The following is a 72089-nucleotide window of genomic DNA, read 5'->3' on the forward strand; positions in this document are numbered from 1 at the left end:
GGATACTTCCCTTAGTACACTGCCATGTTGTACACTTTGAAGACTTGCTCAGTTTATGAATTTTGACCAGAGTAGCATTGTCTAAAAATAAAGATGGCTGCTGTGCCTTCAATGGATATCTAGCAAGCAACATTTTGGTTTGCAAATCATTGCAGATTACACAATTAACTCAATTAAGACAACAGTTTAGGAGTATGTTTAAAAAGAAAAAAAGCCACATCTCAAACATTTGTATAGTGCCGTGTTTACTGCACATTATAGCTAGGGGGACCAGATTTTCAAGACTTTTGGTGCGTCCCGCAAATTGAAAAATATTTCATTTTGTTTGGCTAAAACGCTTTTCTAAAATCTGATTTATGACATAAATCAAGATGCGGAGAAAGTGTGAAAATAACACGTTTTGGTTTTATGGAGGGTTATGTTATGTTTGCATTCTATATGCTAAGCTAACAGACGGTTGGTTGTTCCGATATATTTAATGTACAAACAGAAGAATGGTTAAGATATTCCTATCTAAATATCCACAACCAGGTAAAGAAGCCTTTTTCCAAAGATTTCAGACGAAACATGACATTTTCAATTAGTTTGAACATCCTTACTAACATATGTCCTCAGTTTAATGTTAGCATTTACTGTAGCCTACTAGTACCCCACACTGTACAAGGTGTCAAAATAATGTCACCTGAGTGGGGCCAAAACATTGTTAATAACAAGGCTAATGACAATTAAAGTGCAGCATGGATATCCACTTGTTTTAAAGAAATCCTCAACGAAAAAAGCTGCTAAAAAATAGAGTTTGTTTATAAGTTATTTAGCATAATAAATGTTCAACAGTATTGTTAACATTTGTAAAGCTTTATGGACTAAATATGGCTATTCAAATACAAGATACCATAATCAGGCAGTTTAGCACCATCTGGTGTGCACACAGAGTAGTACTTATACAGTCCCTGATATGTGGAGATGTGGTTCATTCAAAAATATTCGATCAGAATATATTTTAAGAGGGGAAAAAGGTTTTGACATACGCCATCATATTTAGAAATGTGAAGAGTCTTTGATCGCTTTTTGAGAGGTCATCAGCTTTTAGGGGGTGGTGATACATGAGTTATACAGGAATACTGCCTCCCCCCACTGAGTCTAGACTCTAGTCTAGACACACTGAAGATCTGCATAGATTTGACGTGGAGTTCGGATTCTCCTGGAAAGAACCCGTGGCCCTGGATGTGAAGAGAACTGGAGGTGAGTGGGAAATGATTTTGCACTGATATGTCAAATGACAGCAGCAGAGAAGAAAAGGACAGTATTGATATGATTCGCTAATGGAGATCATGGCAAAATCTGATTGGTTTATCCAAGAGAGTGAAGGGCCATAGAGAGCCGAAGTCCCTCCCTTTCCGGTGGAACTCCATATATGTATTGAAGTCAATGGCGAGAGAAAAGTTATCTTTCGATCCCGTTTGAATTGTGCCATGAATTACACATATGATGTTTGTAAATCTTTAAAAAATCATTTCCAAGTAAAAAAAGTCACAGTTTGTCCTAAAACTGTGAAGTTACACTTATTTGTGTGTGAAACCGCTCAATGAACTACATCTCTGGTCTCGCACAATACACGTCACCAACACTAGAATGAGGTGAAAAGTATTAAATTAGGTGGAAATCATTACAGTCTGGGCATGTTGAGAGCTGCTATTACACAAAAGGGGAGTTAGTCGGTTCCGTAAGAGCCAGCATGCGGGACCGGCTGTACAAGGTTTCTGTGAGTGTTAAATGAGTGTAATGTGTAACGTTAATGTCAGCTAGCTAACATTAGCTAACAAGGTACACTCCTGTGTTTTGTTATATCTTACACAGGCTCCGCCCTCTACTGGACTCTATGGGTACTACCTCTTAACCATACTATGTGAGCATTCACCTACTGAGATATCTCTAAAGGTAGCCGGCCCCTCGGGGCGGGCCTACCTGAATGTATATACCGTATATAAGGCGGCCACGCCTCCTGACTGTCATCCTTTTCTCTTCAGCGAGCGAGCAACAACTGAAGCAGAGAAAGTAAAACAAGACGCTATTGCCGGCGTGCTGTTGTCAGAAAACACACCTTGCCTGGTATAATAGCTCCGATTAATGCGTTTCACCGTTGAATGTGAAACACAGCGTTAATACGAAGGCGCACGGCCCCAGTGAGAGTGGCCGCGGTGCGTTCAGAGACCTCCGCGGGAGAGCCTTCCCCACTACGGTCCATGCACACTCTACGCGAGGTAAGCGCGTGTGAGTGTCGGGGACACGGTACACTTACGTTCTCCCCATGCTCCTTAGGGACCTGGGAAACGTAGTGCGCAGTGTATAGACACTTGCGCTGGCACCTGCAGGGTGGAGCTATGGGCTTGTTCAGACCAATTAGGCTCTACCCAGCCAAGTAAGCTGCGGCCCCGACTTCTCCACGGTCACAACCGGATGAGAGGAAGTTGGGGTGCGGTGGCTGTTAACCAAAGGCCGGTCAGGGGCAGTGTGATGGGTCGATGTTGTTGGACGACAGGGCGTTTATCCATCAGGGCTCCACCCACTGTACCCATAGAGTCCAGTAGAGGGCGGAGCCTGTGTGATATATAACGGGGAGTTACGTATTGTAACCCTAGTTCTATAAGCACAGGCGGAGCCCTCTACCTAGGGGCCCTGTCTTTCCTATGCCGCTCGCTGAAGAGGGTGTAGGATGACAGTCAGGAGGCGTAGCCGCCTTATATACTGTGGGCCTGCGCGCATTCAGGTAGGCTCGCCCCGATTGGCCGGCTACGTTTATGCAACTCAGTATGTGAATGCTCGCACAGCATGGTTGAGAGTAGTACCCATAGAGTCCAGTAGAGGGCTCCGCCTGTGCTTATATAACTAGGGTTACAATACGTAACCCCCCATTTTAACTCCCGGGGATGACTTGGCTGACGCCAACTTTGTTGATACGATACAGTTTGTGTTGTTGTTGTTGTAATGATGAATCGGTAGGCTTTTGTTCGGGTGCGGAATAATACAATCCATTTATTGTATTGTTGTTTTGCATAATAAAGTCCATTTCCATTCATTCAATAACAAACAATCCTTTCCAGTGTTCATACTAGTGGTACTGCGGTCAAAAAACATTTTGCCCTACCGGGGTCAGAAAAACCCCATCCTGTGACAACACACAGCTTAAATACCTGTGCCATAGGGAATCGGACAGCGACACCCGATGGCACACACAGTGAATAACACACAATGGTGAAACTTCAACCAAAATATGACCATCATTAAAATGGCTCTTACACTTTGTATTCAGCTGCATGCACTGTACAGTATATAGTGCTCTCTGTTTCATACTACAACAGCGGCTATGTTTTTTGCACAGACTTAGGGCCTATAGAGTAAACCTGAAGCTTTTATTCTACCATGCAGTGATAGAGAGCATTATCAGGTATGGTATGGTATCACAGCCTGGTATGGTAACCTCATAGCTGAACTCAAAGATCGCTTATGGGGGTTAAAAAACATCCATCCTCCCAAAATATTTATTAAGCAGTTAAACAGTCACACAAAATTACATCTGATGCCCCACACCTTCTCCACCCAGAGCTCCAGCTCTTCCCTTCTGGTAGGAGAATTAGGGTCCCTCAAAGTAGGCTAAACCTTTACAAACACTCATTCCTGCCAATGTCCATTAAACACCTCAACAAACAAATGTTATGTATAGTTTAAATGTTGGCCATGGGGTTTGTGCAATAGGCGTCATTTTCAGTATGTGGTCCTACATACGTGTAGCTGCAAACTGTGTACATGTAGTGTAAGTCATGTGTGAATATGCTGTTGAATTGTATTGTGTATTATATAGTATTCATAGATTAATACATTTTATTTCGAACAAGTAAAATAAATAATTACAAAACAAAAGAAATGTTGCAGTGCATGGTCATGTAAGAGAAATCAAAACAAAAAATGACATTTACAACAACAACAGCATTAGCAACATAAACAGTCCCACATCTAGTGTTCGAAAAGGAGTGAGAAGAAGTATAATTTATTTAATCTCACCCCCTTGTCCCTAAATGATTTATTTATAATCTATAATTATCATTATTATGAATTATTATTGTTATTAATCTGCTTTACCTGTTTGATTGACATATATACATATACGCATATGTACATACACACATACACACATACATGATACACATACACATATATACATATACACACCTACATACTCACACATATACACATATACACATAGTCAAACACCTTCCCCATCCCTGTACCTCGAGAAAATAATTTCTCTGTATTTCCTCTTGAACTGGTTAATGTCTGGAGTCTGGACATGGCTTTAGCTCCACATTCACACTGTTCCATAGTCTCACTTCACAGGCTGAGAAACAAAATGTTATTCTGGTTGTACGGACCCTATGAATTTCGAATTGAAATTGCCTCCTTGAACTATATCCCCCCACTCGTTCAGTGAATACTTTTTGGATGTTTCCTGGTAAAACGTTATTTTTTGCCTTAAACATGATTTGTGCCGTTTGGAATCCTACCAGGTCTGTAAATGTTAACAATTTTGACTGCAGGAATAATTTGTGTGATCAAGGTATTTGGCATTGTGAATGATTCGTATGGCTTTTTTTTGTAGAATAGATACTGCATGTATAGAACTTTTGTAGTTATTGCCCCAGATTTGGTAAGCAGGGCCGGCCCTTGGCATAGGCAGTATAGGTGAATGCTAAGGGCGCATCAACCCATCGGGGGCACCGAAAATTGGGGAGAAAAAAAAGAAAACAAAGTTAGAAATTAAAAAGATATATTTTTGGGAAATTTCATAAGAACACAATTTCCCGATTTTGGATCAACAAAGTACATCTTATTATCTTATACTAACAGAACTAGGCCTATATTGCGTTATATTATGAATCTTAAACCTGTAGTTGATTGTTCACATACACAAGGAGTCTCGCAAACCTCAATATTTTTCTAGTTAAATCCATTTAAAATGTAAAAATAATTACATTTCATACTTTGATTGATTTGTGAATGAGATAGATTTTACTTTTCTGGGGCAGTTGCTGCTCAGTGGGTTAGTGCGCTCATCTTCAGATCAGGGGGCACCGGTTCAATCCCACCTTGACAGCCTCGCAGTGAGCATGCCTCTGTGTCCTTGGGCAAGACACTTCACCCCAAATTGCTCCTGCGGGTATTGTCCACAGTATTGAATGGAATGAAACCTGATGTGAAAGTATTGTAAGGATAAAAGTGTACAGTAACATAATGTAAAGCGTCTATAAAAATACAATGTATTATGTATTATTAGAAATAAGTATTTGATCCCTTACAGATTTTGTAAGTTTGCCCACTTACAAATACATTAACAGTCTATCATTTTAATGGTAGGTTTATATAAACAGTGAGAGTAAGAATAGCAAAAACAAAATCCAGAAATTAACATTATATAAAAGATAAAAATGTATTTGCATTTAACTGTGGGAAACAAGTATTTGAAGGATTCTGGCTCCCACAGTTAAATAAGTCCCCTTCCTTTAAAAAAGTACTAATATCAAATTGTTACCTGTATAAAAGACACCTGTCCACAGAATCAATCAATCAGATTCCAACCTCTCCATCATGGGCGAGACTAAAGAGCTGTCTAAGGACCTCAGGGACAAGATTGTAGACCTTCACATGGTTGGGATTGGCTACAAGACCACCAGAAAGCGGTTTCGGTGAGAAGGAGACCACTGTTGGTGCCATTATTCAGAAATGAAAGAAAGACTAAATGAGCATCAATCACCCTCGGTCTGGGGCTCCACACAAGATCTGGCCCCGTGGGGTATTGATGATCATGAGAAAGGTGAGGGATCAGCCAAGAACTAAAGGGGGGGAACTTGTTAATGATCTCAAGGCAGCTGGGACCACAGTCACCAAGAAAACTATTGGTAACACACTAGACCATAATGGATCAAACCCTGCAGCGCCTGATGGTCCCCCTGATCAAGAAGAACATGAAAGGCCCGTCTGAAGTTTGCCAATGAACATCTGAATGATTCAGAGAAGGCTTGGGAGAAGAGGATGTGGTCAGATGAGACCAAAATGTTGATCTTTGGCATCATCTCGACCTGCTGTGTTTGGAGGAAGAGAAATGCTGACTATAACCTCCAGAACACCATCCCCACGGAGGTGGAAACATTATGCTTTGGGGGGGTTTCTCTGCTAAGGGGACAGGACCACTTCCCTGCATCGAGGAGAGGATGTGCGGGGCCGTGTACCGTGAAAATATTGGCCTATAACCCTCCTCTTCCAGCCAGGACACTGAAAATGGGTCATGGATGGGTCTTCCAGCAGGACAATAAACCTGAACATACGGCCAAGGCAACAAAGGAGTGGCTAGTGGCCAGGCTCCGGACCTTAATCCCATAGAAAATCTGTGGAGGGAGCTAAAGCTTCTAAATGCCAAGCATCAGCCTCGAAACCTGAAGGATTTGGAGAGGATCGTCAGAGAGGAGTGGACCAAAATCCTTCCTGAGATGTTCACAAACCTGGAGACCATACAAGAAGTGTCTGACCTCTGTGCGTCCAACAAGTGTTTCTCCACCAAGTACTAAGACATGTTTTGCAAGCGGATCAAATACTTATTTCCCACAGTCAAATTCTAATCAATTTGTATCTTTTATATAATGTCAATTTCTGGATTTCCTTTTTGATATTCTTACTCTCACTGTTTATATAAACCTACAATTACAATTATAGACTGTTCATTTCTTTGTAAGTGGCTAAACTTCTAAATCTGCAGGGCATCAAATACTTATTTCCTCCACTGTATATATCATGTGGGTTGTTCATGACCTGCTGAATGTCTGTCTGTTCACAATGTTTAATAACTATTATTATATATACAAAACATATGCTCAAGATCAAGATCAGATTTGGAAAAGCATACGAAATGATCTCTCAAAGTTGAGCTAAAGTTCAGGTGGACTTTGAATGAAAAAGGGAACGTGTCAAGAGTAAGTGTGTGATATTGGTTAACACACTACAGGAAAGGGAAAAACCCAAATAGCACAAAAGGGCCCCTTTAAGTCAGACATATATATAGAGTTTTTACTCAAACTGCGCATTTTGTGGGGGCCAGGGCTCAAGGTAAGCACCATTTACCAGCCAAAGAGTGCCGGAGAGAAACTCCCTCTGTAGGGAACTTTGGGATTTTAGCCTTTGCAGACCATTTACATGCACAAAAACACACTATAGGAAAGGGAAAACAAAAAAAAAAAAAATAGGGCCTCTTTTAAGTGCTGTTAAAATTCCTAGCCATTTGGCTGGTGATCAAAAAAATGATCTTGCGTTTACGGGGGACCACCTTCAGCTGTGGATTTGGTGCCCTGGTAAGTATTTTCGCAGCAGGACAATGACTGTGGGATTGAGTTAAAGAAGTGTGTATAACATCGTGGCTCATTGATGTGTTTTTAATTGGGCAACAATGCAGCTGTGTCACACAGGAATGAGACACATCAGGCTTTGAATACACAGATGATGCTTGTTAGAAGATACATGCATTGTTGGTACAGTATCAGAATATAGCCAGGCTCATCCTGTAACAGTATATCCTTAGTGTTTAATACAGTTAACACACAACTATAAGCTTGCAAGAACACTTCCAAGGTTTGAAATTCCACCGTCTTGTCTCTATCATACAGTGAGATGATGACAAGGTGCTAGAAGGCACGGTCATGCATCCTCTTCCAGTACCGACTTAAGTTAAATATTCTTGATTTTACTTAAAACAAACATACTGACTTCACGCTTACTATAGAGCCAAACATGTATTCAACAATATCAACACTTTTTTCAGGAGTGTTTTGATGTACTTCTGAACAAAAATGAACATTTGATTTGATTGTTGTGTTAACCAAAGTGATGTCAGTTGGATTTGAATAGTTTAGAGCTATGAATATTAAATCATCTAACTTTTGCTAACTACATTTAAGTATTTTTAAACAATCAGGTCTACTTCTCTTAAATATACAAAAGTGTGAAACTAATGTTATCTTCATCGTTTTAGCGATGAAAACCAGATAATTATAGGTATCGGCTGAACAAATCTATATCCTACATCCAGTTTGTGTACTGTGACATGTCTCCATGCTTTAATGCTGCAGCACCTCTTTTCACCCTCTGTCTGAAACCAGAGCCCAGTCTGCTCTGATTGGTTAGCTGGCAGGCTCTGTTGTGATTGGTCAACCCCTAAGCAAATCAAATCAAATGTGTTGCTCAATGTAGCCAATAGAAGCAAGAGTGTTACATAGTGATGTCGTTAGGATACGGAAAGAGTCCAATTGAGGGAACTTTGGGACTGTGCAGACCATTTACATGCACACAAACCTAAACAACACACTAAACAGGAAAGGGAATACCCCAAAAAAGCATAATAGGGCGTCTATAAATATTTCCTATTTAATCATATTTCTATCGTTTCTGCTCTGTTTTAAATTAGTGTTTAATAAGTGTTGAAAATGAAGATTATTATTGATTAAATCAATACAGCTTATTTTCATTAATGCATAGTCAACACGTGTTTGCTGTTTTAAGAGATTTAGAGATCTGGAGGTTTTAGTGAGAGGAGGCCAGTGCATAGCAGTGTGTCTTTGAACAAGACAATGATTCTCTTCCTGCTGTGATTGCTCCTTTCCCAGCTTTGACCCCTTGGATTAACTCTCACTGACGACCAATAACCAGTAGATGCAGGGTTCAGTGACACACACACGCTTGAAAGTGGTTATGTTGACTCGTTGGAAAGCGGGGCAACATCCACAGTGGACATCGGTTAAAATATGATATCCTGTAGCTGGGAAGTGACGTGAGCTTTTTACTCGTAGCTTTTGACTGAGAACTTGATGCTGTGATTTTGGAGACGCTCGATCAGACTGGTTTTGTGGAAGGCAGCTCCTGGAGTGTACACCCCTCCTCTGTGAGAGAGAATGTGGGATTAAGTATGAATGTAGGCAGATTTACAGTAGATAAAATAGAAGGGTGTCACAAAATCTAAACTTGTTTGATAGATGGGACAAAACAAAGGAAGTAGAGAAAAAAGAAAACAGACTGACCTCCTGGGAAGAGAGTGCAATTCATTCAGCAGGGTTAGGGCTGCTTGTACAATAGCAGAAACTGTAGCGACATAACCAGGCTCTGTAAACAGAACAAACAGGTGGGGGTCAAAAAGTTCAAAAGAATTGAATGAAATAAAAGGACCAAAACCAACAATGATTCACTGCCAAGTATTGTATGTGTATTAAAGTCTGATATCTAATTAGGGTGTGAGAGAATACTTCGCCAACAGAATGACCAATTTAAAACAATTTCTCAGTCCACGTTAAGTTGAAATCTGGGGTTTATAGTTTTGCTGTTTAAGGCTGGCAAAACGTACTTCAATTCACGAAGACTTTTCTCAGATTCGTTTTATTCTTTGTTAACCATGGAGGAATGCAAGAAAAACAAAGATTGCTTGAAGGATTTAAGGTTACACCTGGTTAGGATTTAACATATAAACGTTTATATTGTGGTTGTAGTATTCCTTAAATCAGACTGAATTGTATGAATGTAAAATCAGATTTTTTTGATTTCATACAAATCGGATTTTGCTGTTTAACACAAAGATTTGTGTATGTCTTTCTTTTTTTCCCTTCGACTTGGAGTATCAGGGATCACGGGCCAGTGTGCTCTGGCTAGACCTTACAGAGGATTTGTTTCCATTGAGATGCACAGAGACTGGATTGAGTCTCCCAACCTGCTTCATCACCTAGGCCAGGGGTGTCCCAAAATGTTTCAGTTATAAGTTAGCAAAATCAATCAAATGTAGGTCAATTATTCTTGATAATTGAATATGGCTAAAGAAAACAAACAGCGTACACAACAGCTTTCCATTAACAGGGTGTCATTATTTTGTAACAAAAATGGTTTGCAGCTCATTTCTTAAAACAGAAGCCTCAGATTGGGGGTTAAGACGAAACAGGAAAGGTTATAGTTCAAGCTTGTTTTGCAAATAATGTTTGTAATTGACTGAATTTATTTGAAAATTGGGCTTATTAACACATAAATATAGTGTGTAATATATCTTTACGTATTTAAGAAGTACAATATAAAACAAGCACAAGTTTCCTGTTTGGGCCATACTCCATTATACTTTGAGAATTTGCTCCGGCCAATTAAAAGTCGACCACGGGCCGCAGTTGGCCTCCTGGCCGTAGTTTGGACACCCCTGACCTAAACTTACAATCAAGTATAGATCACTCCCCTACCCAACCTTTTAAAGGAGCTGTATTATGCTTGTTTTCATGTTTCATATATATGAACCTGCAAATCATCATAATTACTCTTTAAAACAAATATATATCTGGGACTGGTATAATATCTGTGGCTGTATGTTAAACAGTAATAGAGGTGTACTAAACATCAGCTGAGTGTAGTTCTTACCTGCTCCTATGACCTGAGTGCAGATCTTTGAGTTGGGTCGGCCCTGCGCGGGATCAGTCCCCTCTGAGTACCCCTCCCCGAAAAAAGTCAAACTGAAACAGGTGTCTTCTATCTGAGAGAGGAGAATGAGGGAGGAACTGATCATCAATGAAGGTCAAACACGATCAAACATACTTACATTGTATTCAAGTGTTTTTGTGTCATTTCATTTAATCTGCCCAAACTCTAAAATCAAATACCTTGAAAATGTGGTTTGATTCAAGTTTGTCTCTTTGTAACATGAAATATTCACGACTTGAATATTCAATAGCTAAGAAATGCTAAGTTATATGCCTTGAAAGTATTAATGATCGTGCAGATCATAATGATTTAACCAAGAGATTATTAATCACATACAAAAAGGTAATAAATAAAAACTAATGTAAGGAGGTGAAGTATTTGATTTAGTTTTTTTACTTGTTCCCATGTCTAGGATATAAGAAGTCACAAGTTAAAATGTAATACTGTTTTTTTAATATAGAAGCAAAAAATCTCTCGTTTCAAATAACAAAAAGGACCTCATTGCTTAAAGTAACAGAAAGAAAATAGGTCTTCACAGCCTCTAAATTACTCACACTACATCACGCAGACTAGGGTCTTCATTTCTATTTCTTGTTGTTTTATTAAATGTTCGACAGCCATGTTGCAAGCTGTCCAAAGAAGCTGTTAACTCATCAGGCTACAGAGAGGATACACATATATTTAACTCATCAGGAGTGTTACCTGCTTCATCGTTGGACCAGACTTGGTGAACAAGCCAAAGGAGAAGAACGATGGAAACTTTAGGGAAAGACAAAAAATAAAGTTTGTAAGGAACTAATACTTTATACATTACATTCCACATACTCCATATTGATCATTTACTGTTACGCAGTGCTGACAAGGAATACAAGTGTATAATCCATGTTGATTTGAGACATTTCTACATTCGAAAGCATGAAGTAGTATCAGAGCTGTTGCCTTTTGTCTGCTGCTGCATTTAAAGGAGCCTATTCTGCTCATTTTCAGGTTTAATGATTGTATGTAGTGTCTCTCCTGTGACATGTCTCCATGCTTTAATGTTCAAAAAGCTCTTTATTTTTCTCATACTGCCTGTGCTGCAGTACCTCTTTTCACCCGCTGTCTGAAACCAGAGCCCAGTCTGCTCTGATTGGTTAGCTGGTCGGCTCTGTTGTGATTGGTCAACCGCTTATAGAGATTTTCCGCCCCTTAGCCTATCACGTAAAGTGTGTTGGAGTGCTAGCCAATAGGAGCGTGAGTATTACAGCGTGATGTCACTATGTTGAGGAAGTAAACAAAGGAGTCCAATGGAGGCTTTCAGGCAGGTGGGGGAGTGTGTGGGAAAGGAACTCACTCTGGAGTGAACTCATGGATTTTAGCCTTTGAAGACCATTTACATGTACTAAACCCTATATAACCCATTAGTAGAGTTACATTAACTCCACTACTAAGGAACTGATATTATCTGCTTTGGACAGCAAATTACAAAGTTACAGGGAACAAAAAAGTAGTTTGTTGATAAAAAATAAATAAATGTAGCTACCGTGGTGAGGAGTTTCCTGCCCAGGCTGAATTTGACCATGAACCAGAACAGAAGGCCGCCACAGCAGAGCTTAATCACTGAGAAGAGGCCACCAATCCCCACGTAGGCAGTGTATTGGACCTGTGGACGGGAAAGAGAGGGTAATAAAAACAGGTAAATTATTGAAAGAAATGTTTAACCCTCTGGAGTCAGTTGACGCACCGGCGCAGGTGCGCATATTTTACGTATTTAAATCATATATTTTTGATTATAAGGAGTAGAAATATGATTCAGATAACCGCGGAATCGCTGGAAGTGTAGCTTTCCAGCGGTACCTCCTGTGAGACTGTAACCAGGGCACAGCAGCCAATAGAGCCGCTCAAAGCAGCTTGACTCTGCGTTACACTGTGTGTGATTGGTGGATTCATGTGTCAAGTCAAGGAAATCTCGGCCGGCCGGCAGCCATGTCGGTCTGAAATGACCAATGGACACTCGAGAAATCTAAGGACCTACCCACCAATACAAATATATATATAACAGGTGTCTCCCATCAGTTTTAGTCTTTTAGTCTGTGAGGAAGAGATAGATACATAGACAGAGAAAATGGCTCGAAGGAACTTTATCGTTGTGGACGCGCTGGATATTATTTTCGCGAGCAAGAGTGAAGAAGATGGCGCTTCAGAACCTGAAGGCTTCGACTCTTCTGAAGAAGAAGAATACAGGGACAGCAAGGATCCATTTGAGGATGGGTAAGTGTAAATATAACTTATAGTGCACTTGCCATTTGTGGGGAGTGCCGCGAAAATGAACAATAGGTTTATCAACCTTTCTTTTCCCGTCGTGAACTTTATCTTCGGACAAAATAGACTCTTGATTAGTAAACGTTTACTCTGTGTAAACGTTATTTATGTGTAAACGTTATTTAGGTACTATATAAATAACGAACATTATTATAATTGTTTTACATAACATTCCTGTCATTGTCAGACACAACTTGAAACATCTTTTTTTAAATCTGCTTTATATAGATCCTAAATCAACAGGAGCTAATGTGTCATAGTAGAACATGTTACACAGCAATAACTATCTAATGTTTCTGCCCATTAGCTATTTTAAACCCCCATAATCTTATCATCACATTAAGTAGGGCTTTTGCAGCAAAACCCCTGACTATATATAATCAGCGCATGTTAGAGCAATTATTTGTGTTGATTACAAATTAAAATGTTCTAATTAATGAAGGTCTTAATATATTCCTTCGATTTATGAATTTGAAGTCAAATAAATATTCTGAGAATAGTTTGGATTTATTTTGATCAATCAGATGATCAGCTGGGATTAGGGTTGCAAAATTCCGCACATTTTCAAAGATGGAAACTTTCCATGGGAATTAACGGGAATTTATGGGAATAAACTGGGAACTTTCTAAATTGAAGGTTGGCTCTTCATAGGGAACTTAAATATAGTTGGGGAAAGTATATTTTAGCATAATCTTGACTAAAACAAACAGATGCCATTCAAGTACACTTGAATATCCATGCCATTCCTCAATCACATGCACATAGCACACTGCTTACTGCAAGGCTATTGAGACCACACCCCCTACAGGCACTGTGCATTCCTCCATCACATGCACAGATGATTTCTAGAAGACTGGATCTCACTTTTGAGCCCAAAGCACAAGACAAATGAAGCCACACGTTTGAGCCTGTGGACTACACAAAGTGAAGTAAGTTTTGATGATATTATGGGGTAATATATTTATTTAAAAGGGGACCTATCATGCAAAATGCACTTTTGTACGTATTTTATACATGAATATGTGTCCCCGGTGTTCCAGGGAACTCACCAAGTGTCAGAAAACACAACCCTCTCTATTTTCCTCCATACCCAAATCTCTAAAAAAGGGGCTGCAACGGATCTGATAAAAACTGATCCAGATTTGAACACTGTCCTGACGTCAGGACAGTGGCGCTACGGCTATTGGGCCAACTCCACCAATCAGGAGGAGACAGCCATGGCCATTGCCGTTCGAAAGCGCTGGAGACGATGTAGTACATATGCCAGGCCAGTAGATGGTGCTGTTCTCACTGAATCAGCCCTTGCAAAAACAGAGCTAAAAAAGTGAAAATTGAGCGAAATGAGGCATGGCTAAAATGCATGATCTGTTTGGTATTTTGAAAAAAAATAAGTATAAATATGCCTTATATAGGTATGGTCCTACACTATATTATTAAAATATAGCATGATAGGTCCACTCTAATGTTTAAATTGCAAATATCACATACAAATGTATTCATCTAGTACAGTGTTTCTCAAACTTTTTCATACCAAGGACCACCAATTTTATCCCCAAATATCCAAAAACACATCGTTTTTCTAGAACACATTACAAATCGCCTGAAAATGGTACAAACAAGTGGCAACATGTGTGACGAAGGTGTTGCGCTGGGCTATATCATGCAATCGAAAGTTAAAGTGGACCTATCATGCTATATTTAAATGATATATTGTAGGGCCATACCTATATAAGGTATATTTATACGTTTCTGTTTTCAAAATACCAAACAGATCATGCATTTTAGCCATGCCTCATTTCACTCTATGTGCTGTTCTCCATCCCTGTTTTTGCAGGGGGCTGATACTGTGAGCTGCAGCTGACCACACCCCCCTGCAGGAGAGGGGAGCGTGCTCTGATCAAGTCAGAAGAGGGGGAGAAAAATAGATCTCCGTCCTCCGTGTTTTATTATAGCCTATTATTATATAGAGTCGTTATTCATTTGTTTTAAAGCTCAATAAATAACAAAGAAGACCTTTGACCGGCACTTTTCTAAATTTTGTCCGGAAGATTTAAACTTTAACGGACATCTTGACCGGCGAAAGAAAACCTAACTGAAACTCTGCTGCACGGTCCCCTCGTTCCTTGGAAGAGGCGGAGAGGTGGGTGTTTGTCATCTGCTGGTGGACTAACCGGAGAGAATTACAGTGCTTGCCTCGACGGGGAGGGATTGCATTGAATTACAGCAGCAGGAGGAGCAAACGCTTGCCTCTGGGAAGGAGAAAAAAAGCCACAGCGGAGAATAAACAGAAGGGTAACTATGGTAACCATGGGCGGGAAGTCTTCTTCGCTGCTTTTGTAGCAGACTACAGCGCCACTTACAGGCCTGGCATATGTACTACAGCGTCTCCAGCGCTTTCGAACGGCAATGGCCGTGGCTGTCTCCTCCTGATTGGTGGAGTTGGCCCAATAGCCGTAGCGCCACTGTCCTGACGTCAGGACAGTGTTCAAATCTGGATCAGTTTTTATCAGATCCGTTGCAGCCCCTTATTTAGAGATTTGGGTATGGAGGAAAATAGAGAGGGTTGTGTTTTCTGACACTTGGTGAGTTCCCTGGAACACCGGGGACACATATTCATGTATAAAAGACGTACAAAAGTGCATTTTGCATGATAGGTCCCCTTTAAACTTAAGCTCGCTCGCGGAGATATTCCCGCGAGAGTGCGGAAAACTTAAATGTATTTATTTATTTCAAATATGGAATATTTCCAAAATTCCCTAGCTTAACTTCCCATGGAAATTTACCGGAAATGTTCCGCCCCTTTGCAACCCTAGCTGGGATACAAGGAAGGGGTGGGACTGAGCCTGTGGCTTTTTTGTCTTTAGCATAGAACGGGGAATGTTTATCAGCCAAACGAAGGCAAAGAAATCAGCGCCTGCAGAGCTTTCTTTAGGACGATTTTAACGTGTGAGTCAAGAAGTGGAGCCCTGTTAATGTGGCACAGTATTAAAGATACTACAAAGAATGGGCCACGACATAGTCAAAGACTCCGGACCACTGGAATAATTGATGAGAGGTGGTACTTTCCTGGGGAGGAAAAGGTTCCAATTTCTGATTGGCTGGGCGAATTGCAAACCACGCCCCGTAAAAAAGTTTTGTGAAGCGGCCATTTTATTTGCTCGCATTAGCATTATTAGCATTAGCCCAGCGCACCAACGGAGAGAGACTAACTTATGGCAACACAAAAGAAAACATGGGAGCGATGGAGTGATGAGGAGGTGTCGGCGCTTCTGGCAATTTACTCGGAAGGCTTCAGTAGAAGCTGCTGGGAAGACTCCCAGCAGCTTCTACTGAAGCCAGTCCCCAACTCCGGGGACTTTGGGTGGCAGTATATGCCGTGAAGTTGTTTGCGGCCTGCCAGTAAACCCAAAGCAGAAGAAGAAGAAGTGACGTCAGCGGCTTCATTTGCGTAATCCTCCCTCAGGGACTTATTCCGGTGTGAACGCGATCTACTAGATAGTTCCGGGAACTATTCCTGGGAAAAGTACTTGGTGTGAAAGCGCCTAATGATGTGAGACACAGTGTCAATTCTCATGTCGATAGAATCTTACCGGAGACTGGTGATCCTCCTCGTAGAGGTGGCGCTGGGTTCTCCTGACTACTGAGGGGTCAGAACCCATAAATGGGATGGCATACTGCTCCATCTCCTTGCTGAAAAACACAGAACCCCTAGACACAAACAAACAGACAAACCCAATTACAAAAAGAGAAGGCAAAGTTGAAACTCCTCTGGAGGGAACACAGGGATTTTATCCTTTGCAGACCATTTATATGGACAAAAACCTATACTGCATAATAGGGCCTCTGAAATACTTTTCAGTGGGATAGTCCCTCTGCTGTGCACTAAAGACACACGACTTACAGCTTCCTTGACTACTTGCTGCCAAGCCCTACATTCCAATAGAAAACATTTAAAGCATAGTGTTTTAGCCAATTGCTCAGTTATAGCTTTACCTCTTTTTGACTTTGGCTCCCACTACAGGCAGTGGCTTTTGGCCAAACTTCTTCCTCAGCTGGCGGAGGGATCCGCTGTCTGCGAAACCGTGCACAGCAGACTGCCAAGTGGCATCGTGACCAGATGAGCCCTGCAAAGGTCAAAAGGGAACTATAAAGTCTCTCACAGGGCAGAAATAACAGGGCTATTCCCCTCAAATACACCTTAATAAACTCACAATGTGTCCTGAGCTTACGGGGAATTACTTTAGTTAAACACTGAATCTGCAGTAGTTGCACAAAAACAGCCAGTATGGCGGTACAATAACAGGTTGGACTTCTGCTCTACATTTATTCTATTTTTTTGTTTTGTTGTTATTGTCCTTTCAATTTCCCAAGAGCCTCTGTTAAATGATCTTCCTGTGTCAAAGGGATATTAATGTATTAGTCAATACTAGTGTTTGTTGAGAGTGCTTTTTAAAAATGTAGTCCTCTTCCATTGTTCACTCAGTACAGGTAAAGTCAAATGCAATGTTTTGTATAACAAGTACTTACTTGTGTGCTATTTTTTATATATACCACCGTTGAAGCCACATCTTTATTTTGTTTAAAGTGATAGCTACAAGTATAACAACTGTAGATTACTTCTTAAAAAGGTTGACAAAAGAGTATTAGACTACATTTCCCATCATGCAGTGCAGGAGCTGTAGTTGTTTACCGCAGGCCCACTGGTAATGTTCAGGAAGCCCTCCACAGCTGTCAGTGTTCCTGAAATCAGAAGAAAAAAAATCACATTGTTGAAATTCACGTTTTATTCATTAACATGTCAAAGGTACATTTATTTTACCATATTTGGAAATTGTTAGAATGTAAGCAAACTGAAAATCCAAGATTTATACATTTGTGTGTGTTAAGCACTATACACCTTGATATGTTAAAGGCTCAAAAAGACGTGTTATCTCCTTAACCGAGTAAACTATTTATCTTGTGTTGCCTACCTTTGAACTGCCTCTGTGTGTAGAGAATACCCAGGTCTGCAGGTATGGAGTCGAAGCCACAGCTGCCGATCACATACACTCCCTTGTCCAACGCCTTAGTGTGGTACTCCAGCTGCATACGCTCTAGGAACTGTAGAGGATGGACACCCACACGTTCACATATACACCAACAAAATGTTTATTATTATGTGCAAACTAAACTTGCTTTAGTCAAGTCGACTTTAGGATCAGTGATTACCACGCTAAAAAACATAAAAGACATCACAGTGATTAAATAGGTAGAAGACATACTGTAGAAAAAGACAATTATTTTCCTACCTGAGGCTCTCCACATATGTCTAGGTAGTGAGCTCCATTCTCTACGCAAGCTTTGACCACTGGTTCGCCAAAGAATCTGTACTGAAAACACAGAGAATGAAGAGAAATGTTCAACATCACCTTTTAGTTTCGTGGGTTTGAATCGAATTTGTGTCAAATGTCAATTTCAAAGTTGTATTTGTTTCAACCCCTCACAGAGTCTGGATAACATACGAGCAGGTTAATGCCATTTTTAAATAATCTGCAGCGACGAATGCCTGAAATAACAACGCTGATTATGTATTTTTTAAGAATTTCACTGAGCCGACAGCAGGGAACATTCTGCATTTGTTTTTTATTTATGTAGGCTTACAGGCTTTAGCTCTTTATCAAAAATAAGGAGATTCAATTATTTCACTTAACATGGTTTTTGGCTGACACTTTTATCCAAAGTGAGTTACATACACTTCAATACTGTATACAGGGGGCAATTAGGGGTTAAATAACTGCAAGGGTTAAACCCATAAACCTCTGATTTGCAGGAGCACTAATCCTCTGTGCAAATAAATGCTGTTTTAATTTAAAATAAGTGCACTGTAGAAAGTGCAGCAAACACACAAGGCAGACAATTACAGTCATTTAAGGTAAACAATTTGGCTTAGACTGTTATTTTTATTAAAATTGCAGTATTTGATCAGATGCAAACCAAAAAATGATCAGTATTATATATCTGCCATAACCCTCCCTGCTCTCTAAACATACTTTGAAACCCCCATATGGGTCTACTCACGGGTCCCACACAGTTGAGAATCACCAGGCCTTGTTGGCACATGATGGCCAGAGACTCCTCGATGGACACATCTGCGACAATGATTTCAATGTCTGTCCTCAGCTCAGGCATAGCTGACGGAAGAAAGAAGAGATCATCTTTCAGTAAATTGTACAGAGAAAAAATGTTGCACATAATCTTAATCTGATTTGTGGTACTGTATTTGTTCATGTCAGAATAAAACGTGCATGTTTAACACAGGGTTAATACAAGCAAAACATGACAATATCATGTATCATATTAAATAAATACAACTATTTCTAAATTCTTATTGCTGTACATTACCACATGACGTGTCTCAGTTACTTTGACCTGTGAGCCTTGCTGCTCAATAACCTGATAACAACCTATGTCTCAAGCTAGCTGTTTTAGTGCTTAACAATAACTTATATTTAGGGGTCAAGTTAAAAGTTGTTCATTTGTATACATAACGACAACAACTGAGACTGCTGCCTCTGTCAGTGAAGTGAGTAAAGTGTCCTGCGGCAGAGAAACAGCCTGACATGTAATCGTTAAGAGCCTGACAGCAAACATAGTTACAGTATGTTGGCAGTCGCTTAAAAGAAATACAAGGACGGTTTAACTCTTTATTGTCTCCGATGAGGAATGGAAAGAGGTAAGCAAATCATTTAGGACAAGTTATTCGTCTTCTATCGACGCTGTTGTGATTTGAATCTTAAAGCAGTTTCATAGACCAATGGTTGAAACGTTAACCCGTGGTAACTTGAGTTTAGTCGGTTTATTAAGCTTTATAGCTGGCGAATTCCAACCTCTGCTATCAACGTGTGTAGCGTTACGCCAACTATACCGTTACGACAAATAAAACGTATTGTTATGTTGTACATGACAACCCCTGCACTTTAAAGATAATGAATAAGCCTCTCCAAACGCTAACTGCGCCAGTGTCCCAGTTAGCTACAGCACAGCCTGTCAAACATACACAGCCTCTCCGCGGCTTGTGTCAACACTTCTCCCAGTCGCTGTCTGCTTCTCCCGGCCACAGCCCACTTCAGACGGCTTCCGTCAGGACTCTCTGCAGCGCAACGGGCCACCTCTTCCACTACAAACTTTCCAGTGAACCCTGTTGCGCCGAAAATGATGATATGGTACGGTCTACTAGAAGTTACAGCCGCCGCCATCGTTGCGTTGTTTGGTTTGAGAAGGTTCCGTCCCGCATTTCACGCGTGAGCTCCGGTCTGGACGCTGATTGGCTGAAGTGCTGACATATTAAATTACGTATTGTGACCGCAGCAGGAACACTTGTAACCTCTGGTGACAGTGGTATATGAACATTTAATTTGTAGTTGATATAACAGATTACAAAAATTATAATCTATTTTAGTTTACTCACTGGTATCTTATTCCAGTTGTATTGCATTTTGTACCTTAGTTGCGACCATATCCAACATCTAGGCCACTGTAATTCGACATGTCAAGCAGTAGCCTGTGAATTTGCCTGGATATATTCCTAAAATAAAAGTATTGTGAATGTAATAGGTAAAACGCACAGGTGGGTCAGGATTAGCTAAATATTCCACACGACACTTAAACGAGGTTTCTGCCCCATACTGTAATCGCCATGTAGACCGCAACCGGTATGTTTCTAGACAAAATGGTTGGTGATTCTGTGGTGGACATTGACATCTGGTGGTGAAGTTGAGGTATGAATCTTAATAGGCTAACCGTCTATAGAAAAAAAACGATGATTAATAAATGTGACACATTTTCATTTCATATTTTCACCAAAGCTTAAATTAGGGACAGGCATTGAAAAAGAAGACACAATGGCAAATTAATTAATCATTGTTTGTATTCCCTTGTGAACACAACTGAACATAAATATTGAAACATAGGTGGATTTAATAATTCAACACACAATTGGACATTAGGGAAGAAAGATAGAACAAATCGGGAGTTGAGAAGGAGATAAAAATGCGTTGACACATCAATAGCCAACATGGCAGAAACATGCTGTGAAATTTCAATTGTTCCATTTCAACAAAATGTAGTCTCAACAGGCGTATTTTGGTTGTTGTGTTACTTGTGCCGGACAGGAAACACAACTCTTGGTCCCTAAATCTCTGCTTTTAGACAAAATGATACAAAGACAGCATAACCCATGTACACTGGATATTCTAACACTCCCATTTAGGGCTGAAACTAATGATTGTATTCACTTGCAATTAATCTGTCGACTAGTTCTTCCAATTAATCCATGAGATGTTTGGTCTAAAAACATCAGAAAATGTAAAAAAAAAAGCCCATAAGTGTTTCCCAAATCCCACATTGACGTCCTCAATTGACATAAAACATATTCTATTTGCTGTCAGAGAGAGAAGTAAAGAAACCAGACAGAATTAATATTTAAAAAGCCAAATATATGTTCAACATATCAACATTTTAATAGACTTTTAAAAATGGTTGGCTATTCATTTAATAGATGACAAATAATAGATCAATCTTTGTAGCTCCTTTCCCAATGCAGATAATGAGGACGTATAAACATTTTAGGAAGAAATAGAGTTATAAACTTGAATTAAATTAATGTTTACTTGTTTTTGACTGTGGTGTCTCATACACAATCCAAATGTATCTTCTGTCCGCATTGGGTTTTTAAGATAATGATGCAGCCTTTTTGCTGACTGCAGGAGGAGACTAGATATAATCATGAATCCACATTTAGACCAGGATTAGGGATATACACTAAAGCGTGAAACATTGGGCACCAAAAGTATAAACACAGGGCGCGTGCTTGAATTTGTAGAGTTAAATGACTGTATCACATAATGATTATCATGATAACTTCACTGAAATGTATTTTGTTATAAGATAGTAGAATTGACTCGCTGTTATGAAATTATCCTTTTCATAAAGGGCCACGTCAAATCAGGGTTTTGCAAAATAATATAAATCTTTGTCGTCTGATAAGGTGTACAGCCCTACAATATGTTCAATTACAGGGATGAGTCAACAGAGGAAAATATAATAGTAACATGAGTTTAAAAATCATCTTTTTGCCCATTAATCTTTCAAAAAACAACACACTAATCCTAATTATTCCAAACATAGCTTTCTCTGTGTAGGTCAAAACATAACAACCAGAACAAGAAATCCTCTGGAACAAAAGACAAAGCTACATCAGCTACAAAATGTAAGGGAAACATTTGAACACACATAAACAACTTCTTCTGTTAAAATATAAACATTGTTGCGAAGTGTTGTGATCCCCTGTGTATGTTTCAGTTTAGGATAAAATGTCCACAGAAACAGCAGTAAGTAGGAGTTTTTTAACTCTCCGACAACATGCACACCAGTTTTACTGTTTAGTTGCTTTGAGCACCCATTCGTTATACATAAATCTTAGGCTGATAGCCCAAATTCATAAGTCTTGTGAGCCAAGAGACCCAAGCTCCAGTCACTGTAGGAGTTTAAACTTTAAACACTTTGGATGGCAGCGTCAGATCAATGTTTGTAGATCCCACATTGAGGGTTACAGTTGCTTTCAGGAACTCTTGCTTTCTTTTTCACACTGTCTTTTACAGTGCACATGTCTGAAACAGCAGTTGTTTACAAAGGGTCTAAATCCGGAGGGGCAGCCAGCGTCCGAGCCCTTCGAAGAACCTCCGCATGTTCATGATGTAGAAGTCCACGTTGTGAGTGAAGTCGGTGCAAATGTTGGAGTAAGTGTCCACCAGCGTGCAGTAGAGGGCGGTCCCGCCTATGCTGATCACCACGGTGACCAGACACAGCAGCAGAAGGATCAGGCAGGAATCTCCGCCTACCTCATCTGCAAGAAAGAAATGTAAGAATGTTGAACCTGAAACTTTTCTAATATAAATGTTTTCATTACAGGAGAGTCTGTACCTTGCTCAATGCCGTCCTCTGGCTCACTGAAGCGGACCTTGCGTTTGGAGTTCTGTTTAGTAGCTATTTCGGTTTCGGGAGGTAACCCATCCAGTGATGCTCTCCTCCTCTTCAGGATGGAGACTAGACCATCTGGAGAGGAACTCTGAAGGAGAGAGAAACAAGAGAAATGACCACGGGTTATGTTTTTGATTTGTTTTTCTGTTTGTCCGCAGGATAACGGTACATTTCCTGGCACAATTTTCAACGAATTTGGTAACATGGGCCAAGAAAGAATCCATAACATGTTGTTTAATTGTAATTGAAATGGTTTTGCGTAGGTCTGCACCTCTAGGATGTTCTGGTTTTAGGTTTGGTTCAGTTGGATGGAATAACATTGTACTGGGTAAGGTAAGGTACTAGTTACTGAGATATACAAACTAAAATTTGTTTTAAAAAAAGTCAACATGGCAACAGACAAAAACAGTCATGCTCATAGAAAACAAGCTGTTTAGCCAGAAAAGTGCCCACAGCCATAATGTCTAGTGCGATGGGTCAAAGTTGAGAACAGATATTTTTGGCATATAATTGTATCAGTTGTGTTAATTATTGCTTATAAATCTGACTAACCTGTTCGTTTGCTTAGAAACTGTACTGCTCATATGAGTGACCCTGTAGACCTTATTTATGTATTGCCCATAATTGCATAAACTGTACTTTTACTGTACTTGATAAGAAAACAAGCATGCAGGATTATAAGAGTTTTCTTTTTAGAAATCACAATGTACATAATGTTGTAGCACAATGTCCACATGTATACAATAACTCCTCAGTGTACAAATAACACATTGCAATAATATACAAAAAAGGTAGTCATTAAAGGTAGGGTTTCCTCGCTTCTCCACAAGTGCGAGGAAACGGCTTGTAGCTGCCACATTTTTGCCGCTCTTGGACTACGGGGATGTTGTGTACATGAACGCCTCAGCTCACTCACTTCATCTGCTGGACGCTGTCTACCATGGGGCTCTGAGGTTCATAACAAACTGTAAACCCCTCACACACCATTGCACGCTGTACTCTTTAGTCAACTGGACATCATTATCAATACGCAGATCACTGCACTGGTACAAATTCATCTATACCGCTATGCTTGGACTGCTGCCCCTCTACATATCCACTTACATATCACACAAACAGTACACCTATAGCCTACGATCTCAACATTACATCACTCTGTCCGTCCCCTCAGTTCGCACGGTGCTTGGAAAAAAAGCCATATCATACTCTGCCCCCTCGACCTGGAACACACTTCAGCAGGAACTTAAGCTGACCAGTTTGATACCCATCACGGATTTTAAACTAATTTTAAAAAAGCTGGAGAAATCATCTGTGGGTGTTTGCACCTGCTTTACCTGACTACTGTATGGATTTCAATGACTACTTTTTTTACGATGTTGTATTTTATTGTTGCCTCTGTGTTTAGTGTCCTGTCTGTCTGTAACTTTGTGTGGTAGTGTTACCACTGACAGGTCTCTCTTGGAAATGAGACCGTGTGTCTCAATGAGATTTTAAACCTGTATAAATAAAGGCTAAATTAAAAAATTAAAAAAAGGGTAGGTAAGAATGGAGAAACCAGCTCGAGTGCGCTAGAATTTGAAAATACACAGCCGGAAAAAATCTGCCACTTCCTTCAGACTTCCTTACAGAGCCCCTCCTCCAACACACACGAACGCGCACATGACCAATGAGGGCACGAGATCAGTTTGTGCACGAGATGGAAGGCTGACAGGCAGGTAGGCCATCCAGTTATTTTAGCCGGGCCGGCTAAAATTATTGGTCGTGCTTTTTACAGTACTACGGCTTCCACATGTTTGTATGGATTTTTTGTCAAAGCACTTAAGATATTCATTGCTATCGGGATGTTAAGAGCATTCCATGGAATATAACAAAAAGTGTATCTCGAGCCGGTTTCTCAAACTTCAAAATGCATACTATATTTTATGAAAAGAAACACAAACCAGGCCTAGTGTTGTTTGAGTCGTTTGTGAGTCATATGAGACCTATGACTTTATGACATTGAGACAATCAAATAGTGCATTATATTTGACTAAATACCTCATTATAGATATTGCAACTTTTTTGAACAGTTGACCATTATTGCCTCTGCAAATTATTTCCACAGTGAGATTTTGATAATGAGAATCATGAGTAATGTGAATATGATGACTAAGAACAGTCTGGTAAGCTCCGACGTTTATATCACATAACTGTAATGGAGTCTTTAAAACCAGGAAAATAAATAAAAATAGCTAAATTCAAGATAATATATAGTATCATATCTCAATATTGATACACTGTGGAAAAGTCAATAAATATTGTTAAAAAAAAAGAATCATTGGCTAATATTTACACTGTACTTACACTGTACAGCCAACAGAGGTCAGTAACGGGAGTAACTCCATACCCACCCTAATGAGAACCTTTTGACCTGATCATAATCTCTGAACAAACCACAGAGCAGAACACACAGCACGGTCGTATGCTGACTACTGGAGTGGAGTCATTTCTCAAGCTGTCAGCCTCATCTGCTTCCATCATTTATAGGTCAATTACTTACTGAGGGCAGTGGGTCAATAATAACATGCAGGATATTGCCGTGGTCATCACTTTCAGTCAAGTCTATAGGCTAGAGAGGCACATTGGTATAGTATGTGTGACTTTTAAGATTATGGTTTTCAAGTGAAGTCCCATTTAATTCTGGATTATCTGTTTAACCAATGTGTAAAACAACTTCAAGTCATATTTGTATATGAGTATGAGACAAAAAGCTCTTCCCCAGAATCCAGATGTAAACCCTGGAGCTGTTCCATAGAGAAATGTTTTAAGTGTGAGAGCATCCAATGCAGACTGTACGGTTGACGTTGGTATGATTTTCAATAATAAAACATTCTGTTAGTCGGAAAGATTTCACATTCAGCTTTATAGGGGGTTGTAATGACTTCTTGATTTTAAGGAGTATACTTTATTTTAATATACAGTTGTCGTGTATCTCAGGATTGTATCTGTATTCTGTGAAGAAAACTAAATTCAATTGGGACTTTTAAAGTTTGTTTTATTAAATAAGATAAAAACTTGGTGAATATCTTAAAAAAGATATGTATGATCACACAGCATTCCCTCTCTGCTTAACAGCCTTGTCCTGCATTTCAAAAGTATGCAGTTAAAACAACCCAGGAGCTAAAATAAAAATGGACAAGGGCCAGGGAAAAGAAAACACAGAATTTGTCTTAAAAAAAGCAGATTAAGTATAAATGATTGTTTAAAAAAAACGTAATACAGACAGAGAATTGTATTAAAGGTTCCATGTTTGTGGTATACTGCAGTTATTGTAGTTCATAATTTGTTCTGCAATTTTTTGTCCTGCATTGAATTTAATATGAAATATCCATAAAATACATCACCTAACGTTAGACAAGGGTCGTCAGTTTACTCAATGATCCTTTAAAGGTCCCATGACATGCTTTTCCGGTTATTCCGGTGACTGCTGACCAATCAGAGCACACTGGGCTCACAGGGAGGGTTGGGCAGGAGCTCCAACAAGCCGTGTAGGACAGAGAGTGAATGCACATACTATACAGAGATGCTGTATGAGAAACCAATGTGAGTTTGGAAAATTGCACAATATAAATCTATTCTAGTATACCTCAACAATGGAATTATGATCAGTAGAAATGGCCATGTCATGGGACCTTTAAATAAAAGGTTGGGGAACCAGTGCTGTAACTAATGATCCCTCAGCTAGATGGTGTTGGACAGCAGCAAACAGAAGTGAACTACCTGAAAGCTGCAAAGCACTATAAAACATGACTCATCAACATGTTTTTAAAATACTTCTAATGCTTTATTGTGCTCTGAGCCTTCATTCTGTGCTGTTTGAAAGGACCCAGTATGAGCTGTCACATACAGTATCGCACTGTCAAAGACTGATGTATTACTGTATACTGATGCTGCTGCTCAGCACTGTTGTGCCTGGCTGAGGACTGAATAAGCACTAAATGGCTTGTTTTCAAGAGAGTAAGCTCAACACTATTAGCTAGTCGTTAACTTTAGTCAGAAAAGCCACCAGTTTTCTCAAGGACTAATAATATACAGGACTAACTGGTACTGTATAGCCTGATGATAATGGATTTCTGAGGAGATGTGGATATTTGAAGGTTGAGAAACATATACAGCATATGATGATATGGACAGTATACGAAATGTTTTTATAATCTTTCCTTTTTTTTCTTATCTTAACAAATATCTTTGTTAAAAAACTTGACCATGATATGGACCAAGCTGAACACTTCACAGTTGAAAATAATGATTGGAGGACAAACTATGTGTTAGCATCACTGTATTTATAGTGAATATCTACAATAAACCACCATTGGTCTATTCATTTCCCTCATTTGAAGTCCAAATCAAGCCCGTAACTCATGCCAAATTCTGTCAAAAAAGTAAATGTTATCCTTTCAAATTAAAAGTATTGGTTATATTATTATAATTTGTTTCTGGCTTGCTATTAGGGCTTATTGGCATTCATTAATTCTAACACTGGGCACTGCTGTTACTTAATTTCTGAATAAGCTGACTGTTGACTTTAACTATGTTTTGGAGAAAGTGACTGCAAATAACTTGTTTTGTAAAAAGCTAACTCCCAAACGATTGGGATGTGACTCAACTATTTTAATTGTAAAATAGTCCCACCCAATCTATCCTCTGCTGGATTACATAACAGCCTGCTCCAATCAATGCAAAGCATTCAGCCTGCACTGCTTGTTTGGAATAGCTCATATTTCATCTCCACCTCTAGGAAGAACCAAGCCCCTTCAGCTCTGTGTTTGAGCCAGAACATGATGCTCAGGCTCAGTCATTTGGCAGGATAAACATCCCTAGTGTCCGGCCACACCAATGAATATGGGTGGAGGTTTTTTTTCATAGATATGTTGGCGATGATCTCACCAAGGAAACACAGAGATCAATAATGGGAGTGTCCCAAAAAAGACAAAGAGCTCTGAGTCAGAGAATAGTACTTATAGGAATACAGTTTAACTTTCTGCTGACAGATAGTATAATAGACAGCAAAATCATGCAAGAAAGGAATGAAAGATAGATGCATGGGTGGTAAGGTAAAAGGAAATGAGACAGAAAGGAAAGATGAGAAAGGCATGCAGGCTAGGAAAATATATTCACACCTCTCCTGTATTAACCTGTCACTCCCAACTTTAAAAAATGTATGATACAAATGTATTCCTACCCCCTCTGTGTCAGACAGCTTGGCCAGGTCCTTGTCTGAAGCCTGGGGGACTCCTGATGGCCACTCCACCTTCACCTCCTCCTCTGGTGTCTCCTCACAAGGGTCCTCTTGCTCTTCTACTTCCTGTCCCTCCTCATGTGTTTCTTCTTCTTCTTCTTCTTCTTCTCTTTCCTCCTCCTCCTCCTCCTCCTCCTCCTCCTCTTCCTCTTGATGTTCTGTCTGTGGTGAGGAAAGCTCTGTCTCTGAGTTCATGCTAAGCTCTTTTTCTTCATCCTGGTGTGTTGTTTCCGGCTCGAAGACTAGCATGTTGGAGAAACAAAGAAGATTCATTATTGACTTTGGATTATTATCACTGTAGAATAGTAAGTACCATACCATGTGTGAACTTGATGGTGTAATGATAGAGGTCTTGTGTATCTTAGTGTGTCCATGCGACCAAATTTGCCAGAATTTACTTTAGTTGATTATAAGTCTGGAAATGGATTAATGCAAATTAATTTCACTAATGTTGCATGTTTCTCAGAACTATTTTTGTAATTCATGCGCAAAACTGTTAAGCTCTTAATCTTTAAAAGAGACCTATTTTATTTGCTTTATTTCTCACCAATTACCAAATCAAATGCCTTGCATGGGAAAACCTACAAGGCAAGAAACCTGTATTGTCTTTTTCATCCATATGCAAAGCCAGAAACTCAGCTTTTAGAAATCTTCTTTCAAGAAAACCATGTTTCAGTGTTGAGGTTTAGACGGGGAAACAGACATTTGGACTTGTAACTTGTGAGCTGTTATTTGCTTTGTGAGGCATCAGAAATGGCCCATGTTACATGTCATTTGTTAGACGCTTTTATCCAAAGCGACTTACATACTCAATACTGTGGGCAATCCCCCCAGGAGCAATTTGGGGTGAATTGTCTTGCCCAGGGACACAACGACATGCTGACTGCAGTGGGACTCGAACTTGCTATCCCCTGATTTGAAGTCCAGCACACTAACCATTGAGCCACAGCCTCCCCATGTGTAATGCTTTCAACTTTTTATCAGGACTTTTAAAGTGTATCATTTGTCTGTTCTAATTGGCATTTTATCATGCAAATATGCAAAAGTAATATGGTGAACATAGTACATATTGAACCTGTTAGGCATCAGTATGTTAGCATTTTCATTGTGAGCATGTTGGAATAATAACATGGTAAGATGGTGAACATGGTACTTATTCTGCCAGTTTAGCATCATTGTGCATCATCATTGTGAGTGGTAACATGCTCACAAAGTACCTGTGAATTATCAGTATGTTAGCATTGCAGTTAGCATTGAGATAAAAACAAAGGCTGGCAGAGCTTGGTACTGTTTAAACAGTTAAACGTGTTTACCTTTATCATGGCAGGGTTGTAGCGTCTCGTTCTTGCTTTGAATGTCTTTCAGTGTTGCATTCAGCGTGTTCTGTTGAATCAAACAAAGTTGAATGTTTATTAGGATACTTTTTAAACAGAAAAAGAGCAATATATATCAAATGAAGGCTTACATGACTTACCTCTTCCACACAGGTGGATGGTCTGCATGATGCCACAAAGAGGAACACACAAAGAAGCAGAGGGAAGCCAAGTCAAGGGGAAGACCAGTCATTCAGCAGGAGAAATAGAAAAGACAGACAAAAAGAAGTAGAGAGAGGCCAGACAAGGTTATTGGTGTTACTTATTATAATACAAAATCTAATAAATTCTGCAAGTCTTTCCAGCAGGAGTTGGCATAGGTTCTCTAACAATTCTACCTGCATCACATGGCTGTGGGCTACAAAAACATACCTGGAGAGAGTCCCTGGATAGGTGGAACACAACAAAGTCTGGAATGCAGACTGCAGTATGTGTCTGTGTCTTTAGAAATTCATTATCCTGCTGTGTTTTCTGCCCTGTCAGAAATATAGATTTTCCCAAATGATTCCCAAGTGGGTCTGTATTCTCAGTGTGTCTTCATGTATTATTGATGTGTTGGATTCATCTGCGTGTCCACATATGAGATGAAGTTTGAGTTAAATTACAGTAAGGGAAAATGACCACTAAAAGGTTTCTGTTAGACAGCAATAAAGGTATTGGGAGGAAATGTAATGGGAGGAATCTTGTAAACGTGTTTATAGTGGAAGTTTGTGTTGTCTGTGTTGGACTTGGGTGTGGTAATCATAACATACATCACTTTACAAAATACAAGTGCTGGACAGTGTGAAACGTCTGTTTTTTTGTTAAGTGTTGTATAGAGTGGTACAGTTATGACGTAATTTTGCAGGCTAAAATGGAAGATAGCATTGCCAGGGGTCCCTCAACAAAAAATAATGGGTTTTTCCATTGGATTTCAAAATATTGCAGCATATAAGATCTTTGGCTAACACACGTTATTGCACGTTATTACACGTTTTCTTCAGCGGAATAATCTCCACATATCATCACCAATCTTATGATTTTTGAAGTGTAATGGCAATCGGCAGTTGTAAATAGCTAACATAATGCTATAAGCAAACTACATCAGGGTCACATGGCTGTGCATCACTACTGCTAAGCTAAAGGTGGAGTCATGTTGGGCGTAATGGCGTTTAGTAGTCTAATTTAGTCACTTGTTAGCAACTGCACACTTCAGACATTCATGAGTGGGGTTTTTACTGACGTATTTTATGTTGTAGAGCAACATATGAAAATCTCTATAGCTTGTGATAACCACAGATCTTTATTCAGGCATCTAACAAAGAGCACGTCAAAAAGAAACATTGACTTTTAGACTAGGGAACCAGTAGTAGTACATTTGAACCCATTTCCAGGTTTTAGGACTCATGTTGCAATACTGTCACCAGAGATGTGTGTCTGATGTTATGATCAGACACACATCTCTTTTGTGTCTGATCATAACATAAAAAGGCGGTCTATGAGTCCAGGTCTACTCCGAATTATATGAAAGCTTCATATGTTATGTGTTGTGGTATACCGATGATGTGTCCTGCAGATCTGGCTCAGGGTCTCGATGTGTTTCTGACCGATGCCGTCCGTCTCATCGGGCAAACAGCTTTCATCGCTTTTCTTCTCTTTCCACTGGCTCTCTGGGAAAACATGCGCATAAAATAAATGGACAATATCCACTATTTCTTTCTTTCTTTATATTGCACAGCCTTACAATTAGGCTTTTCATCACGGATCATATTTTATAGAGGAAGGCAACAAAATGCATACAGTACCCCAGTTCTCCTGCAGGGCGGCAAGGTTGGAGAGCAGACGTTCATGGTAGAGCTTCTCCAGCTGAAGGAACTGGATGGCCCACTGGTCTGGTTACATAATTAGTTAAAGAAACCAACTGAGATCAATCTTAACCTCTAGAGGAAACTACAGTTTAAGTTGTTTTATTTTGTTACTGTGTTTTACCACAAAGTCTGTTGTTTCTGTAAAACACGTGTTTACCAACAGCTGTAAAGTCCAAAACAGGGATTGTTAGTCACTTAAGATGAATAATGCATCAACTAAGATAAGATAAGAGATACATCATCTTGACACAAGAATTCCTCTTCCATATGCGGTCACTTTTTAAAGAAACTCTATTGTGCTTTATGGGGTTTTCCTTTATTGTGTCATGTAGGTTTTTGTAAATGGTCTGTAACAGCTACAATCCCAAAGTTCCCTCCAGAGGGAGTTTCTCTCACTCCTTTGTTTACTTCTGTAACATAGTGACATCACTATGTAACACTTGCACTTCTATTGGCTAGCGCTCTGACACATTGTACGTGATTTGCCAAGGGGCGGGACATCTCTAAGCGGTTGACCAATGACAACAGAACCAGGCAGGTAACCAATCAGACCAGACTAGGCTCTGGTTCAGACTGAGGTTGAAAAGAGGTGCTTTACGATCAAAGCATGTTAATATTTAACAATATTAGGTGAACAAAATATGAATATAGACCTGAAAATAAGCATAATATGTCCTATTAAAATTCTGAGTACAACCACAACCAGTTTTATATATGTCTGGTTAAAGAGATGAATAAAAGGCCATTGGTTCCGGCACTTTTGCCCCGCACAAGGACTGTTTATTTGCATACAAGTTAACCAAAGCACGCTCAAACGTGATTGGTCAATGCTGCTCAGACTACAATGACAATCAATAATGGTCCCAATATATGTTGTCCTTTTGCCTACAGATTCCGCATTCAAATGCAGATATCTCTTAGTAAAATAGACAAAATCCATAATATAATGCACATTACATAAGAAATACTACAAAACAAATACATGTATTCCTTTAGGAGGATTAGGACTCATTATGGTGCCCACATCATGCAGCTTTTAATTACAAATAACCAAAATCAATACGTAACTAAAGGGCAGCAAATTAATAGGAACAGGGCCTCAGGAGATCAAGGAGTTAGAAATATCCTCATAATGAAAAGGTCAATTAGAACTGTATGTCAGTCAGGATAACAGCATCAGCCAAATGTGTCAAGAAATATCAAAATAGAAATTGCAGCACTTCACAGCATTAAAGATAGAAGAGAAAATTACCCATTAGTTTAAGATAAATGTGAGTATGTCTTTGTCCATGTTATGATCTTGCATAATAAAAAAGCAAGACCAACTTAAAAAATAATACTGCATTGTTGTTGAATTATTTGAAAAGCAAAATCAGCAAAAGCCTTGATTTCTGCACGGATACAATTTATCTTGACATCATCATACATTAAGCGTTCTCAGTTTTCTCTCTGCCTCTCTTCCTCTGTCGCCTCACACATAAACACATTAACACACTTTGTCCTCCTTGCAGCAAGACAAGCCAACAGCTGTTGCCAGACCAACAGCACAAACAGAGTCAGAGGAAACTACTCCTGAAAGCCCTCAGGGCACACAGCCAAATGGGGAACACCCAGTTACTGAGATGAATAGAAAACCACAGCCACTACAAAGGCCCTCGGAGAGCACAGACCTCTACCAAAGCCAATGCTGCATTCACGTGCACGTTGGAAGGTCAATTTTCCCGAGTTGGGAAACTGTCTTTTGGACTTTGGTGCGTTCTTTGATTTAAATGGTAATTGCTCAGAGTGTTTCCAGGACTTTCTTTGACAACGCAAAAGGAAAGGAAACAAATCAGGTGAGACATGAAATGTTTACAAAAACGTTTGCATACTTGCTGAGTTTTTGTTACGAATTGAGTGGACGTTCACATACATTTTCACAGTAGTTTTTTCCTATAAGTCCAAAACATGAATGCAACACTAATTGTGAATACCCCAACCTGATTTCTAAAATGTATTGGGTAGTTTTTTGGCCCACGCTTCACAGTCTATGCACTTCAGCCATCCACCAAGTTTCATGAATATATGGCAAATCGTTTTTCTGTAATCCTGTGGAAAAACTGAAAAAGTTGCCAAAACCTTCATCTCCTTGATTTGGGTAGTCAGAGAGACAGTGATTGAAAAGACCAACAGCAAAGCAAACACATGTTTTCATATTATTGCCTTCACCAGACCAACACAGGCCTTTTTAAAACTTGTAAAGTTCCAAATCTGCTCCACATGACAACCCTCACCAAAGGTAAACCCCCTTTCAACCAAATGAAATCAAAGCACTCTTAGCTCTCTTTTGGCATATGCCAGTCCGGCTCAGTCACGGCTCAGCTGGAAAACACTAGTGACCGGTCACAATGCATAAAACAAATGAGGTCACTGATGAGGTCACTGTGCAATTTTGAAAGGATACAGTCCTCTTTGAGTGAAAACGCCTCTGCAATCTGAAAAAAAAGATAATTGAACAAACAGGAGGTACAGTACTTTGATTCATAGAAGTCTGCACATACAGTTAACATAATTGTTCATCGTGTTACTCTGTGAAACAAGTCATGTGACAGCGCTTTAGTGTGAAACATTACCCCTGAAGCATCAAAGCACACAATACTTCAACTGTGTCTGTAAACTCTAGGTAGACTGTTCCAAATGTTTATGTTTGAAATTCACCAAATTCCTTCAAAGTTGAAGATCACATGCGGTCACATGCATCTAATTATGGTGCGGATTACCGACTTGACTTTATACCTTTCTCTGCTTAACCTGTCGACTAAATGAAGAAATCATTCTTATATAATAACCAATTATACAAATATGCTATTGCCATGATCAATGAATCTGATTTCTGGATTGTCTAGCCTTATTGATTGCTTGGCTTTCATTCTGAATGGAAATGTATGACTGCTGTCTGACAGCTAGGTAAAGAGTTACAATTATTTTAAAAAATAGCCTCCACTTTTTATAGGTGGCTAAAATACAATGTTCTGCTGCCTCACCCACAGCAGTACAGTGCTCCACTTCCATGCTGTAACTCCTGACCTCACCAAAGCAGAACACTGCCTATTCAGATCGTTTGCTTTATTAATCCCAATCTCCAATATATTACATTTAGGTTACTCATGATATATGCTTAAAAACTTGATTTTCGGAGAACTTGGAATGAAAGAAATGTCGGCATTGGTGGCTGAAAAATCACTGAAAAGATCAATTGACCAAATGATTGCCAAATACATTTATGTTCCATTGAGTGTTATTTCACAGTAACAGCTGCTTTTTCCAAATACACTGAACTGCATCTCATTTCCTTTTGTTGTGTACAGCCTTTGTTCCATTATCACTAGAGTTGGCAGTGCTCTCGTTGTGTGTTGTGACTGTTAACTGCAAAGTATTGCACCGGCAACATGAAATCCCTTTTTTTTTTACTTTGAGTCTTTGCACTCGGAGACTAAACCAAACTACATTCATCACATTAATTAGCATATCTGTTTGAACACCATACGTGTGGTGGTCTGAAGCAGCAACAGGGAGAATATTAGAACAAATAAAACCGGGTTGCCAGTTGACATCCCTGCACCTGCAAGAGCAACACACTCTCACTCCCTAAACGGAGCGACGCTTGGTCAGGGTCCCGTGGCGTGCAGTTGTGACGCGCCGAGGCCCCTTCAGCTTCATAAACGGACGCAAAGAGCTTTCAACTGATTGCAATGTATTCCCATCGGCGGCGGTATTTGACGCTCAGGGAAGCACGGCATCGGTCCATGTCGGCGGCATTTAAAGGCAATGTGAGCGTCCATTCCGATTGGATAACGGAGGATTTTACACCCGGAAGTAACTATTCTCCTTACTGTCGATTGATTTTACAGTGATATCTGCACTACTCATCAACTCAAAAACACCAGATTATCCTTGTTAATTACACAACATGGATTGGTTTAAATTGTGTGCAATGCTTTTGTATTTTTCCCCTTCGATTCAGAGAAACAAATACTTTTTCGGAGTTTAGGATGGCAGAAGACACTACCCAGAATCCCCAGCTATCGTTTAGGACTACACCATGTGCTCTGTTTGACAAACCCCGTGATTAGTTCTCAAGCTCTGTGATTGGATGTTGGAGTGGCAGTGCGCGAAGTTTACACGCGTCAAACAGCACTTTGAAATGGAATGAAACCCATCGACAGCACACTAACCAAAACAGGAATCGAACGTGTCCTACCCCCCCCCCCCTCCTTAGGTCACAGGCTCCTCCAACAGTGCAACACAATAAAACAGATACACAGAAAAATGTTGTGTAATTACCAAGGATAATCTGGTGTTTTTTAGTTGATGAGTAGTGCAGATATCACTGTAAAATCAATCGACAGTAAGGAGAATAGTTACTTCCGGGTGTAAAATCCTCCGTTATCCAATGGGAATGGACGCTCACATTGCCTTTAAATGCCGCCAACATGGACCGATGCGGTGCTTCCCTGAGCGTCAAATACCGCCGCCGATGGGAATACATTGCAATCAGTTGAAAGCTCTTTGCGTCCGTTTATGAAGCTGAAGGAGCCTCGGCGCGTCCCAACTGCACGCCCAGGGACCCTGACCAAGTGTCGCTCCTGGACGTTTAGGGAGTGAGAGTGTGTTGGCAAGAGCAGTTGCATACATGTTCTTTTCTGCTTCAGTAACTGCTCCTGTTGTCTCCTTGAGCAATGCATTTTCAGGGAAGTTGTTGCTTTTCAGACGGCTGACTTTTTTAAAGAAGTAACCAAGTTACTGTATCGCGGTGCATTTCCATACTGGTGAAATCTAACAAGCAAGTAACACCAGCTAAGGGATTCATTAGAGAAAACAGAGACTTTGTAATGAGGTCACAAAGGAGGACACACACACACACACACACACACACACACACACACACACACACACACACACACACACACACACACACACACACACACACACACACACACACACACACACACACACACACACACACACACACACACACACCTGGTGCAGGGAGTGTGGCAGCAGTGTGTCGTCACTGTTTTCTCTGAGGGACTGCAGGGAGGCCACCAGCTCTGGGCTGAGGCCCGGCAGTTCATCTCTGGAGACACTTCCTAGGAACACACAACACAAACAAATGCTTTGGTTATGTCCAACAGCCTGAATTCTGATCACAGTATCTTTGCTGCAGAGTTTCTGCACTTCATTTCTCAATGGGTTATGTAATCAATGAGTGATAGTAATGGGGTATGAAAGTACAGATTACATTATTACTTAAAGGGACACGCCACTTATTTAAAAAGTCACAGGCAGCCCTGCAACTTTCCCCCCTCTAGTGGTTCCAATTGGTATTATTGTTGATAATGTTCGCAAAGACAACTGGGTGGCTTTACATTTTCCTTAGAGATATCAATAATACAGGTTGTACTGCATTTCATTTCCGAACAAGCTGTGCAACAGAGATGGTGATATCTTATGTTCTGTCTGTTGATTTTCATATGAACAAAAACATCAATCTATTGTTCATATGTCGTTAGCAACATGGCTAACGCTAGCAGCCTGTCTACTGTATTCAAATTATGCTTTGCAGGCTCTAGGGCACTTCCAAATTGCTGTATTATGTGTTGGAACATCTAAAGCAGAATTGCTAGTGGAGCCTGGCAGCGGCGAAACTGTGCCGCGCCAACACTAATTGCGCCGCATAAGCGCATAGTTGCACCGCATTTGCGGCTCAGTTGAAGCTCCCTCCGAGAGATGAGGCCCCCTCCGCGAGATGAGGCCCCCTCCGCGAGATGAGGCCCCCTCCGCGAGGTGAGGCCCCACGCAGTCTGCGTGATCTGCCTGTAGGAAGGGGCGGCCCTGAGTGTTACCATAGATAACACCATAGCTAACACTTTCCCGGTGTTACACCATCAACCAATTCTGCTAACTGGGGATTGCTACTATAGCAATAGTGTTGAGTTGTAGGCTATTATGTACAGGGCCGTCCCTCCCTACAGGCCGATCATGCAGGCTGCATGGGGCCTCACATTGCGCAGGGGGCCTCGGCTTATGAGCTCGACTTGTGCGCAGTTCTCAGCGCAGTTCTCAGCGCAGTTCTCAGCGCAGTTCTCAGCGCAGTTCTCCGCGCAGTTCTCCGCGCACTCCCCCCGCTGACATGCGAGAGTGACCCCTCGATTCCACCGGGTCCGTCTGCGTCGCGTCACGGCTGCACCGCGGTCCGGCGTCATACCCTACCGGGCGCGCTTCCGAAGCATTTCAGAAGCGGAGCGTCTTGCCTGCCGGCTCGCAGTTTTTGTTGAAATATGACATGTTGATGTCATATTTCCTGGACAGGCTACTTTGTACAGACAAAGTTAATAATAACTGTAATATTCCAGTTATAAACAACATGAATCAAAGATGTGTTGCTGTATTTTAGTGGTAAAAAACTGCATTCATCATCATAATTATTCTATATATATAATTTGCACAGTGCCTGTAAACCGGAGGAGAACGCTGGCATTTCTAGGGATAGGGTCTGCAAAATTAGTTTATTTTGGGGATGGGCCGGATGCTCTGACCGGTCCACTTCCTGCCCGGTGCCTCTGCAACGCCTCGCGTCGCGTTGAAAAATAGACTTGAATCCTATTTTGAGCGGAGCCCAGCGCCGAGACGCTTCTGGGACGCTTCTGAGCCGTAACGCGGCGCGTCTGGTGGAATAGCACCCATTGACTAGAGTGGTTGCGATCTGTGCGTACGCCGCGGCGCAGCCGTAACGCGGCCGTAACGCGGCGCAGACGGACCTGGTGGAATCGAGGGGTGAGAGTGAGAGTGAGAGGTGACAAGGGGAGTACGTCTGTAACCCGACACTGTTGCAATGAATCGACATCTGACCAATCACGGCTTTGATACGGCCACTAGTGCAGGTGAAGAGATGTCGGGGGGGCTCATCTCACAATGTCGCTTGGGGCCCCAAGTTGGCCAGGGACGGCCCTGATTATGTATAATGTAAGAGCTGCCTCAGTGAAATTTCTGGTAAGCAGTGATATGTTTAGGGCTTTTATAAGGTATAAAGAGAAAGTGTACTGTAATGCACTGCTGTTGACAGTGAGGAGCAATAAAGAGTCTGCAGTCTTGGTTCAGTCTAAAGAGCCCCCATGTTATTATTTCATTACCTCCATAAGAATAGGCGCAACCACTGCAATATTCTCAATTTCCAGGAGATTACGACCCAGAGGCAGACAGATTGGCAAATTAGACACAAGTGCTATAGGGAACCAATCAAAAAGGTAGATAGTCATTTTTGGCATTACATGACTATAGTGAATAAAAACAAAATAGAACACTTACTAAGCAATATGAAGTAAACCAATAGTTGCAGTTATTTGCGTTATACAATTTAGAATCTATTATTTGTCAAGCTTGATCTAAAAGACAAAAATGTAGGGTTTCTTGGTATCTCAAAATATGGGGCATGTGTGGGTGTGTGTGTTTGTGTGTGTCTCATGGCAGCCCCAGGCAGGGACCTGCACAGACATTTGGAGGGGCTATTGCTCTAAACTAGAAAAAGAAAATGAAAACCAGGGACATTTTTTGTTTTGCGGTCCATATCTCATTAACATATCTAATGTTAGGAACTATTAAAGACAAAATGCGGACAATTCTGTTTTAATGTAGTTTGACCATTGTAACTGCTGTGCCTTAAATAAACTCACTAATTGATTAAACCAGTTCAATACGCATTATTCTTATTCTTATCATTCTTTATGACAGTAACAGTAAGGTATCTAATTACTTATTTATTTAGTATTCCATAACTTAATAAGAGAGATGGTCAAACTAAAGTAGAGACATGACAGAAATCCTACAATGAAGCGGGACGGTGAACTGTTCTCCGTATGTGAGAGAGGGCGATCAAGAAAAGAGAGAGAGCGGTGAGGGAGTTTACGGAGCAGATGAAAAGACACAAGCACAATAACAAGTATATTTAGGTGTTTTTTTTGTAAATAACCGACGGTGTCAAGAGGAAGTAAAGTCCCCTGGTTTGTCCCCTACTGTATACTCTAAAAAAAACTCAAAATCAATTTAAGCATATTTAAAAACAGGGACATTTCCGGGGACAGATTGACCCGAGGATTGGCCACCAAAGCCAGGCAGGCACATGATCACCATAGCCATTTGAGGCCGGACCGGACTCGGAGGGCTTTCCTTTGCTTTTCAGCTGTCAGATTGTAAACAAAGTCACGTGACTGGGGGCAGATGACAGTGCTGACAAGGTGTGTTTTATCGCAGCGAGACTCTACAATACTAATTGTGGGCTTATCATGTTTATTCGGCCACAACAGAAAAAAAGACTTTCGCTCTCTCCAGAGGGGCAGGTCAGCCAAAAAGTTCAAAAGGGCCGTTGCCCAGGCAACATTAGCCCGTACCTGTGCAGGTCCCTGGCCCCAGGAGACGTAGAAGATGATAAATCTTCCTGACTAACAGGCTGTTACCTCAGCAGGTTGCCATCAGGGACAGCCCGTCAGCCTCTCGCCTAGAGACAATAAGGCGCTATTAAGTGAAGCTGTATGTTGCAACTCTTATGCAACATAGTCTGTATAGTACAAATGCAAATAACCAAGAGTGTTGGCCATGGCTTCCTTAAAGCTTAGTACCATCCTGATCATCTTAAGCTCTGTGTTTCCGGTGAAACCATAGTCCACAGGATGTCTGGTTGATTTATATCAGTGTTGGCCAAAAAAAAAAAGAAAGGACACTCGTTTTCTGTTACTCCTTTAGAAAACACAATGGAATACAAATACGTATTTTTCTATTTATAGAGAGCATGAAAACGCCGCAGTTCCAGCCGTTGACACGCATCAAACAGACTATTTCTTCTTAGCAGAAGCAATACAATCATTTTTAAATCCATAAATCATGTTTAAGTCCAAAACATGATTTAGTAAGTGAGTCTCAAATAACTGATGTATTTAGAAAGTAGCTGTGTATTAAGCAGTGATCCGCTCATTATTGCAAAGACAACCCCAACAGGTTGAGCAGGAATCACCATGAAGGGGTGTATTATACCTCAAGTAACGTACTAATGTGTCTCTCTGCTTTCTTTCTAGGGTGGTTAAAGACACACAAAACGTTATATTAATGAGTTTTTGTATTTATACTGGGAAAAAGGAACAATTCCTAAGGTGCGCAAACATAAAAATACCATAGCAGTCATACATTACATCCAAAGCAGATGGAGAAAAGGGATTTTACCTGTGGCACTGTTGAGGCTCACCCCTTCCTCTTTTAGCGTTGTCCCAGTGTCCGGACCTTTTGGCGGGAGAGCGTTCTTGTTACCCATCACCTCCGTCACTGCAGCGATGTTATCCTCCAAGTGAAAGCTTTTTCGAAAGGCCTCCAGTGGGCCGTGTCTGAGTCTCTTGTTTTAGGCCCTCACTGGATAAACATTTATTGTTTTTGACTTTTTGAGTGTGCTTCCTTTGGTAGGGATAAGAAAGTGAAAGTGTGTGTTACTCTAAGCTCCTAGAAAGGGCGTATCGAGCCTCAAGAATGAAGTTTCAGCAGGTGTGGTCTGTTATCACTCGTGACGGAGCATGTGATTTAATCCTCTATCCCCTCTCCTGGGTGGTCAAGAAAATAAATGTCCACCATCGTCTATCAAGGCTGGGCAGTGGAGGATGATGCTCTCAGATATCCAGACCTTCCATAGTCCTCTGTATGGTAAATAGTGCTTTCCTCTTTTCGTTTACATGCAGTGCAGCCCTCCTTCTTTGTTCACAGCAAGCTGTCAAAAAGAAAAGGTATATATTAAAAATGAGAAAATAACAAGCATAAACAGAGAAAGAAGAGAGCTGAATGCAAAGAGAAGCATCATTTCTGGTGTAATGGCAGTTATGTCATTGACTGAAAGGGACGTCTTTGTGTCCAAACCATAACTGCCCATTGAGGCATGGCAGAGTGCTCCCTGCTGAATAACTCCTGGGTTAAAAAAAATAACATCATAGTAGTCTGTGGAGTAGAATAACAGACAGCACACTGTGTAGCCTACTATCAATAATCTATTAATTACCAGGCAAGAGAGGGTTCACATTTTTCCTGCAGTACAATATAATGTAGTGTTATTCAACTGGAAAGGGAATATGTTGTTACTTGGATTCTGGGCAACAATGGGAACTTGTTGTATTAATTATTTATTCATTCTCTCAGGCATTTGTGAATGTTATTTATGTTAATAACAAACATTTGCCCTTCTTATAGATGCATCCTGTAACCAACAAGCCAATGCTATCAGCTCTGTGAGGCTGTTCAAGCAGGGCTTTGAGCTAAATGCTAACGCTAGCTAACATGCTCACAATGACAATTCTGAAATGCTGATGTTCAGCATGTTTTAATGTTTCACATTTCACTCACACTGCCTTGTGGTTTCAATTTAACTGCTGTCTGTAAGTTAAACAAAAGTCAGGTGGGGGAGTTTTTAGTTTGTGATAACACATTTATGACAGCAGGTCTGTTTTACAAACTTGAAGTGAGTTTAAAAGACTAAAACTCTTTGCAGGCAATAAAGGATTAACTAAGAGATGCTATTATCATAATAGGATTTCGGTTGTCGTAAATATTTAGGGTAAAAGTCTCAATTATCAGGCCTTTAGTTGATGCTTCTTTCCAGATATACAATTTCTGGCAAGGGAAGGATTACCTTTCTTGCCTATAGGGGCAGTTGACAAAGGTTTTCCTGTCGCTGTTAACAAAAGGTTGACAAGACCAGGCTCAAAACCCGAGGGCACCGAGCCTTCGCAGCAGCTGGCCCTAGGCTCTGGAACACTCTGCCCCTCCATGTGAGGTCGGCCCAGACCCTAGGGGTTTTTAAATCTACTCTTAAAACACACTTCTTCTCCCTGGCCTTTTAGTCAGAGCGGAGCACGACTCCTGACTTTTCCCTGTGTTTTTTATATATCTGTTGTAATTTATTGTCTTTTATTGTGATTGTAGTAATGTGTTTTTATGTGATTGTAGTATTTATTACATGTACAGCACTTTGGCCCGACCAAAAATCGCTTTTAAATGTGCTTTATAAATAAACCTTGATTTGATTTGATTTGATTTGATCAATGACCTTTTACAGGGCATTCACTCTAACCTTTAACCAGTTCTCTCACTGTAAATATTATCAAGTGATCAGTGGCGGCCGGCCCATAGGGGCGCTAGGGGCGCCGCCCCCCCCTCTTCCCACATTAAGAATAAAAAAAATAAAAAAAAATATCTTTAACATTTTTTTTTTTTTTTTTTTTAATAAACAAGGTAAATATTATATAATTGGTATCAGTAAAATGTATAATCTACAATAAAATCTCGTTTAAAATTGTGTTACGATGTCTAAAGTTACTGATAAATCACATGTTTCCTGCCTGGCCTTGCCCGTGTATCATTACTCCCTCTCGTCTGGGCGCTATGCACAGCGCCCAGACGAGAGTGCAGCAAGTGCAGCAGAAGCCAACTGTTGCTATCTTTAAACTATGCCGCCGAAACATAATTTCAGCCAATCAGCGTCGTCAAATCTGATGGTCACAGGCAGTGGCGGCTCCAGAGTATTTGTGTTGGGTAATCTATGGTAGGGCTAACCCATACAGTGGTGGGGCTCAAGTCAGTATTTGCAATGTAATTACATACACGCTATATCGCCCCCCTTGACAGTGAAACGCCATGCGTGAGGTTTAGATTATTTCCCTGTCTCAATCCAAATTGAACTGTATGAAATAAAAAGGCACATTTGTCTTGTAGTAAATACAAAGGGCGACCTGGAGCCAATCCTGCAATTTCCCCACAGGTGAAAGAGTTGACATGCTGAAAACCCAACCCCTGCAGGGGGGTCTGAGGGGATTCTCCCCCAGGAGATTTTTTGAAATACTAACATAAAATACACATTCTGGTACTCTCTTGAGAAGAAAAATAAATAAATCTATTACTACATATTTAAAAAAATGAATGCCATTTTTGTTTTTTGTTACTTTGTTCTGAAAGCTGAACCTGCTGCTCCTCAGAGAGAAAGGGGAAGAGGCTGTGTGAATTACATTGTGGATAAGGGTGGATAGCCCCCATTGTTCTGTGTGTCAAAATGAAAGACAGCCCACACACCTATCAATCATCAAACCGTGGGGTCTTATTTCACGTAATGTTGTATCTATGATGTATATAGAGATGTACTACCGCTAAAGTATTCTCCGTCGGGACTTCCTGCAACAACACCACGCCGTTATCGTGATTCTGATTGGCCAGAAGACATCAACCAAGATGTTTTATTGGGAAGAAGATCACTACGTGACAAAAGTTTTCAAAACCGTTTCTATAGTCTTCGGTAATTCCAGACAAGTGGCTACTGAAATCAATCTTACTAACTGCTGTCTGTGCAATTTACTCCGCGCGAGATGACGGACTTTATTTAGCTTACTTTAACATCATTTTTCATGGTGGGGCTAAGGTGAGGCTAAGCAATTTCTTGGTATGGCTGTAGCCTACCCCAGCCATACCCTGGCGCCGCCACTGGTCACAGGGCTCCTACGTGAGCGCCCGGTGCAGTCTGTGAGTTGTTTGGACTCGTATCCAAGGAGACAAAACAGGAAGCTGTCATACACTCTGGAAGCTACCATTAGCAGCTCATGAAAACTCCGTTTTTGACATAAAAATGGAATTATGGATCAACAATCATTTTTCAAAGTGACAGACACATTGGATTAACATATGGATTAACCTTCAGCTGCCTTTTTCTCGTTTTTGATCAGAATTGTTATTCTGCAAAAGGTGAGCATATCTCCATGTTTTGCTACCTAAAGCTACGTCATGTGATGTCTGTATTTGCTTCCCCTGTCGCGAGTTCTGATCGCTCAGTGATGATACTTATATTTCTAGAATCTGTGGAATCTCAGCTTGTAAGCTTGTTTGTGCATATCCGATAAGTATATCGATTGATTTATACCTAGAGCGCGTTAGCATTCTTTCGCTCAGGGCTCATTTAGACGCTTCTTGTGAGACTTGTGTTTTGTTTCGGTAAACATGGTTCATATCATCAGTTAGATGCATTTCCTCTGAGTAGGACACATGAATAGTTTATTACATTTTAAGAAGCCCTGAGACACAGTTTCGTGAGAAAAAAAACGGGGGGAAAAAGCCCCTTAACAGGTTAAATGGGAATTAAATCAGTGTTCCCAAAGCCCCGGTGTTCTGCAGTTTGTGTGGGCCTACTGTACTGTTGCACAGTTTATGCTGTAGAAACTATGTCCAGGACAAGGTGTTTGGAAGTTTTGGAAGATTCATAGCTAACCACACTGAAGTTATGGAGGTATTGATCAGTCTTCTCATATTTTTAAGCCTCAAATTGTCCTTCCCCCCCCCCCCTCTAACATCACCAGAAGTCATAATTTAAGGGGTCTTTTCTCCAAAAAAAAAACAGGGGGATCCCCCCGGACCTCCCTAGTATTGTTTGATCACCATTTCCACAGCCCCACCTAAAATATTTTCCACCAGCCGCCACTGCAAGTGATCCCAAACACAGTATTGTCAATGCCTTTTTTGTGTGTTTTGTATTCATTTTGAGTAGTGTTATGAATGATGTACTATGTACCCTTGAACTATGACTGTTCCCTGTACGCTACAGGTAAACACATGCATGTGTCTTTCTTAGCCTCCCAAATGGAAGCGACTTCAAAAAGCTGTGCAGTACTGGTGCAATTTTGTACGTAATCGTTTATACAATCTTGCTAAAAAATATGGCTTCCTCTTTCAATTAGTAAAAGTTGAATAGAAAATGGCTGACATGATGTGGATAAATACAATTACGCTTTGTGAAACCTAGATTTTCAGCACGAGTGGTCTAAAGCCATGAAAGCTGTGTGATACTATGTGTACCAAGATACTATGTGTACAAAATGTACACAGCCTGTTGGCAGTCATGTGAACGTTGTGAATTCTGCAAACATGGAATGTGACACAAAGTACAAACGCCGAGAGCAGAGACTGACTCATAGGATGCGTAGAAAAAAATTAAGAATAATGCATGGGAGCTTAAGATAGAAATCTGGATACATTGTACTAAAAATGTAAAGGTCTGGGTTTGCTTTTCCTTATCAGGTTTCTCCTATGAAATGCCACATAGCCTTTAGTGTTCTATGCCTATTATCCCTGCTGAAAAAACCAGCATAGACCACAGTGACGTGCGGTGAGGTTCATGGCTGGTGAGGCGCTGGTGAGATTTACAAATATTATATTTTGACCTTAATCGAAATATTCGGTTATTTTCAAAAGCTTTTTTAGTCTGATGCTTCGATTCATTTTAAACAGACCGTTCAACAAAAGGATACCCAAAATCTAAATATTGGATTGTTCTTTCTTAGTAAGATCCCATTTTCATTACAAATGTGGTCTTACCTTGACTTGAAGATGAAGTCCATGCTATCCTTCTGGACAACAATCTCTATTACTTTTTTGTAAAAGTCCTCCTTATCTTCCTGTAGTTTCAAAAGTCTAGTTTGTTGTTACGTCTACCGTCTCTGCGTAGAATAACAGTAGCAACAAGAACCTGTGGGCTCACGTGCGCCCCCTTCAGTGCGGCAGAGGTTATGGCTGCCTCCCCTGGTGCATTTTCATTGCCGTTGAGACCAGCGAGCCTAAATATCATATATACGTGAAATAAGTTATTTAGAGACTATGGATGGCGAGGATAAATGTAATAAAGGGATCTACATACATTACATTGGTGACCTACAGTGAGATGGTAACAGGCATGCACTTAGGGCCCGCTTTCCAGACAGTTTCTGTGGGGTGACGCATTCTGAGGTGAGGCAGATCTCATCTGTGCCTCACTTACCCCACAGTAACTGGCTTGAGCGCGCTCACAAAATAAGTGCCCGCGCTAAATTAGTGCCCGTGCTCCAGCAAGTTACTGTGGGCTTACGAGAGGCAGAGCACGTCCTTGCCTCACTTGTCATCGCTCCCGTAGCGGAGCTCGGCAAATTTGCTGATTTTGACTATAAAAAGCGATTAGAATCATACATAAATCACACTTACAACACAGATCAGTGGAGACATTTTATTATTATTACTATTTCGTTTTTCTTTAGTTGTTTTTCCGTTACATTGGAGTATGACAGGTGAGGCTCTGCCTCCCCTGCCTCCACTGACTGCACGTCGCTGATAGACCAGCTTAAGATGGTTGCTGGTTTTAGCTGGTTTTAGCTGGTGTTAGGCTGGTTTAGTTGGTTTACCAGGCTGGACAAGCTTGCCAGGCTGGTCTTGCTGGTTCAAGACCAGCCTGGCCAGCTAAACCAGCATAGACCAGCATCAATGTCATGCTGGTCTATGCTGGTTTTAGCTGGTAGTTAAGTTAAAAAACACTGTCTTTGTTGCCTTTTTCTTATCATACATAGTGTTACTGTTTTTGTTACCATTTAAATATTGAATTATATTTATTACTTTTATTTTAAATCAAATGCACCTGTTATAGATAATATATTTTCATGATCTAGTTAGGTGCTTTTTAAGTCCTGTGGGGGGTCACAAATTGGATAATATATTGATTTCAAACCATGTCAGTGGGCTGCAGCATAAATTATTTTTGAAAGTGTAATGCATAAGAATCAGTTGATTGTTACTATTAATGATCTGGACATGCAGAAGAGGCTAAAATGATCACAAAACATTGTCAACATTCATTTTCCATGTCTCTCTCCTTTCCATAGCCTGCACCCTCTCTTCCATCTTCTGTAGTCTCTCTGTCCTCTTCCTGTTCATTACTCTCTCTGTCCTCTACTCTTTCTCTTTGTTCAATCTCTCCCTCGTTGTTCACTTTTTGCTCCTTCTCACTTGTCGCTCCTGCCAGTGAATTAAAAGCAACTCAGCAATTTAGTTCATTTCACTTGTTTGTTTGCATTATTTTTTTAATTTAAATCTGTTTTGTTTGATTCTCAAAAGAGAACAAAGATGTAAGCAAATTGTGTTTTATACAATTGTATGTTATTATGACATAACTGCAATAGATATATGTTGTTTTAAAAGTATGCCTATTGTCTATATTGTAAATGCAGACTATTGTTATAGATAGATAGATAAATAGATAGAGAGATAGAGATAGATAGATAGATAGATAGATCGATAGATAGATAGATGGGGTTATTAAGCCTACATTATTTGTGTGTGACTGTACCTGCAGTTCCTCCCTGACTTCCATCTCTTTCTCTCTCTCTCTTTCTCTCTGCCTGTCCTGTCTCTTCCTTACCAAAGCTGAGTTTCGACTGGCGTAGTCTTTTCATTATATCTGAGTCAGTGTAAAAAGAAAACAATACAATGTTATATCTTCAATGTTTTACTCAAATTGAAATGAAAGAAAAAGCATTACAAAGTTTGTTAAAAGGTAATCCTTCTGACATTGGATGAATGTAATTAACTAGCTCTCTAGCTAGTTTATTCACGCAATTTAAACCAAAGTATAGCCTATAGCTGCAATATAAGTTAGTGTGCATGTTGTCGGACGTCCACTGACTAATGTAGAGCGTTCACAAAGGATCTGCTGGTCATATGATGTCCTCACTGTTCGAAATGGGGGGGAGCCAGGGGGAGCTTGGCTCCCCTAAAGAGGGGGGGAGCTCCCCTGAAGGCCGACTTTGAGATAATGGGGAGCCCAAAAAAATTGTGCATATTTGTGTCACACAGATTAGAAATGTTGAGTTTCTGTAAATAAAAGTTCTTGAAATAAATAATAGTCATTGTTTCATTGTTTCTGAATATTTGTTTTATATTTGTGAATATGTCTGGGTGTTGCCATCTGTATGTGGCGGCGCTGCATTCGTTACGCTACTTACGTTACGCTACTTACGTTGCTATGGTTACGGCGGCGATGCCGGCACGATATTTGAAATGTTCATATTGATATTTTTTTAACTCTGGCTTTGTAATAAAAAATATGGCGAAATGAAAACAGTCAAGCCTCGCAGCTTTTGGATTCACAAGCAAAGAAGCACAGGATTCTAAAAATGACAACGTGAACGGAACAACTTTTAGATGGCCGGCTGTAAGCGGCGTTAGGGTCGAGTTTGACAGCTCCACACCGAGGGAGAGGCCTGCCGATGCGGAGCCTGAAGAGGCTTCAACAACGGCCACAGCCGCCGGCGCCACCTGCACTAGCGAACCTGACGATGCCCATGACCTGCCTTTTAACTGGACGCAGAAAAGATGGAGTGAGTGGAATGAAAGGTATGCATGGTTTTTCATTAAAAAAAAAATAATAGCAGAGTGTTTTTATAGCAATTGATCGCATCCGCGCTGCTGCGCCAGTCAACAGAGCGTGCGTGTAACATATTTAGTAGCAGGATGTGCACTGAAAAATAGGGCTCCCCCGAAAGCAAATGGGTAATTCTGATGAACAGAAACACAAGCAGCCCGCTGGACTCAGATCTCTAGATACCTCATCACTCCTCCGCTGCTCCGGTACAAGTCCAGGCTGCGGTGGTTTGTTGATACATGTCGTCTTCTTCTGTTTGCTTTAATCGAGGCTACATAGTTATGCAGCGCCCCCATCGTCAGTAAATGGAAGTACTACAAAGAACCCCGTTTAGTGCCGTTATTTCAAAAGTTTTGTTATACACAGCTCGGAAAAAATTACCGAGGTCCGGACCTCGGTGACCTCAATGGTGGATGTGACCCCTGGCCCCATCCACGAGTAACTTTTCCACGTCAGGTATTATGTATGCTAGCAGCAACACAGGGAGTTAACTCAAGTATACAAACATGGGTTAAAGGTGGGGTAAGTAATTTTGGAGAAACCAGCTCGAGATCGCTAGAATTTGAAAATACACAGCCGGAACAAATCTGCCAATTCCTTACAGAGCCCCTCCTCCAACACACACAAACGCGCACATGACCAATGAGGGCACGAGATAAGTCTGTGCACAGATGGAAGGCTGACAGGCAGGTAGGCCATCCAGTTATTTTAGCCGGGCCGGCTAAAATGATTGGTCATGCTTTTTACAGCACTACGGCTTCCACAGATGACATTTTTTTATGGATTTTTTGTCAAAGCACTTAAGATATTCATTGCTATCGGGATGTTAAGAGCATTCCATGGAATATTAAAAAAAGTGTATCTCGAGCCGGTTTCTCAAACTTACCTACCCCACCTTTAATGATTAGAGGTAACTGAGTTATTTATTTTGTTAAAGTTTCAGCTATTCTGTTTACAATTCTGTCATCAGATTATTTAATATGATTTGTTAAAACATTGTTGTTTCTTTTGATGTGAAATATTATGTATTTAATTTAAATAAAAAGCAAAGTTAGATTTGTTCACAATTTGTTTAGTTAGTTTACCTTATTTTTTTCTCCAAAAGAACCGATAAAAGGTTAAAAGACCGGATCGATAAGCGGTATCGATAAAAGTAGTAGTACCGTTAAAACCTTAACGATACCCATCCCTAATCCTTGGGTTAGATGTGTAGGCCTACCACCTTTTCTCAGCCTATTTCAAACACAATCATTTACACATAACATTACTGCTCATCATTTTCCAAAGCGTTGATTTCTATTAAATGTTTTTTTCCTAGCTTTCAGGCCGTTTATCACCATTCCTTTTTAACAGGCAATATCAAAAGACTTGCAGAGAAGAGACAGACATAACGCTAAGTTTTTTTTAGCAGAGATTTAGGTGATAATGTTTAAGTCTGAACAACCAGGGGACCAGCTTAGCTTAGCATATAGACTGAAAACAGTGGGAAGCAGCTAGCCTTGCTGTGTACAACAGTAACTTGCATTGCCAGCAAAGAAATAGTCCAGAATTTGGACAAAACCACAACTTGTTGTTTCCAGTATGCTGAGCTAACTAGCTGCTAGCTTCACTAGCATGGTATCACTCTTTGCAGGCCAATAATATTTGTTCTAAAAATGTCTATTCCTTTAAAATATGCTTTTCCATCATAATTTGTTTCATTCTTTAATATATTGTTTTATAAAACCCAACTCCGTAACCACACAACATTAAACTGTGTCAAAAAAAAAGAAGCAGACAGTGATTCACCATGAGGTAAAAGGTAGAAAAACAAAACAATTAATTAAATGTACATATTTAGATTTTTCCTACCATGAATATGCTATTTTATTACAACCATTACTGTCTCTACTGTAGCTGCGCATCATCAGAAACAAAGCCAGTCAACTGTGAAAACGAAATGACAACTGCTGTGAAACAGAGAGCTGGTTGTTGCTGACAGTGTTTCTCCAGCTGACTGCCGTCAGTGCCGTGTGGCTTCAATTCTCTCCCTGTCTGTCAGGCAGTTACACAAATTGTCGCACAAGTGGGTGTCGGAGTTAGCGTGCGTGCGTGTGCACGTGTCTGCAAAGTGGGCAAAGTGAACATGGGCATCGAGGGCGCGCATGCAGCTTTCGTGCACTATGCAACCACCCGCTTTAAATGTAGCCTATATTAATGTTAAATGTCACTCATGTTGTACATAAACATTAACGGTATTCTTATAATAAAAACACCATAGCATGTTTAAGTCGAGTTCATAGCTCCTGTTATTTTCTGCGACATCCATCTTAAATGCGTTATTATAGTTCCTTCTGCTACGACAACACTATCCAAACCTCTGTATAACATATTTTACATAACTTGACATCCCATAATGACATGGAAAACAGCACGGGGCATGCAGCAGCAGGATGGAGGGATGCACTCACCGCTGGATGATGTCTCACAGTTTGTATCCGAACATGAACGCCCTGATCAGCGTCGTGTCCCTGCCTGCTTGATCCACTGTGTCATCTGTCCCTCTCCGACTCTCTCATGCTTCTTGTTTACTGCCCAATCCGGGGATTTTTCAGCTTCCCCCTGGTTGCAATCTATACCTACATGTCATGTTTCTTTATTTATTTCAGCATGTGGTGGAGGCTGCCATCTCCTGGCAGATGTGTCGCACTGGCTCCTGAATGTGTTATGTAACTGCAGATGAAGAGGTCATATGATGAGAAACTGGATTACGATGGGAGTAGTGCAGATGTGCATCATTTTTGTTATATTGTTACTTTTGCATAAGGAGAATAGACATGTGAAGTGATCACATGTTTTATATAAATCATTGCAGCTTGCTGGTGCAGACATGGCCCCACACAACATCAGTGCTTTTCGGATTTAGGTGATTGCATAATAACCGTTTGGGGGGTGTTTGCTTATATGGCTTTTAGGCTATATGATTTAATATATAGAAATTGTAGGGAAAGAAAGTTCAAAATAGGATTATTTTTATGAAATAAGTTGAATTTCTTGAAATGTGTGTGTGTGTGTGTGTGTGTGTGTGTGTGTGTGTGTGTGTGTGTGTGTGTGTGTGTGTGTGTGTGTGTGTGTGCGTGCGTGCGTGCGTGCGTGCGTGTTCTTTCTCTACTGTAATGAGATGGGCTGTAATTGTGCTGCTTCAGGGCTCAACTCTTCTTGCTCCCATTACCTTTTCACTCGCTCCGGATGGCATAAACAGTCATCCTGTGGTTGATGTTGCATCGCATCACAACAGAAGGATTTGTTTTACTTTCTCTCTCTCTGTACACTTCACAGCAGAGTATAGGGCCAGTCATGGGGGTATAACATTAAAGGGGAAAACATTTTTACATTTTGCATTTCAAGATAAGGTTGAAATGTCAAGGATAAGATCCAAGAGTCAAAGGCTTTATTGTCGTATGCACAATAGCCATAGCCAGGGGCAGTGGCGTTTTTATATGTACAAAAGTGGTGGGGCACAAAAAACGTAGATGTCTTTATATAAGCTTCTGCAGTGATGTGCAGTGAGGTTCATGGCTGGTGAGGCACTGGCACTGACTCTTCAGGTTTACAAATATTATATTTTGACCTAAATCAAAATATAATATTATTTTCAAAAGCTTTTTTAGTCTGATGCTTCGATTAATTTTAAACAGACAGTTCAACAAAAGGATACCCAAAAAATGTAATTGTATCATTTAAATATTGAATTGTTCTCTCTTAGTAAGTTCCCATTTTCAATAAAATGGTGGTCTTACCTTGACTTGAAGATGAAGTCCATTTGCCTATCCTTCTGGACAAAAATCTCTATTACTTTTTTGTAAAAGTCCTCCTTATCTTCTTGTAGTTTCAAAAGTCGAATCAAAATTAAATCAAAAGTTCGAAAATTATAAAAGTAGGGTAGACATGTGGATATTATCCGGGTGAACAAAACGTGCATTTATCTAACAGGTACGTTTCCCATAGATCTTATTTCGAGCTATTTTCTAAAATCCTATGGAGAAATCTCATTGCTTTTTTGTCGAGGGAAGCCATGCGCAGTTTACCTCCTGGTTTTAGGACGCGTCACTGCAGCTCTCTCGTCTCCTCTTCACACACCACACTTTTCGCGGCACACGTACTTACAGCCAATCAGCTCTGAATTATGTGAGATGACGTATGGTGGGGATGGCAGCTCAGTGCCCCTATGGTCACTATTTTTTTGCCACACACATTAAATAGGAAAATACTCTGAGCATGCGCAGTGTAGTTTTTACAGTCACCATTCACTTAGACAGTGAGAGGGAGGGGCATGATCGGGTTTTGTCCCACATGGCTCAAAACAGCTCAATAGGCACACACTGTAGACACTAATTAGAAGAACACAGACTAAAACAGCAATGTACAGACGAATCAGATGATTAAACATGATCTTAAAATATATATATATATATATATATTTTTTTTTTTGTAATCATTATTTTTAATACTTTCTGCTGACACTAGGTGGGCCTAATGACCAGTCGCCACTGGCCAGGGGACAGCCAGGCAATCATTTATGATTAAACGATTGCTTGGCTGACGGGATAGGCGGGATAGACCCATTAGAGCGTAAAAACTGTAACTATAAGTATCTGAAATAAATATGTGTACAAATAACTGTTTTGCATTGTTTTCTTATGCGCAATTACTTCATACTGCCTTTGTCTTTTTCGTCCTACATTTATTGTGCGCCTCTCAGAAAATAACTGGCCCCAACCTGGCCCCCCCAGTCAAATTGGTCTAGAACCGCCACTGGCCATAGCAATGTTTTAGCAATGACTATCATAAGTCGCAGGCTACTCCAAGAATACAACATACAATATAATGTAAATTTTAAATGTCGATGGCAAAGTCAAAATGTTAAGACAGTAATACCTTCAATATAAGCGCTAACGTTGCTAGTTGTTTATCGATGGAAATGGTATTCAACTTTATTTACCAATATCTTGACTTGAGTTACATTTCAACTGTATTCTCAACATTTTGACTTTACTCTGGAAATTGAAAATGTCAAGAGGATAAATTGTGCTAATTTTCAGGTTCATATTTGTATTTTGTGGGGAGAGTGTGCACTAGAGAAATTTGGGATTTTAGCCTTTGCAGACCATTTACATGCACAAAAACCTATTTAACACATTACAGGAAAGGGAAAACCCCCAAAAAGCATATAAGAAGAAGTAGATTAACCTTTATTTTAGCCCCAAGGGGAAATTCAGGTATAGGGCCTCTTTGTAAGGATCCAATTGCTTGCCCCTTTTGCCTGGCCTTAAAACTATAGTAACACAAATACACAAACATAAACACAATATGCGAGACATTTATTGCCCTATTTCAATCTGCAAAAACAGATTAAAGAAGAAGAATCAAAATATATGCCCCAGATACAGAGATACCAGCTTTAAGTCCCTTATATAGATCCCACTCCAGAATAAGTTGAATTCCCCAACACTGTCTGTGATCTTACACACACTGTCCAATAAATGAATTATCACAACAACAACAACAACAACAACAACAAATAAAATGGAAGCACAAGCAGGAACTGGAAACATAGTTTAATACTCAAAAAATTGAGTTTGTCTACAAACACAGGACCATAACAGAGAGCTTTCATTTATTTACAGTGACGCACAACATGCTGAATAGTAGGTTTTACAAAACAGTGTGTCTGTGTCTTCCCGTACGGTGAAATTCATCGATCTAGGATGAGAGCCCATTATCCGGTCTTTGCTTCAGTCCGTCCTCTCTTGTTGGCCCAATGACTTCACAGCGCTCTTCAGACACGGTGACGTTATCCCTTTAATGTAATTACCCTTCCATTAGTCTGGTAGCAGAATCCACATTTTTTATTCAGCCAATCATTTCCTAATGTGTTCTACCAGCTAGTTTATTGATCAAAAGCCACTCAACCCTCGAACACTGAAAAATTCACAATGGTGTTACTGTTGGCAAAAGCTTTTTTCATCACTTCAGACTCAGTCACTTTTTCCACAGCTTGCAGAAAAACTGCATTGCTAAAGAAGACTCTTAACCTTACATGTATACAAACATACATTTCAGAGTCGTATTCAGTGCCAAAATCTGTATACACAATGGCCACTCGTCCTATTAATCACAAATATGAATTAAAAATGTTAAGGTGGAATGATCAGTCCATTAGTCTGAGACTTCTTCAAGTGGTCAACCACATTTTGATTGAGTAAACGTCACACTGATTGCCCTTTAGCTAGACTGAAATGTCTTTAGAATGAAATGCTGCTGAGTAGAACTGTTTGCTTTAAAGGAATATTGAATCATCAAAAAAGACAATCTGTGCACATTTACTCACTGAGTTCTTGAAGAAAGCGTTGCATTTTTTTAAATTTTTTAAAACACTGTATACTGTTTTGTTTTGGAGGTATTGAGGGTACTACCGTAAGAATGGGACTTCGAGTACACTGCTTGTTGAATTGTGTTTGTAAATGAATGTTCTGATATAGTTTGGCTGTTGGTAAATGCCCACATTTCTTTTTCATGAATTCAATGTAAGAATAGTTGAGATATTGATATACAATTGGTCATTTTGTGGGTATAGTCTGCCTTTAAACATACTGCACAATGCAAAAAAAAATATAAATTCAATAGCAATAACACATGATTTAAGGGTATTTCAAAGACAGCAGTGTGATTAATGACGGGTATCAAAAGAGGAATCAAATGTAAGGTTCCGACATTTTGTTGAGATCCCAAAAGGAGTCAGAAAGAGTAGTTGCATTAATTGCATTATAGCAGCAATAATTCCTGCCACTGGCTCTGACCTTTGACCACCCCGAGAAGGCAGGTTAGATATTATTAAGGGACATTAAGGTAATGTAGAAATAACAAAGTGTGCATTTAGTTGAAGTTTGTGGTAGATTTTGAATTTAAAACATTTCAGTCATATGAAGTCAGTTGTATAAAACATAGAGTCTTGAGGTAAAGAGATGTTTCCCCCTCCTTTACCAATCCTCACTGAGTTTCTGGTTTGATTCCCTTTAAGGCTCTCTGCTCAGGCGCTTTTCGTCGTCGCCTCTTATGTCGTCTCCTGGTGCCGGCATCGAAGCAGGTGACCATCATGACGTTGGCCTTGCAGAGGTTGAGTCTGTCCTCCAGGCGGGCCGTCACCACCTTGAGGGCCTCCAGGTGCTCCAGGGAGTCCACCTCGAAGGTCTGCCACAGGTCCACTGAGGGACATGAGGTGAGATCATTACTGTATGGGGTGTGGTATCGTGGTATCGTGACAACATTATGACAAGGTTAAAGGAGAATTTATGTAACTGCAGCATTGTTTATGGTAAAATGATATAGGGTGTGATATACAATATTACAATTAGTGGTACACTGAAAAAACTGAACTGTTGACTTAAATTAAATGTATTGTCAACATAATTGTATTAGGTTAGTTGAAAGCACTAATATTAAGTTTAAATAGGTTCAACTTAATATTATTGCTTTCAACTAACCTAATACAATTAAGTGGAATTTGTTGACATAATACATTTAATTAAAGTCAACGTTTCAGTTTTTCAGTGTAATAGAGTGGTTCAGTGATGATGTATTGTCAGCCGACCCGGAAGTTAGTGGCCCCTCAACCAAAAGGAATGGGATTTTTCCAGAGGATTTGAGATTATTATATTATATAATATATTACACAAATATAAGATATAAATGAACCACATGACAGTCAAGTCAACAAGGCTAAGCTGGGCGACTAATGTTCATCCTAATGACATTCAGTATTCTAATTGAGTCACTTGTTAGCAACTGCTGTTATATGTAATGGCAGACTGCTGCCCCCTGTTGAAATGCCATCATACTACAACTTCATTATCTGTGTTTTCACTGGAAGGGAGAGTTCATTCCAATTAAAAAATACACATTTACCCTCTTACTTGCAGTGCCATTTAACAACCTTTTTTTGATTGTTGGAGAAATCTGCTGTGTAGAATTCTGCCTTTTCTCAATATTATGGAACTCTAGGTGCTTTGCTTCTGGTGCTCAAAGTTCCAAAAAATGTATATGATGTATTAATAATTTCAGTAATTTTTCCAGTCAATGTATATATTCTGATCCCAGTTGCTCCATAGTGGGTGTGATCTTCCTCAGCTAAGCTTTTGAGTTATTGTGATGTTGAAAACATTATTTTGCATGCTTATGCTGTTTATTAAAGGTAGGGTAGGTAATTCACTTCAGAAACACTTTTTGTTATATTCCAATGCTCTTAACATCCCGATAGCAATGAATACATGAAATGCTTTGACAATAAATATATACAAATATTTCATCTGTGGAAGCCGTGGCGCTGTAAAAAGCACACGGCACGTTCAATTATCTGCCCCGGGCCGGGGCAGATAATTGGACGGCCTACCTGCCTGTCAGCCTTCCATCTCGTGCACAAACTTATCTCGTGCCCTCATTGGTCATGTGCACGTTCGTGTGTGTTGGAGGAGGGGCTCTGTAAGGAAGTCTGAAGGAAGGGGCAGATTTTTTTCAGTTGTGTACTTTCAAATTCTAGCGCACTCGAGCTGGTTTCTCCATTCTTACCTACCCTACCTTTAAATACAGATTGATTTCACTGACATTCTTGGTTCCACTTTGCGGGCTCCAGCATGAGGTTGTGTTTGGCCCCCTCCAGCTCTCTCCTCAGGGTGTTGTATTTGGCTCGCACCTCGGAGATCCTCTGCTGACGGTGCTCCAAAAACTTCAGCTTGGCACTGAAGCATGCAGGCCCCTGGAAACACAAACACATTTCACAAACTGTATTCAAGTTCATATTGCCTATAACATTATGTGAATAGCTTGCATTTTGCTACTGCTGTTCTGGGTGTTTGGTTGAATCCTCCAGGCACACACACAGGCTGTATTTTTGTGGTTGAATAAATAACAGCACCCCCCACTCTCTCTCTCCACACACTCATAAACACCATGTTAGTGCAGGGTGGACACCTCTAGGGAGTGAGACAGCACTGTAAGCTTCTAAATAAAATTACTCTGTGATTATACTGTATTATACATGTAAATGGCCTTTTCAAAGGTCAGTACATACACATTTTAATGGGGGATAAAAAAAAACCTTCTAAATATGACTCATGGAGCACTGAAGTACTACAACACCATTGCTATTATATTACAGCACGGTTCATTTCCCTAATGTTTCCCCCCAATAATGCCATGAGAAAAATACTATCAAATAATGATTTGCTATTTAATATATAATATTTTTTTTTCTACCAGTGTGCCTCTTTGTTCTTTGCTGCAGCATTGACCCATTTCCCCCCCATGTGGTCATTAAAATTGTATCAAATGTGCCGTCCTTGAGACGGGGTGAGGCGGGGAATATAGTCCCATGAGGCCAGACCTCTCGTCATGGGGACATTACGTCAGCGCATGCACCACATTTTGTCTTCAAGCACATTTTAAACACAAATGGGAGGTTGAACCTGATATCAAACCTTAGCTTAGCCAGGGTCAGTGCATTGTTCTTGCCATTTTTCAGCAACATACAATATCTACTATTTGACCCCACACAACCCTAACCCTAACCCTGGTAGCCCATTTATGATTTTTAAAGCAAAGCAATGCATTTCATTGTCTTCTTCAGGCTGAACACACAGAACATGCAACACTTCTATAGCTCTGTAAGGCAATATTTAATGGCTTTCAAATTCTGGTCTCCGATTCACAACAATAATTATTCAATATAGCAGCAGCAGAAACTCCCTCTGGAGGAAACACAGGAATTGTAGCCTTTGCAGACCATTTACATGCACAAAAACCTATATAACACACTCCAGGAAAGAGAAAAACTCACAAAAGCATAAAAGAGCCTCTTTAATCTAAATCCCTTTGAAATCCTTATAAATGAAAAATAGATTTAGCTTTCAACATTTGCAGCTATTTAAATAATAGTTCAAAAGTATACAGGCTAGAAAACTAAAACTCAGGGTGTACAGGGTGCTAGATTTTCATTCGCATCAGAACCAGCTGCCACAAGATGTTTTGTTGACTTTTATTCTAATGATGCGTTCACACCGGACGCGATGCGATGTTTGGGGGCGGCGCGATTACATGTAAAGTCAATGCAGAAACGCGGACAGACGCGAATTCGCTCCGACGGCAAGCATGAAGCGGTGGGCGCGAATTCCGCGGCGCGATTGTGGTGATTGAAGGGGGCCGCGATAAACGCTCAAGTTCAATTTTTTCAACTCTAGCGTCATATTTGCGTGACGCGATCTCACGGTAGCCAATCAGCCGTGAGGATCTCAGCCTGCCGTCACTGACGTTCACCCAGAAAACATCAGCCGTTAGCTGTTAGCACACAGAGCTCACAGCTCCTCATATCTGTTCAGAAACTGGACAAAAGTTAAACAAGTACAAACCACAGACTGTCTGTGTCATGGCGAATACAGTCGCTGGTTTATTTATGTCTGTAGGTTATGAGTGTGGACGGTCGGAGCATATACAACGTTAGCTTAGCCTGGTCGATCCGATCTTCATTCAGAAAACAAGCATTTTAAAAGGTGTTTTGCCAGCCGTCTTGTCTGCAGACTTGTCAAAGCATTAATTCATGGTTTTTACTAACCGGTATCAGTATGTTGTTACTTCGGCATCATTTAGAAACGTGTATTACAATTCAATCACGGTAAAATATGTTCATTTTGTTGTAGTTGTAGCTCCCGAGCCAGCGCGTCTTGTTTGAATGATGCTAGTAAACACAGCTGCAGCCGCGGTGAAACTCGAGCGTTTAGAGCGATGCGATAGGAGCGATTAGAGTGAAGCGAATATTCGCATCGCGTCCGGTGTGAACGCAGCATAACGGCCCGTCCACACAGCGGCGTGCGTTGAAGCCTGCCGGACACACAAGTACGCAGTTTGATTGGCTAGACCTTGTACTGGCATATGATTCGATTGGCTGACGCTTCCGCCGAAGCTTCAAAAGTTGAACATTGCTCAACTTTTGCAGCGAGCAACGCTTTTGAAGCTACGCTTCGCTCCCACAATGCAGTTCGGCGAAACGTGACGTCACCCCATTCAAAGTGAATGGGCAGAAGCGTTGAAGCTTCAATGCACGCCGCCGTGTGGACGGGCCGTAATGCTGCGTTCACACCGGACGCGATGCGAATATTCGCTTCGCTCTCTTATCGCATCGCTCTAAACGCTCGAGTTTCACCACGGCTGTCAGCTGTGTTTACTCGCATCATTCAAACAAGACGCGCTGGCTAGGGAGCTACAACTACAACAAAATGAACAAAATGTACCGTTATTTAATTGTAATACACGTTTCAAAATGATGCCGAAGTGACAACATACTGATACTGGTTAGTAAAAACCATGAATTAATGCTTTGACAAGTCTGCAGACAAGACGGCAGGCGAAAAACCTTTTAAAATGCGTGTTTTCTGAATGGAGATCGGATCGATCAGGCTAAGCTAACGTTGTATATGCTCCGTCCACACTCCGTCACGCGAATTTGACGCTCGAGTTGAAAAAATAGAACTGGAGCGTTTGTCGCCCCCTTCAATCGCCTCAATCGCGCCGCGGCATTCGCATCAACCGCTTCATGCGCGCCATCGGAGCGAATTTGTGTCTGTCCGCGTCTCTGCATTGACTTTACATGTAATCGCGCGCCCCCAAACATCGCATCGCGTCCGGTGTGAACGCAGCATAAGGTTTGTATTCTATTTGGGCGCCAAAAGAGGTTAATAAAGGTCATATCAAAAAGAAATGTTTAACCTCCTGAAAATCAAAATGAACCAAGCACCTGTTTGTCAGCACCTGCTCTGTTCTGCATCCTCTGCACATTGTCGATCTCATAGACCTTGATCTCGTAGGCCTCTGGGATTCCCCGAGCCACCAAGCCAGAATGCAGACTGCTAGCCGAGCGTCTTAGGGGCAGAGGTGCATCATGGGAAACGCGACGCTGATGAGTACCTAGGTGAGGTAGAGTGAGATGCTGTATCTCAACCTGTTTTCCTTTCTACTGCACTTAAACAGTAAAACCATTAAGTTATTCTAAATAAAATATTTTAGGTAGGATGGTGGTTTAGATAATTTAGGTTGTCCGCCATTAAATACAACAAATATACTATTTATGAGCCAGGCCGTTAGTACTGTCAACTATCATTCCACTCTAAAAGGCTCACAGCACACAGTAGCAGCAGATGTGTAATGATACATGAAGGCTGGTGTCCCTAAATGGCCTTCAGTACCCTGGCCATGTGCCTGAGGGCAAATGCAGCTTGCCAGTGCAGCAGGAGACACAATTGTGTTAATCCTTTGAAATTGTGGAAGTACAGGAAAATATAATTTTATGATTTGTGTCATTGTGTCAACACATTACAAATGTGTGTTACTCAAATGCTATGGAAACAGCTTTTATCAGAATGAAGATGAGTTAATTACTTGAAGAAATTAAGCACAGACCAAAATTGATAACCCGATAAGCAGTAAAATATGTTTAAGAAATTTAATATCATATGCTCGAATTATATTATACATTTCTTCAGTGTATAATTACAATATTGTTAGTATACACACATACCTTTATGATTTACTGTACCAGACAAACACTCTTCATTTTCTGCACTTGTGCTGGCAGTAAGTGCCGTCGCTGGTTCATATATTAATGATGTGACCTCCTACATGATTTGGCTCTTAATGAGTGCATTCTACAGATGTCTGTCATCTCCAATTAATGTCACATTAATATGTTATGTGTTATTATAAAAAACAAGTTGATGTGGAATGAACATTTATGAAAATAGTGAGGCTATTGGTTTGAAAAGTGTGCACTACATCATGTTTAGTGAACAAAATGGTAAAGTGGGTTTATGCAAAAACCTTTACTGAGCTGGATTAAGATATCCATAAGATCCATAAGGTCAGTTTTAGTATTGCATTTAATTGAATGGGTTTGAATGTGCCAATGCAGCATTGGGACATTGCAATCTTCAAACATCAATACAATGAAACAGTAATAAACAATTGACACAAGTAAAAACATACATTCAAATATCTACAGTCAGTTATCTTCCTTTACTGAAATAAATAGAAATAAGTGGTTGCATTAAGAGCATGATAATATAAAAATCTATCTGGTCATTTTGAGACCACTCATGCAAAACTACCATGTAAGACCAACAACATATGACGAGACTCGACACTTGGATGAAGTTCTGATCTTTCCAGAAGAGAAAGTCATCCTGTTCAGTTCATTTAAGGCCATCTATTCCAGATGTTTTACCTGTGTTGCCTCTCCTCCGAGATGCTCGGCTGCTTCGAGCCGCACTGAGGAGCGAGCTGCTCCTGTTGCTGACAGAATCTCTGTTTGACATATTGCTGCCTGTGGCTTCACTGTCCCTCAGCATGCTGCCATATCCACTGCTCACCATACTGTTCCTGTTGGAAAAATTCAGGGACGTCTTCCCCATAGCTGGGGGCAAATCTCCACTCAACACACTGGTGGTGTCGCTCGCGTGCCCACTCATGTGATCTGGCGTGCGGGGAGCAGTCACCTGGCAGTATGGCGAGGGAAGTGCGGTCAGTTGGTCCAGTCCTCCTAAAGTGGGGCTGGGGGCTCTTCCTTTAAAGAAGTCTGAGATCCGGCCATTGACGTATCCCTGAATGGCAGATTTTGTGGACGAGCATGTGGAGCTCTGGCTTGGAGTGCGACTTAGTGAGTGAAAAGACATTGGAGGGGGAGAGGAGACAAAGGAGGAAGACCGCTCAAAACTAACAGTTTTACTGTCTGGAGAAAGACTGGCGCTGCGGTTGATGGACGCCTGCAGGCCTTTATGTGGGAGACTGAGGTTCTTGGTGCTTGGGGCGGACTGTCGACGGACTTTTGGGCTGGACATCTTCAGTTTCCCCACAGCAGAGAGTTTGGAATGGGTATGTCTAGTAGATTGAGATGCAGGCTTTTCAGAAGGAAAGAAATAATGATCATGGTCAGTCCGAGGATTCTTCCTGGGGCTCCTGCTAGCCCTTGGTAGAGTACAATCCCCCTCATTATTTCCTTTATAACCTCCCTTTCGAGCCCCTTCAACACTTCCCTTGGAGCTCCCCTTAGAGCTCATGGAGCTGTTACGACTGCTTCTTTCCAGAGTTGGGAAGTCTCTTGGGATTCTTTCAAGGGAATTAGTCCTTGTGGCCAGCTGCTCCAGTTTGGCACTAAACAGCCTGCTACTGTCTTCAGTGGGTGACTTTGGCCTCCAACCCATGTTATCATGTTTCATTTTTAGATTTGAGGTATCGAACAAAGATTCAACACTCTTTGTGGGAGCTCTACTTGCATGTTGTTTGTACTCTGCTCCATATTTCCGAGGAGAGAAGAGATAAGTGCTGTGGTTCGCTGGGGAGTGCTGTCTGCCCTGCCTCCTCTCCAGAGTTACTCTTGGGCTACAAGGGGTGGATGATGTCACCCCCCTTGGGTCTCTGTGGTTGTCTGCCATGTGAAAACCATAGTAACTGTCCTGGTGGATGGCATTTTGCCAGCCTCTAGGCAAACTACCTGTTTTAAAGGAGGCAGAGGCGGTTTCCTGGCAACCAAGTGGAACACCAATTCTCTTAGGGGCATTCCCAACACGACTGGAACCGATTTCTCCCCCCTCTGAGCCCTTTGGAGTGTTAGTGGAGTAAACATGGTCCCTGTCTATGGGGTGTTTTTTGTCTGAATGCCTTGGTCTCTTTCCACACATTTTGTTTTCTGCTGTTTCATCGCAGAAAGCTGAATCTTCCAAGCACATTAGGTCAAAAGGACTTTGGCTCAAATGTGAGTCACATACTTTGTCAGACCTTTTGGCATGTGTATCAGAAGCAAAAGCCCCACTCCTCTTCTCAAGAGCCTTCCCATCTTCTCGACATTTGCCATTATTTCCTCTGAGGTCAGAATGTGGCTTGGCTCCCGTAAAATGTGGACTTTCTTTTTGTCTCGCACCATGCAATCCACAATCCATGTCTTTATCAATCAGCATGGGATTTATAAATGAAGGCAAGACCCTCTTTTCCTTTCTGAAGTGATACTGGGGCATCTCAGTGCTAGCCTCTGCAGGTACAGAATGAGACACAGAGCTTTTGTTTGTATTAGAGCAACCTGTAGGTAGAGTTTCCTCAGTGACATTGCTGATTATCCTGATTGGTTGAGAGCTTTGCTCATGTGGCTGTGATCGGGCGGTGTCTCTGATACAAATAATGTTTCCACCTGTCCTCCCTCTGTCCAATGCTCCACTGATGGTCACCTCCTCCACCATAGAGAAGACAAGTTCATCTTGACCCGTTAGGTCCAGCGGCTGTTGAACAGTTACTGTGATGGTGGCCTTCATTTCTTTAACGTCTTCTGCAGGGCGTTTAGGTAAGGCATCACCAATTATAACACTTGTTGCCAAGGAGAGTGAAGAAGAGTAGGAGGAGGGAGGAGATAAAGGGGAACTTTTGCCAACTGGTGAGGTCCTTTTGCCTGGCTTGAAATAATCAGCAGCTTTAGGACTCTCATTTGTACTTGTCTGCTGAAGTACAGGGGAACTGCCCGCCATTCCCTGAGCATCCTTATTTAAGTCCTGACAAGAGCACTTGTCATCTGACTTTCCAGTTTTAGGCAGCTCAGATCGAGAGGTCATGTTAAGACTGAGAGTTTGATTCAGCAGTTCCTCGCTGGAACTGGTTCCACTGCACTCTTCACAGTCATACAGGCCTGAATCCTCTCTTTGGAAACTGTCTCCTGGGAAAGCACCATCTGGTTGCTTTTCTCCAGCAGAGGTCTGACAGCAGGCAAACCCCTGATTCATCAATGTCTGTGCTGCCACTAATGATTTTGTGTCAGTTTGTTTCCCTGTTTCTTTCTGCGGTTGTGATTTAGCTGGGACATTGTTGGCACAAGGGCCTTTTGAGGAAGAGTTTAGCACATCTATTGTTGCCTCACGTCCGTCAATACAGCCCAAGCGCTCTTGAAGTTCAGCAAATGTATCACATTTGAAACAGTCCCCTACTGGCTTCTTCACCTCAATACCCACTTGAACAGTTTCCTCATTCTTCTTCTCTCCTTGCAGCTGAGGAATTCTCAGAAGCTCCTGGAGCAGAGCAGTGAACTCTGGGTCATCCATGTCAGCCTTGTTAGGATGCAAAGAGGGTATGATGGGCACAAACTCAGGTTGTGCCAGTCTTAAGGGTGCTCTGGAATGGACCAAGCCCTCTGAGTCTATTTGGATGACTGTGTCGCAGGACTGGTCACTACTGGAGAGCTCGTCCAGCTCACCACACAAACGTAAACGAGGGGAGTCCACATCTACCTCTTCGGTGGAATGGAACGCCCGCAGGGACAAAGACGTAGTGCCTCTCTTTTCTTTAGTCAAACTCCTCCCGCTAGGAGAACAAGAAGTGGACTGCTGTTGGAGAAAGATGGATTGCGGAGTTAGTTCGAGAACAGGACTATGCAAAACATAAATCAATAAACAAATCATTGGCGTGCATTGGAAAAAACATCCTTTACAAAAAGATCTCCAACAGTTTGAGCCATAGAAAGCTGGTGAAATGGTAAACCTTACAGAAAATGTACAGTACCTTCGTTCTCTTTTGCGTCTTGCGGATGCGAGAAGCCAGCTGAATTGTGGACAGGGTCTCTTGAAGGTGTGCCAGTGAATCATCCACCTGAGCGATCACTGTGGTGTGGCAATTTACACGGCCCAATGCCTCTTGAAGGAGCATAGTCAACTTAGTGGCCCTATGCAGAAACAGTGCAAACGTCCAGATGTTACTAAATGGAGGAATCTGTCATTTAAAACTCCTAAGCAGCAAAATATGTACATTTTCTAACTTTGGTGTATTTGATATTGTAGCACAAGTATTTGGCCAGTATAAAATCGGTAAACAGGCAAAAAGCTGATTAACAAAATAAGAAGACGAACACCAAAAGCTCAACTTCAGCAAGGCAGTTTATTCTACCAACGTGTTTACAGCAATAATAATTTGACGTTCTTACTTGCTGGGGTTGGTTTTATGTCCACTTAGTAGAGACAAGACAATAGGGCCAAGTTCCGAATATGGAGGTTTATTCTTGCTCATGCCCCTTATGCCACTACACACATCTATCATGGTCAACTTAGTGGGGCCACGAGAACCTGAGGATGGTAGAGTAGAGAGATTATTCAAAAAGCTTCAAACATGAATTATAAGATATATATGAAACTGCATTAAATCTAGGCTTTACTGGTAAAAATGATAATAGCGAAACAAAAAATTCACCAGAGACAAGTCGCCCTAGTAATTAAATAATTCATAACAACCTTTGCCAATGGTGCTGCTTTCTGTACGTGGGGGCTGGATGTGGAGAGTGAAGAACATTATGGAGCTGTGGGACAGGTACGTTATGAAGTCATTGTGGCGACGTGCTGCAATGGCAGCATCCAGGAGGGAAGCAGCCCGCTCAGCAGTGGGGGCCTTCACCCGGTTGTGGTTACGAAGCTATAGAGAGAAGAGAGGATCAAATCTGATGTGGAATCTTCTCATAAACTGCTCAACAAAGAAAATCCATTTATGCAGTAGAATTCATTTTCTTAGTATTCAATTAATAATTAGATATAATGCCCCCCTACGCTAGAGGTGATGGCTTGCAATTGGCAAACAGCATTATGAGGGTGGAAACAGCTACTCAACCATAATGCATCAGACGTCATTTGTTATGCAATCTAATAGGCTTTACTAAATACGAATATATTTTCTTCTCACAGTGGAGACCATTGCCCAAATTGACTACTTAAATAATCATTAACTATAATCCTATCTAGTCAAAGCTTAAAATCTACTTAGAGGAGTCCTCTCTACAGTACGTATAATATGACCTACACCTCCTACTTAATTTGATTTGTGGACAATAAAAGTACCCTATTTATATTGGCTCATTTTCTTGTTCACAGCTGTTAAAACAACTGTGATATAACACTTGTTTGTGCGGGAATTATTGAGCCTTAGAACCATTGCCACTAAAGCAGAGCCAATAAAATGTCAGCATCAAAGAACACGGCCTCGGCTCACTGGTTTCCAGATTTGGGACAGGCTTTTAATTGTTTCCAAAGATTGCTTTTAGACTGTACATTATTATAACAATAACAATAACTTGTTTTTTTAAACTTTATTTTGGTTTTAAGGTTGAGTACACCAACGATTTAGGTCAAAGGAGCCTTTTGTGCTTGTGCAGAGAGACAAAGCAGAAGAAGCAGCCCTTTTAACAAGCCCCCTATTTCTTAATAAAAAACATGTTTTACTTCTACCTGGATCCCATAGACAGGGTCCTCTTGGAGTTTAACATGGGCTTTTGGGCTGTTGTGGACACTGCCTTGTGAGGGGACGACCTCCCCTAGCAGATCCCTCAGTGTGTCCTCCTCTCCGCAGCAGAGCTCAATAGCAGACACAGATACAGTCAGGTCGGTCCAGGTCTTCTCCCTACGCCGCTCTATGGCGCTGTAGAGCCAGGAGATGGCACAGGGAATAACCCCAAGCTTCTCAATGCTCTCACCATTCCCCACCATGCTGGACCAGGAGCCTGAGGCAGACAGCAGAGCAAACATATGAATGCATGCAATATACAGACACACAAGCACAATGTACACATATACAAATGCTAACCTTCAAACACATGAGCACCCCATCAACAAATACATTATATACTTTAAGAACAACAGCTTTTCTTGTTCTAATATGATATCCCAAATCTGCCAGAAAGTCCAGTATTTTGGTTCAGACCTAAATATCTCTAGTCCTAAAAACTCTCATCACTTCTCTTCTTGCACCATGTGGGTTTTTTTCTTCTGGTTTAGAGTGAAATATTTATATCTTTGATTATATCCATATTAAATATTGAATAGATTGCCATGAAATGTTCTATAGATAAACATAGCCCCCCCCCCCCAATTTAAAAACCGTGACCTTTCTATCTAGAAACGTCAACTGGTCAACATTTATTTTTGTCAAATGTTTTGGTTTATATCTTAATAGCGTAAACTGCCCAACCAGTGACATACTACCCTGCAGTACTGTGCTAATTAGCAAATAGCATGTCAAGATGCTAAACTAAGATGGAGGAAATCGATAACACACCTACTAAATATTAGTGTTTTAGCATTGTCACTGTAAGCTTGTTAGCTGCTCATGGAGATGTTAGCATCTTAGCATTTAGCTAACATCAGCATTTAGCTAAGATCACCACCAGTTTCTGTTTTTCAGAGAGGGCAACTTGGGTGAGTAATATTAGCTAACAATTTATTTCAGGTTGAATTGCATATCACTGGCTGAAACCTGGTGAACTTATCAAAAACAAAAGAAGCGGCTGGCAAGATTATGTGTCACAGTCCAAAAGTTGTAATGACAAGGAGAGAAGCGCATGAAAATTCGGTATGAGAACATATTACCCACACTACGAATACTTTCTAGATAAGTACATGGTTACAAATATTTAGAACTATGGATGCACTTGCACACTAATCCACAGCTATACAGTCCAAAGCAAATACATGCTAAAGTGGCCTGTGAAAATGAAACTCACAAATGAAGAAACATAAATAAGCTCTCAAAAATGCACTTGGATCAAATTTACAGAAACACACCCAAAAACACTTTCAGATTTGATTCAGAATTATGCCATACTCTATCTCCAAGTGCACTTTTGCCCCCACATTAGCTTTGAGTTATGAGCCTGTATGGACATCTCTTGTCTTATTCAAACTCTAATTGAATAAGGATAAGAGAATTGGTTTTTCCAATTAAAGTCTAAGCTCCCTGCCCTTATTCAGAGAGAATAGTATGCTGTGGAGGAGATTGATATTCCCTTGGCTGACGGCCACATGTAGTTTGTATTGGCCAACTAATTCAATCAGATTTACGGAGAGTGGCGTCATGTGAAAAAGCAGCTCCAAGGAGACCCTGTCCTTACCCTGTGTGTGTGTGTATGTGTGTGTCAGTGTGTCTGTGTGTGTGTGTGTTACGCTTGCCACAAATCTATTAAACCCCTTCACCAACGCTAAGTGCAGGGTTCCATCTCTCTAATAGCAACATATTACAGTACATTCATTTTACAGTCCCCACTGAGCTCAGCGCTTCAGCAAAATAAAATTAAATATTTGTGTCTTTTTGTAAAGCAAAATGTCTATAAGGCAAAATGGGAAGCTTTAAAAAAAACATGTGTTGTTGTATAATTGATGAATGGGCTTTTATTTACAATAGAACAGGTGAAAAGATAAATGTCTACAGTTTTCTGTCACTAGTGTAGAAAAATTAGCTAAAACCAAGAAAGCCGGACAGGTGAATCAAGATTGATAAGAGGACAGATAGAGTTAATGGAGACAAGGAGTTTAAGTGATAAGGAAAGAGTGAATGATAGGAGGAATGGGACGGAGACGATGGAGGAGGGGTGGATGGGAAGTACGGCCCCTTAGAACAGATAAAAGCATCCCACTCTCATCATAAGATGTTAACCCATGCCCTCTCACAGCGACCGATTACTCACCCACATCAGCACATCCCAAACCCAGAACACATCCATCGCTGCCGCTGAGCACACAGCGGATGACATCAGCCAAGGAGCCCGCACAGACCTCGGCCTAGTAACAAAGAACAAAGAACAGCAAGCATCTTATGATTCATTTTCCGCACTGAAATAGAACATCCAATGAAACGAAATAACTAAGATGCATACTGATTCTGTAGATTCCCTTGGGCTCAAATACTGTATACTGTAAGAAGGGCTTGGAGAAGGTTGAATTTCATTGATGGACTGTGTAATTGTGGTGGCTATCCAGGCCCTATCAGTTTTCAGGTCATTAGACAAAGAGAGCAAACCAACCGTGGTGTAGTGTACAGAGGAGAAAATGTACACCGAAAACACAGAATGCGGCAGGCAAATGGCACACTATCACATTATCTGTCAATATAAATCAATATTTTGAAGCCTAAATAGATAGCCGATTTTAATTAGTAATAAGGATGAGAAAACAAACCTGGCTTGACTCTTGAGGATATGCTGCCTCAAAGTTGAAGGTCTTCAGAAGATTGTTGCCATCTCTGCCAAGTGTCATTGAAGCGTGTAGCTGGCTTTTGCTCACTGGTTCCATTATGGTGACTCTTTTTTTGGACGGGTCAATCCAGAGAACAGGTGGTCGGCCTTGGCTCTCTGACAGCGTTGGGCTCACCCTCAGCACAACTTTGACCTGTACACCACAGGAGATCGAAGCATGTTGAACATTACAGTATACACCGGTTGAATGCCTAAATATCTAAATGTGTTGCTCTACCACTTTGGTACTGTCAGAATATATCAACAATTATCGATGAAATGCTATGAAATTTGGCTTATTATTAGCCTTTGCAGAATGATAGCAACACAAAGTCATGACACACATGACACACCCTACTTGGCTTCTGCTTGGTTATTACTGGTTGTCATAATTAGTTGGGTTTCTTAGGTTTAGGCATGAGCAGGAGTGGTTAGGGTTAGGATAACATCTTGATCAGGGTTAGGGTTAGCCAATTGGCTAATAATAATTAGCCACGTGCTATTGTTTGTTGCAGGCAGAGCATGTGTTTTGGCTTTTAGCCCAAAGGAACATTTCAGCATATTTAGATTATGGAACAATGGCATTACACCAGAATAAGAGTATTATGTAAAGAAAAATGTGTTGAAATGGTCCAGTCGAACTAAGATAATGCTTTCTTGTTACTAGCTAACTATTAGCAAACTAGTGCACTCAGCTATTTCTGAGTTAGCTATGGAGCATGCAGGCTGAACGATTAAATGCCTTTTACAAAGGGTTGAGTGAACACAACTTTTTCACATACCCTTGTATACAAACTGTATACATATATATAGCCTATGGGGAAGGGCTTTACATTTTAAACTACTCTGAGACACCTTAAAAAGAAAATTCCACTATTTATTAAATGCAAGGAGTAAGTCGGTGCTCTGCTGCTGCATAGCAACATGTATGTAAGGGATTTTAGAAAACAGAATGGTTCAGCTAAGATTGTTCATGTCACTCTTTACTTTTGAGAATGAAACCAGCAGCAAACTTATTAAAAAATGATGAGTTTCAAAACAGAAAGGTTCAAAAATATCTTCATATTAAATTCATTGTGTTTTGGTCATCATGGGGTTTTTGCATCTTAAAATCCAGAAAACACCGTATAAAGTGTTCTCATAACTCTAAAATATATTCACAGACTATATGTATGCCACAAATATTAAAGTTATCTGTTGCAGTCACAGTTATGATTTGATATTCCTTTAATCCAAATCAGGGGTTTTAACTAAACCTAAAATCAAATGTAGCTGTGAGAGAGGGATGTTAACGTCATACTTCAGCTCTGAGCTACTGCTGCTCAGCCGTGGGAGGCCAAAGATAATATTGTATGCAGCGTAGGTTGCAAGTAACCTCAACTGGAACATGGAAGCCTTGGCAGAACAAAGTTGTACATGTCAGAAAGGATTAGCTCTTTTGCATTGAGGAGGTAAGCTAACAGTGGGGTATTTTACTATTGTGAATGTTTTCAACTGACATCACTTCAATTACATTTTTACCATTTCACAAATCTGACAATCTGTCCTTTTGCTTCATATCAATCAACTGATGTGTATACAACAAATATATATATTTATTTAGGCTGCAGAGGACATCCAGTTGATCCAGTTAGTGCAGCAACCATACATGCACTTACAGCTGCATGGCTATGCATACCTCCTGCTATATTTCCTCATGTCATGACATTAATTCCTTAATGCAGTTCTTTCCAGGAAGCCTTCGGATAAGGATGCTATAAGGTCTTAAATGAAGTTAGGTCCTGACTTTGACAGCCATTTAACAGGACTCATGGGCTGTATTCTGCTGGAAGACAAGGTAGCATTAACCTTACAAAAGACAATAGGCTCTGTTAAGGTTTCTAAACCAATTATGAAATGATTCTTAATCAGGGTCCAGGTCTGCAAGATTGCGAATCGCCTTGTAATCCAGTCAAATTTAGTTTTCTTGAAATTGTCCAGGACTGCATAGCACCACCATGACATCATACATCATTGAATGATTGATTCCATCTGCCACATGATAAGTTCCCAGTGTCTGTGAAATTGTTTTTCCCCTTCCCCAATCATAATTGTAATACCTTATGCAAGAAGTGGCTCCCTAACCCTATTGAACATGTGTCAAACTCTATTTATGAGGGTTAAATTATTCAAGACACCAATTTAAAAGCGGAGAAAATTATCCTCCGCTCTCACACACATATTTATTATTGCACGCAGAAGCATACTGTACAGGGCTAAGTGCTTGTGCAGGTGTGGCTGGCGGTTGGTCTATCTGAGCCCTTGTCGGTAACTCTAGACTAAACCCAAGAGTCCATCAATCTGAGACAAAGGGAGGCAGCCATATTGATCT

At 40.7% G+C, this 72089-nt stretch overlaps 3 protein-coding genes across 3 annotated transcripts in view; all 3 read right to left on the reverse strand.

Annotated features, from left to right (window-relative positions):
* Positions 1-7459: 7459 nt before the first annotated feature.
* Positions 7460-20123, reverse strand: sccpdhb (saccharopine dehydrogenase b). The gene is made up of 12 exons (XM_034150660.1): positions 19877-20123; positions 18898-19010; positions 18129-18209; positions 17811-17940; positions 17531-17580; positions 16834-16964; positions 16431-16548; positions 12062-12181; positions 11242-11298; positions 10480-10591; positions 9114-9195; positions 7460-8975 (listed from the first exon to the last, which is right to left on the reverse strand). Exons 1-12 carry the CDS (start codon positions 20073-20075, stop codon positions 8876-8878), a joined length of 1293 nt encoding a protein of 430 aa, XP_034006551.1. The 5' UTR covers positions 20076-20123; the 3' UTR covers positions 7460-8875.
* A 605-nt stretch (positions 20124-20728) lies between these two features.
* cnstb (consortin, connexin sorting protein b) lies at positions 20729-51169 on the reverse strand. Its single transcript, XM_034150339.1, has 11 exons — positions 51072-51169; positions 40608-41139; positions 36375-36484; positions 33799-33829; positions 31293-31379; positions 31046-31157; positions 29610-29631; positions 29449-29518; positions 28079-28377; positions 22801-22945; positions 20729-22723 (listed from the first exon to the last, which is right to left on the reverse strand). The coding sequence occupies exons 2-11, from the start codon at positions 40693-40695 to the stop codon at positions 22515-22517; spliced, it is 1173 nt and encodes a 390-aa protein (XP_034006230.1). The 5' UTR covers positions 40696-41139; positions 51072-51169; the 3' UTR covers positions 20729-22514.
* A 4468-nt stretch (positions 51170-55637) lies between these two features.
* Positions 55638-72089, reverse strand: part of kif26bb (kinesin family member 26Bb) — a 25956-nt gene continuing 9504 nt past the window's right edge. The window contains exons 6-15 of the mRNA XM_034150651.1: positions 69663-69872; positions 69173-69266; positions 66942-67213; positions 65958-66135; positions 65654-65792; positions 65236-65395; positions 61925-65060; positions 60443-60612; positions 57258-57412; positions 55638-55891 (exon numbers count right to left, since the gene is read on the reverse strand). Coding sequence (XP_034006542.1) covers positions 55651-55891; positions 57258-57412; positions 60443-60612; positions 61925-65060; positions 65236-65395; positions 65654-65792; positions 65958-66135; positions 66942-67213; positions 69173-69266; positions 69663-69872 — 4755 coding nt within the window. The 3' untranslated portion in view covers positions 55638-55650. The remainder of the gene's footprint in view (positions 55892-57257; positions 57413-60442; positions 60613-61924; positions 65061-65235; positions 65396-65653; positions 65793-65957; positions 66136-66941; positions 67214-69172; positions 69267-69662; positions 69873-72089) is intronic.

This window comes from Trematomus bernacchii, unplaced genomic scaffold, assembly GCF_902827165.1.
Source record: "Trematomus bernacchii unplaced genomic scaffold, fTreBer1.1, whole genome shotgun sequence".
NCBI classification, from domain to species: Eukaryota; Metazoa; Chordata; class Actinopteri; order Perciformes; family Nototheniidae; genus Trematomus; species Trematomus bernacchii.

Excerpts from the sequence above, each read along its gene's own strand:
- sccpdhb (XM_034150660.1), bottom strand. The coding sequence starts at position 20,075 with ATGGCGGCGGCTGTAACTTCTAGTAGACCGTACCATATCATCATTTTC. Across the intron at positions 12,182-16,430 it reads AGGAGGATCACCAGTCTCCG|GTCCAATACACTGCCTACGT; the intron begins GTAAGATTCTAT and ends TCCCGTCCACAG. Across the intron at positions 8,976-9,113 it reads TTGCACTCTCTTCCCAGGAG|AGGAGGGGTGTACACTCCAG; the intron begins GTCAGTCTGTTT and ends TCTCTCTCACAG.
- cnstb (XM_034150339.1), bottom strand. The coding sequence starts at position 40,695 with ATGGGTAACAAGAACGCTCTCCCGCCAAAAGGTCCGGACACTGGGACA. Across the intron at positions 31,158-31,292 it reads CGCCCTGCAGGAGAACTGGG|AGAGCCAGTGGAAAGAGAAG; the intron begins GTACTGTATGCA and ends ATGTTTTCCCAG. Across the intron at positions 29,632-31,045 it reads ATCTGCAGGACACATCATCG|ACCATCCACCTGTGTGGAAG; the intron begins GTATACCACAAC and ends GGCATCATGCAG.